Here is a 69120-nt window from a genome sequence, read left to right as displayed (position 1 = left end):
CTATTTCAAAGATTTCAAAGATGAAGTTGTCTTGACTAACACCTATTTCGAAGATGAAGATCATGTAGATACATAAGATGAAGATGAAGATGAAGATCAAATTTTCATTATGTTCAAGTTGGGGTCGTTAGCATGTACTCTCCAGCTTGAGGGAGAGAAAGCGAAGAGTGCTAATACTGATGAAGTTAAGTCTAAAACAATCTTACAAGTGCAAGTTCAAGTTGGAGTACAAAACCTTCAGGTCGAAACGCGGGATATGGGGTGGCAGGCGCAGTACAGTCTCCACAAGCACCAGGCACACGCGGCCAACAGCTGGCTGGCTGGCTGAGGGGCTGTTTTGCTCCAAATTTCGAAATCCAAGTTTCTCCCACCCAAAAGGTATTGAGATAGGGTAGTTTGAGACAAATAAGGGCACATGGGATTTGATTTCAACGATTCTTTTTTAGGTTGAAACTAGACTCAAATATCTTTCCAACGGTGTATAATTTTCTATATGAAAAATACGGCAAGAGAGAAAAATCCAATGAAATATAGAAATTTGGGAAAAATGAGAAACTCTTCTTTTTTCTTTTCTTTTTTCTTCTTCTTCTTCTTCCTCCCTTTCTTCTCCTTCTTTTTCTCCTTTTACACCTCATATCATTACCCACTTTGATACCATGTTTAAACTTAGGATTCCATGATATATAATCATAATAGAAGAGGATTAAGGGCTGAGAAGAAGAAGAAGAGTTGTGGAGAAGAGGAAGAGTGACCAATTTGGAGAAAAGAGGAGAAAGAATAGGGTAATGGACTTGTCCAAACCCTCCCCCTTAAGTTGTATTTATAAACATCAAAAGTACTAATATTACAAGAATACTCTTCACCCTATTAAGAGTGAATAAATGACATAAATCATAAACTAATTACATTAGTATTATATTTATGAGATGACTTTTTATTTACCATCATGCCACCACTTTGTGGACCTGTGGGCCTTCCTTGGTCTTGTGGACTTGGGCCCATCTTCCAACAGAATTGGAATAAGAGGGGATTTGTTTTGCTTATGTGGCGAATTCTCATTAGCTCATGTAAGATAGGGGATAAGGGTGAATTATCTTTGATTTGCCTATAATTAGGCCTTGTAAACTTGATGTATCCATCTCAAAACTCGTGCAAAGAATACCCTGTTTCTGGCAGAGCTCGTTTCTCTTCTTTTTGGCCTAATTTTCCCTTGAAACGAAGACTTACTAGCTTACTTTTCACCCAAAGTAAGCTAGGCCATACGCTGAAGCTTTAGGATCGATTCCTAGACCAAAATAGTGGCGTGACATTAATACACTTATTGTACTTCTTGGTTTGTTGGGATTTATTGGTTTGTTTGCCAATGGTACTGAATGTCCCTCCAATTTCTTTTATTTTGAAGTAGTTTCTTGGAGCAGTTTATTTAGAAAATGTTATGTTGGCATTGCTTATCTCTCTTGGTATCCCACCAATTTACTTTAAAAAGTCTTTCCAGGTCTCTCTCTAATGTAGTTGTTTACAAGCCAAGGTGTTGGTATTGCTTGTCTTTTGGTTGGCTGAAGATTGGTGAATAATGAATTATGTGGTCAATGACAAAAGTAGTTCTTTAGATACTGTTGTGGAAGAATTTCGTTAGAGAACCTACATCTTTACTGCCAGTCCTTTTTATGTACCAATTTTTGTTATGGTTTCATTAATATAACTATTTTATGGTTAGTGTTGATCCTTGATTTCTCTGTGTGGATACTTTTGTAGGGCTCTTGCACTAGCACCATTGGTGGACAGTGGATTATCATGGTTTCCTGTGAAATTCAAGTTTGCGTCTCGAAGGAAGGCATGATAAAAATAAACTCCTCGTCCACCGTTTTCAGTAGCTGGCTATTAACAACTAAAATTCTCATCCAACTGCTGTATTTTGTCGCAGGCTTTTGTTTCAATTGTGGGTTTCTGTTTTGGATTAGCCTTTCTGCTGTTCTTAGTGATTACATTACCATGGGCATAGAACATGGTCTTCAAGAGGATCCCTGCTTTGCAAAGATTGCCTTAGCTTGAGTTCTCCTATCTCCATCATTAGAAAGCAGCCATGGCCAAGCCACATCATTAGAAATTTAAACCCATATTGTTGGTTTTTTCACCGTTCCTTTCAAACGCCATAACAGAGACTGTTCATCACCCCTACTTCATTTATACACATATATCATCAATTTGATCATATTTGTCTTTTTCAGACAGACTGTGACTGAAGTTTGCAGAAGATTTCTCGGAAGATGTAGAAACGAAATACCATCCATCAATAATTTTTATTATTACTGCGACTATAGTAAAAGAACTTCAAGGTATAAATAATCTCACCATTATATCAAGGCATTAAATTGTTCATTTAGGACATCACATCTAATGACAAGTTATGCATCAAAATTATATTTCATAATTTTACTACTTTACTACAACTTTGAACATATTTGATAGTATTTTTTTCAATATTTAATCATCATGTGGTTTATATATATAGGTTCTGAATGTCACCAACTAAAAAAATCTGATTTTTTTTACTTCCACTCTCAAAGCATAAAAATTACATAAACCAGCAAATAATTATGATAGCAAGATTAGTTTAAATATTTTGTTAATATATAATTATGAAACTATTTTTTTAATATGATTTTTAGGCCAAATGCTCAGTTTTTCTTCTTGATATTTATATATTTGCACCAACGAGCGAGTGAATTGGACTCGATTGGATTCCACTAGAAGGATTACCATCGTCTCTGCACTCCGTCCAAATTTAAAAGGCCCCGATATCTATGGCGTTGGAGCCTAATCCGAATTCCTTGGATGAAGAAGCCTCTTCCATTGAAGATGTTTACAACGTAAATCTTGTCCCATCTGAACTATTTCTGAAATTCAGGAAAGAAGTAGAGGGTTTACGCGTCGGGTTGAATCTTGAGGTATCTATCGTTCACACCGAAAATGTTGCCTCTTTTATGTATATACGCTCTACTGCTTTCAAATTTTGTACTGCTTGTCATCTTCTCTACGCAATTTCGGTTGCTTGAATAGTTTTAGTCGTTTTCTTCTCGTATGGACTGACTTAACTTCGTGCGGTTTACTGGTACATGTATGAGGAATTCAGGTTTTTTTACTGCTACTAACGAAAATGCGGTAATCACTCTTCGGGATTCGTTTCTTGTAGCTTGGACTTAAGAATTGCAGAAATCTTGCTGTCCATGATGAAGAAGTTCTGTTATTTTGAGTTGGATGACTTTGTGCCGTGATGTCAAGAACAAAAGATTGGTTATAGTGAGATTTCTAGTGGCAAGAAATAGAATCCTGCCGCTGGCTGGAAAACGGAGTCTCCTCTTCGTAATGTTTTTCATGAAGATTGTGCCACTGCCATTTGAATAAATACCATATTTTTTAGATTGCGTAGAGATTTGATTGTGCTGGGTTCAACTTTTGGTGCATGGTCGTAGTTTTAGTTTGGGGATGCGCTTTCATGTACTTTTTTGCTTTGTTACGGGTAAACTGATTACATTTTTTTTCTGAAATTTTCCCCTCGGAAAGACAATAAAAATCCATGGCTACTGTATTTGTTGCTTCACATTGTGATTAACAAGCATTTGGTTTGCATAAGCACTCAAGGCTGTTGATATCCCCTTCTGGGTTCTCTGAGATTGATTTTACCATTCTAAAATCTAGTCCATTTTAGACAACACATGGTGGCTTGGGCCTTTGGCTCAATGGTTACATGAAACGGTTTCTGATGTGAGGCATCAATTTCAGACAGATACATGCCTTTGATTCAATTGTTTCATGGAGGGGTTTCTAAAGTAAGGTTTTGGGCTCAAGTCTTACCAGGGGATAAGAGGGCTGTGTGTAGCCTTTAGTTGTCTGTTGTATCAGAATTTTATTAAGGTTTGATCTTCTGGATGAAAAGAATGTTTCTGTTGCTTTCTTATCGTCTCTTTTCTATATTGTTTTGTTTCTTCGTTTATATTTCTGATGATCTCTGCTTATAATGTTTGATGCATGCATTTCTGAAATCTACAATGTGCATATTTAATTTTCTTCTTTTTTAAGCATGGACCTTGTAGACTTGTTCGTGTCTGATTGGGCTTCACTTCTTGGGTTAGCATTATTTTGAGTCAGTATGTCCACTAAACCTATTTATGCTGTTAATGTATTTACTTTTCTTCTTCTAAGATATGGTAATTTCTTGGGAAGGGAAGTCTTTTGTCCTCCTTGGAGAGTTGACTGACATTTACAAGTTCAAGACAATGCCTGCTCATCTCAGGGATCCATACACAGAGAGCAGCTACCTTGGTTGTGGATGCTTGCCTGAGAGGGGGCTGCTTGTCAGTGCCTCATTGTAGACGAGAGCTCCTCCCCTTAGTTTGGACTGTCCCTTCATGCTCTTTTCTTTTTTCCTTGCATTTGCCTCCCATCTTTTGGGGTGTCCAGTGCTCATGTATATTTTCACTCTTAATAACACCTTTTAACTACTAAATAAATTGTAACCAGCATTCCCATTGTGCTGCTTGGTTTTGTTTTTGTAATAAAATCATGCTTTTTATGAAGAAGCCTCCTCTAATATAAGTGAGATGAGGAGCATAAAGCAGTCACTTATAAGGTTTCCATTTTCAGGCTTCGGAAATTGAGCAAGTTCATGTATGGCTTCATTCTTATAACCCACCCTTGCCACACTCCCTTCCATCATTAACTGTTGAACAAACTTTCTTGTTCTATATTACAAAACCAAAATGATTTCTTAATAAATTCTCAATATTTTTGGCTGTTGAAGGACACCTTCATCTCTGTTGGATAAAAGTGAAAGAATCAAGTAGAGCCTCTGAGTATTATTGTGAGCATTTATTTTATGAATTATTTAAAAAAGAAAAACCATGGTAAATTCGGAACTGACATCTGACAGATATGTTATTATACAGTTTTATTGCCCCTGATTTGATCCGATTTAGGCATGGTACATTTAGAACTGACATCTGACAGATATGTTATATATTTTGTTTTTCTTCACCTTCTCTGGAAAGGTGTAATATATTATTAGTTAATGAAAAGTTAGCATTTCGAATGTTTACTGTCTGACCATTAGTGTGGTCAGTTTTATAATTTTCAGGGAAACAACGACTACCAGGCAAAAGTGATCCTAAAGCCATCGTCACATGATCGAAAGTGGAAGTTCATGTATGAGCCTTTACACGGGGATATACGGCTTCTGTCCAAAAAGATTCCCATTGCAAATTATCTGAATCTTCAGGTTTGTTTCATAACACTGCAGAGAATCGTGGAACTTTCTAGTAGGCTTTGTCCCTCTGCCCTGTTCAAACCTACCCTGCAGCTCTTCTCAGGCATTGTGTCTGAATCTGTGAAAGCTTGAATAATTCAATAAATTTTTAGCTGCTGTTTACTTGAAGCCTCTTACAAAGTCAAACTGAAATCTTTATTTTTGTTCTTGAGTTTTGTGTGAAGCCTTTTATGTCACATTGTAGGTGGGAATAGGCCACAATTTTCAGTGTAATACTACTGGATGGAAATGGAAGCTCTCCTCGTGTTTTGGTGGAGATGGTGTCTCACAGATACGAAAGAAGACCTCAATTGGTTTGCTCCCTGGGTTTGATCTGCGACTTGGTTGGAGAGCTGAATATGTCCTACCTGAGATTCATGGGTGAGTTTTGTTCACATTCATGAAATAAAATATTTCTGTTTCAAGAAACAAATAGTCAAAATGTTTTGCTTATACCATGCACGTCCCAATATTGTCAGGCTTGTAACTCCAATACTGTTGTTAATAGTTTGTAAGTGCAATTCTGTATAGGGCTATGGGAACTGGGGAGCCCATATTTGACATGAACTACGGACGCTTAACGGCATCTTTGGACCGAGTGGAAGCGATTTTAACCCACACAACATGATAGTTTTTCGTGTGAGAAGAATCAGGTCTGCCCTAAATGACTGTTCTTCCATTTGTTTCGTTTTTTAATAGTAATCTGAATCACTACTACTCTTATGTTAACAGCTACTCAATGTGGGAAAATACAAATTAGAGCGGAACCATATTTGGTCATTAATTGTTGGTGGCTACAACGTGAATCTGCAGTTGCTCTCAGCCACAGTTGAATACAGAAAAAGTGATTTATCTTCTCTTCTCTGTTAATGCATGTTTAGGCTGTAGAGAAAAAAAGGCCATGACAGCCCGGAGAGAACATGTACAGATTTCTGCTTGGGATCACTGGTGTCTATCTACATGGTGATTAACACGGACATTCCCTTCCTCCAGGTTTCTGCTTGGGATCTCTGGTTGTCTATTTAATGTAGGAGACATCATCAATTAAAATTATATAAAATAGGACAAGAAGGGATTGAAAAAGCAGTCTGTAGCAAAGTTCTGAATTTTGGTTCTGCCCAGCTTATCAAATCGGTTTGAATTGGACCCGGACTCCAAATTGAGTTAAGCTGAAGACCTATTTGGCTGTTTCTTTTTCCTGAAAATTCACTTCTTTTACCCCCAGCTAAAGCTGTCATCTTTATTGATTTGCACATTTATGTGGGGCTTGATCGCCCTGGTACATAAGAAAGTTTTTAACTAATTATAGTTTATACCACTTAACTCTCCTAATTATTTAGATGCACATTATCATAAGGTGAATAAAAATTGTTAATTAACTTGACCAAATCCAATCCGTAATAATGTGTGGGTCAAGTTTTCGAATTCCAATCCGCAATGGATCGCATGTGGTGGGTAGGGGTGGCATCGAGCCGAACCGAGCCCGAACCCGTTTATATTTGAGCCGAGCCGAGTTTCGAGCTTAAAATTGTTATCGAGCTCGAGCCCAACAAGTTCAAGCTGAGCTCGAGCCTCAACATACATTTAAAACTTTTCAAAAAATATATATCGAATAAAATGTATATAAAATTATGCATACATTTTACATAAAATTGGGCATCAGTTCTACATAAATTTGGGCATAACCTATATATATAATACGTGTATAAGATTGGGCATAACCTCTACTTAAAATTGAGCATAATCTATATATATAATACTTGTATAAAATTCGGCATGACCTCTACTTAAAATTGAGCATAATCAATATAAATAATACCTACATAAATACTCCATAAACACTCCATAAAATTGTCTATACATTCCATAAACACTCCATGAAATTGTTTATACACTCCATAAAATAGTCTAAACACTTCATACGCTGCATAATATTATAAATAAACTCCATACAATAATCAAACACAACAAAATTAAATAAAATATCACTATCAATTTACAATCACCCAAATAAAAACAATAAATCCTTTAAATAAAATCCTATTACTATTAGAGACTTACTAGAAAATTACAAGAAATATTTTAAATTTTTCTTAGGAAAGTTAAATGGACCTCTTATTGCCTTTTCTAAGGAAATAAATAAAAATTAATAATTAATCTAATATATTATTATACTTATACTTATCGATAAATTTTTAATCACATAAAATGTCAAACACAAAATTGTTATGAAAATTGTCTCATGCTCAAAGTATTATGTCATCAACAGTCAAATACTTATTCAAAAATTTTCTATATGGTTTTCTAACCCATCTTGGCAAGAAAATCTTACTTAGAAAATTATATATTTTTTAAAAATAATTTATAATTAAAAAAATATTTTGAAAAAAATGAGGCACTAATGGTCCCTATATTTCTACTAAAAATGTTTTTTCAACATTTATTGAGAAAATCACTAATAGTCTCTAGAAACACATTTCTACTAAAATATCTTTTCAATTTCTTTAAGAGCTATGAGGAAGGGACAAAGAGTTTTTTTTTTTTTCCTTGTTGATGATCTCGCACCAATATTATGCATACATTTTAAAAAAATATAATGATAGGGGATTAAAATTTTAAAAAAGGATTAAAAATACACCAATATTAATCTTTTTTACTCCAATTGTTGTCTAGCTTTTTTTGTATTTTTTGAATCTGGCCATAATTTATTATGGCCTCCTTAGTGCCCTAGATAAAAATTTATATTTTAGGAAAAACTAAAAATATTTTTCCTATGATACATATTCCCAAAAAAAACTTTTAAATAAAATCTTATTATTATTAGTGACTTATTAGAAAATTACAAGAAATATTTTAAAAATTTCTTAGGAAAGTCAAATGAACCTTTTATTGCCTCTTCTAAGGAAATAAATAAAAATTAATAATCAATCTAATATATTATTATATTTATCTATAAATTTTTAATTAAATAAAATATCAAACACAAAATTTCAATGAAAATTGCTTCATGCTAAAAGTATGACAACATCAACTGTTAAATACTTATTCAAAAATTTTCTATACAGTTTTCTACCCCATCTTGGTACGAAAATCTTACTTAGAAAATTATATGATTTTAATAAAAAAAATTAATTAAAAAAATATTTAAAAAAACATGAGACACTAATAGTTTATAGAAACTTATTTTTATAAAAATTATTTTTAATTTTTTCGAGAGCCATGAGGAAGAGAGTTTAAGGAATTTTTATTTTTTTTACTTTATGATCTCGCACATGCGAAATCATCTTCGCGCAGGGGAGGGGGGAGATTATTTCTCCCCTGAACTTAAGTTCTGGTTTTCCGCTACAAAGGGAAGGAGGTTACGGCACCGGGGAGGACCTGTTATTGGGGATGATAGTTGTGACAGAAGCGGCGGTGACAGAAACAAAGGCGACGGCGAAGAGAGGAAGAAATCGAACGGACGGCCACAAAGGCGACCGACGAGCAATTGTGACGACGGTTGAGGTGGCAACAACAGCCAACGGGAGGGGCTCGACAATGACAAGGGGAGGAAAAAATTTCCCCCCCCTCCTCTCGATCCCGTTCCCGCTCCCCCGCTCCTGATACCGATCCGACTCACCTCAAGCCAACTCGCAAGCTAACGAACCGAACCTGGCTTCAATCAAGTTCAACTCGTTAAGGTAAACAAACCGATTTCGGTGCTCAAGCTCAGCTTGAGCTCGATAGATAGCGAATCAAACCAAGCCGAACTCGAGCTGGTCGCGAGCCGGCTCGGTTCGAAGCCACCCCTAGTGGTGGGTCTTATGGTTTCCCAACCTGACCCGACCAATTGCAACCCTACTTCATATAGAACCCAACTTACACAATATAAGTAGAGCTGAATTTGGTTTATCTAGGAGAAGAATACTTTTTTCCAGAGATTTAGAGTCAATTCTAGTTGGGGTGAAGGCCCTTTATCAACCCTATTAATACCCTTAAAAGTTCATTTCGATAAAGATTGAACACAATCATTTCTCCAAGTGTACAAAATGTCCCTTGTGAAAAATAAAGCTTTCAAACCATAGTTTAATATTGTTGGATTTGTTCACATCGTAAGGGTCTCAAATTATTGAAAAGAAGGGTTTTCCAGAAAAGAAGAACAAGAATAAACGGGGAAAAAAGAAAGAAACAAACAAACAACTACAAGAATACAAATCCTTGGGCATCTAAGAAAATGAAACTAGAATAAGATACAAAACTACTCAGAGATGGAGAATGAAGCCCCCCTGGATCATGTCCTTAGCCCTAGGATAAAGCCATTATCCAATAACTCATAGATCCTCATTTGCTTGCAATCAACGGTGAAAAAACAAGCCGCCCTCTTGAATAAAAAAAAAGATTAGAGAAATAAGTAAGAGGAGCCCATTTTCTTTATGAACTCCATCAGAGAATTTGATCATCCATTCCTAGCACTGGCCAGTCATCACCAACAAAGGAAAAGATCAAAAACCATTATAAAGATGTAGGATACAAAATTCATTCTCACAACCACAAGTTCATCTGCCGCACACAATGATACTAACTAAACAACATATACCAGAGGGAGAGGAGTAAATATAGACCTAGAACTTGCGCTTGGCGAGTCCCATATCACGAAGCTCCCACAGAGGCTTAGGTTCCTTCGCAATATCCTCCTTGATTGCCCCCTGAATTCTTTTCACGACAAAGAAATACTGCAAAAAGGTCCCAAATTATTGAAAAGTTTAATTAACCAAACAACCTAAACCTTAAAGCATTTTCTTTTTTTCTTTCTTTTTTTCTTTCTTTTTTTTTTTTCTTCAAAATAAGATTATCCATGTTCCATCATCCATGGGAACTGAGACTCGTAAGGCCAAAAGGTTACTTTCCCATCTTGCACCATCTCCCCTTGGAACTTTCCAAAAAAGTTTCAAGGTTCCCATCTTGGTGAAGTTCAGGTATTTCATGAGCTTAAAAAGTTGTTTCTTTCCCCACCCCTTTACTGTTTTCTGTGTAAGCAGACTTTGCTCATCAGCCATATTCCTCTGTTTCTTCCTAGATAAATTTATAATTTCTCAGAGGATACTGGGAATGGGAAGCACATCAGTACTCAAAATCCAATATGTATGCACTGATAGAGCCAAGTAGCACACTGCTGAATCACCCAATAAAGAACCAAATATGGGACGTTTTAACCCAACATGCCATACTACAGACTGATATGTAGCCAACCTCTGTATCTCTTAAATCTGTGTAACTAGGTCCACCTACTACAACTGGACGTTGGGCTACCAAAAATTTTGGCCACTAATGATGTTGCAGAGTCCCAATCTATTGTAATTCACCATTTTTTCCCTGCCAAGACCAAGATATAAGTAACACTATCAGATTCATGTAATTCTACCCAGCTTACCTGAAAGGCAAGAATAAGAGGAATAAAGAATTTTCCCCTCTCATTTGGGTTTGGCCCCTCAATTAGTTTCTGATCAACCACAACTGGCTTGCTACCATTAGAGATGACATCTGTGATTGTCATCACCAGATTCGGAATCCATGCAGTCCCATTTGGAAGAACCTATGTTTCCAGAAGACACAAAGTTTCAGTACTCTAGAGCATTTTTTGAACGGAAATAATGAGTGAACACTTTTCAGGTACCTTTTCACCAGTATCATTTGTGTTGCATCTTCCACTATTTTCAACCAACACAACAGGGACAGCAGAATCCTAAAATTAAAAATTTCATCAGATAAAAGATGCAAATTTCATCAGACAAAAAATATAAACAAATATAAAAAATCATATACATATATCTACATAGAGAGAGAGAGAGAGAGAGAGTAGCTTCTGAAACAATGCATGTTCATGATAAAAACCTCCATTACAATGCCAAGATAACTGTCAAACATATATGACATGTAATGAGGCATTAAAATATTAGAACATGATAGTTTTTTGTAATCAGTGATAACTCATTATACCAGAAAAGGTAAAAAACAAGGACCAGTACCACAAAACCTGAGAACAAATCCATAAATACTGGTAACCAACCCCACAACAAAAACATCCAGCTAATCTATTACCTGCTCTCCCTTAAACCCAACAAAAAAGAAGTGCCTAGCAGTGAGTCCTGAACAGAAATACTCCTGTCCCTCTCAATATTAAACAGTCTTTGAAATTCAAAACAAATAGGAGATGTGCCCAGCGTCTATCCAGAATTGTTTCCTAAGGTTTAAGGGAGAGAAAGCACATTATGTAATTTTGACTATTGCTTAAATTAAAAATAGGAGAGGGGTTTGTAAACTCTTATTTAATTTCTAACACTCCCCTTCGAGCTAGAGTATATAGCTTTAGCTTGTTACAAAATTTGTTGCAAAATCCACTTCTTTTTATAGAATAACTCAGAATTCACATTTTAAGCATAAGAACAATGAAAATGCAAAATTGGTCTTCAAAATGATGCAATTTGTCATTTTTTTGTGGCTTCTATATGGTCTTCAACTTTTGAGCTTACACATATAGGATGATTCTTAGAATTAACTGTATCAGCGTCCGTACTCTTCTCTCTGTCCCCCTCAAAATGGGGAGTAGATACCAATGAACCCCTGCTAGAACATAAAAAATCTCAAGATACTTCAACATCCATCTTCCTCCATCTCCCCCTAAAAAAATAATTAATAATAATAACAATAAATCTTGAAATGTCCAATTGGACAAAACGTCTGGAACAAATACCAATGGACAAATTCATCAGGCCGCAGCATCGCCATTGCCAAGGGATTTGAGACAAGAAAGGTCTAATAAAGAAGTCGTGATTGAACAAAGGGAGAGAAGATGAAACGATGGAACAAAGAGAGAGTGCTATGTCAAAACACCCAAAGCCCATGGGGAAGAAACAAAGGAGATGATCACCGACAATGTTGCAAAGATCGCCCAAGGAGACAAGACAATAGTCCTCATCAATTGAAGGTTAATCGCCTACAACCTGATACTTCAAATTGAGATCAAGCTTTATGGAAGGCAATGCAACCAGAGGATGTCTAGGAAGCATTGAGGTACCCATCCTTTCAATTCCAACACAACAACTAACATGCCTTCATGGATGTGGTTCCCATGGGAGCCAAAGAAGCAATTAAAATAGCCATCACATCTACAAACTGTTGTAGCTTTAAAGATTGATTCCCACTTCATCGAAGATGTTTTTATGATAATAGACAGCTATTTTTATAGCTAGCAATCTCGTCTCTATGAAAGGACTAAGCATATAGAGATAGATTGTCACCTCATCAAAGATGTTGTTCTAACTGGACATATGGCTATCATGGATAGATTGGTCACTCAACTTAAAGTGACTTAATACATATATCTAGTCTATTTCAACATAAATTGCAATATGTACACAAGAGGGGTCTTATGTCCTAATCTCCTGGTTATTGGAATAACGACATTGGAAGTTATCTCCACTTGAATGCACTTCCTCCATACTCATTTCCACATATCTATATATATGTAGGAGACTTGAAACAAAATGAACAAGAGAATATCAGCAAGGCATCCTTGTTTGAAGTTCTTGAAGACATCACTCATAAAGTCATAACTTGGCTTTGTAGTCTCAAGGAGTGCAATAAGATTCTGGGAGGGATAATAAGTCTTTAAAAAGCTAGTTCAAATCTCTGTGCTCACAAGGAACCTAATATTTCTAGCCAGTCTCCTCCTGATCAAGTGCGCAATAATCTCATCTTTGATAGCTGTTCCCAGAGAAATCTGAGTCCAGCAGATCATGGTGGAGTTTTTAGGTTGAATGACAAGTATGTTGCTCTTTCCTACTCGGGGCCCTTAGGCCATAAGGACTTTGTTTCTGCTGAGATCAGTGCTGTGCTTCATCTGTTCATACTCTTATCTAACTCACTTTTCTGCCCCCTTAGAGGTGAAAGGGGATTCATAGACGGTCATTAGCAGGTGCAGCAGCATGTTAGAATCCCCATGGATACAATACAATATCTTTAATGAAATCTATGATCTGGCTAAAATGTTATATCTTAGTTGTCTCATGTAAATAAATCTGCAAATGGTATCTAGCAAAAGAAGGAGTTGATCAGCAATCTCTCATTGTTTTGATCAACTCTCCTTTAGACTTGTAATCAGCTTGCTGGCCTTTTGGCCTGTAAGGTAATCAAAATTATATTTTAAAAAATCCATCTAAGATAGACAGCAATAGATGAATAAAAAATTGATCACTATTCTCCATTTTCATGGCAATTGTTATTAAGCAAAAGGAAAAGACACAATGCCTCTACTTTTGCAAATCGAAGACCAAGTAAAGACAGGAAATTAAAAGACCAATACAAACATAACAGCTTATAAAAAGAAGTGAATGACCAAGAAGCCTAAAGCAAGTAATTGAAGACCTAATACAAAGTCAGTGCAGATTGAATTTGTCATTTGCAAAACAACTAATTTTTTTAAAAGTGAAATAATTACATTATTAGCTGTTTTTCCCATTATCAAGAAGCTCCCAGGATATCTCTATCATCCAGAAAAACCTTAGCCACTTCTATCTTCAAGCTCTAAAGAAACATATGGAATACTAGATGCTGCTGTTGAGGTACATTGAGTTGTATTCATACTAAACACATCAACTGATGTTGACCTATTGGAACTTAAATTCAGTAACAATTGCTGTCATGGGGTCATTTAGCTGCCATACTATCACAATATATTACATATGAAAACATGAACTGAACCAAAGTGATATAAAGTAAATTTATTTCAAATATGGGCCTTACGTTTTGTAATGATTTCAAATGAAGACGTAAGTTTAGACCATTTCTCGAAGGTTTTACTTTCTTAACCAAATAAGGGGTGCTCAGTTGTCTTAATCAAAAAACGATGAAAATATCATACGATCATTTGAAAACCTTTGAATGCTCGAGAAAATGTTTCTCTTGGGGATAACAATACGCATGTGAAGTTTCACTATATGTTACAATCTTTGATATAGACTTTCCCTAGTAGAATGATGGAACCATATGCTCCAGTAGGTAACCTTCATAGAAGTACTACTTATGTCCAGTCAAAGATCAGTTTGAAACAGCATATCATGACTTGAAGAGATGCAAGATAAAAGATCCAATACATAGGATATAAGATACATATGTGTATATATATAAATATATATGTAGACATAAAGAGAGACAGAGAGAGAGACCTGCTGAAATTCTTGTTTCTTAATCTTTGCCCCTAAACGCACAATTTTTAGAAGAGCTTCTGATCTTTTACTGCAAAATTCTTCATAGTTTAAGCCATCTGGTGGTGACAGCTGAGCATGCGTCAGAACCACCACACCTCTCCTCCAGATTCCTTTGCCAAAACTATCAGTTATAGCTTTAATTACCTGCCTATCCAAATTATCCACCCTATAGGCATCTAGACGATCAACATATAGTAGCACATCAATTGTTTTGTTCAAAAGGAACCTGTAAGAAAAAAATAAAAGTCCCAATCACAAGAACAACAAGAACAGATAACTCAAAAAAGAGAAAATGACAAACTGGTTTGCTAATTTCCCAAAAAAATAAAAAATCAAAAGAATTAACACTGAGCTATAAGCAGCCTAAACTATTTAAAAAGTTATTAGAAACTGAACGAAATGGTGATACCTCTTTATGATCTCCAATGCATGTTCATTAACATAACCCCCTTCAACTATACCAGGTGTATCAACGATGTTTAAAGTGAACCCTGCTCGAGAGCGTGAACACATTATAGGTCTCAGACCTTCAGACTGTCACAAAGAAAAATAAACAATTAATGTCCCTTATATGTAGAGATACATATATGATCGTTTCAACAAGAATATTTATTGTGAAAACTAAAGTACATGTGCACATAACTATTTTATGTTAAATGCTATGCACATGATTATTTTGAGATTTCCCAATATGAGAAATGGCCATCTTAGCTGACCAACAATCATCCAGAATTCAAAACAGGGAAAAGTGTGATAGTATAACCAAGATGGTTATATGTTAGGCCTTTTAGGAGAGCCCACGTGAACATTCACCTGAGGTGAACCATTCATTTAACTAGAGACACCAACATAGCTCAAAATTTAGCATTCTTTAGAATAATCATTAGTTACCAGTAACCACACAATTTGGGACAACTTCAACCATCAACAAATGGCAAATTCTCTCTAGAAACGATAATTTGACAAATGATGCAACTAAGATCCGGTGCCATCACTCATCTGCAGCATTTGTCCTCTGTGCATGAACTTGATCATGCAACTAAAATGTGGGGCCTCTAAAGATGGGTAGCCAACAGTTAGACTGGCGCATTTAACATATGGCCGCCCGATCCTATAAAAACTTTAGAAAAAGTAGTCAGCCTTTTATCTTCCACTGTTTTCTGTAATGAGGCCACATACCTTGAAGGACTATTCTCTAATTTGACAACGATAAAAGAGCAGTCAAAATGGGTAGTGTTTCCCGAGTTGTACTAGTCATATCATTCTTTTAATGGCAATATTTAGTCAAATTATTTTCCACCAAAACAACAAAAGAAGTTAATAAGCAGTAAATAAGTTTTTGCTCTTGGCAACGCCCTCCAAGAGCACAACTCTGTATTCATTTACCTGCCCAAACCCAGACTGTATAATAAAGCACTGGATTAACTAATAAAAAAATCCCTGGACTATCCAAGTTTCTAATCCAGAGAGAGAAGGGGAGAGAGAGAGAGAGAAAGAGAGAGCTATATCGTTTATGTTGTCACAAATAATAAAACGGAGAACACAGAGTGTTTGGCTTTAAATTTGGAAAAACCACAAACCTGAAATGCACTAACAGCAGCCACTCGCTCCCCTAAGATGGAGTTTACAGTGGATGATTTCCCAACACCACCTTTACCCATCACTAGGATTGTCATCGTGGTCACATTCTACAAGACGCAAATCCAAAAATTATTGTGATGAAAGAAAAGAAAGGAAAAGAGGGGGCGAAACACCACACCGGCTTCAGCAGGGATGGATAAACCTGACCTCTTGCTTTAGTTTTCCCAACAAATCGAGTAGTTTAGTCTGCGTAGCCGGAGGAAACTGCTGAATCCCCGTCCACTCACGGATTAGAAGCGATGCCATTGAACACTCTCTATGGACCAGTAAAGGCAGCAAAAGAGCAAGATAAATTTGTTAGACGAATAAAAAACAAACTTTATTTCCTAAAGCCCTTAATTAATTAAACAGAAATCTCGGAAGCACAAAAATCTATACTCAAATCGTGGAAAAGTTCCGTATCGAAAAGGAAACCAAAGTTTATTACTGAAACCAAAATGAGGTACAGAGAACTCAGGGCTGAAAGTCACAAAACGGGAGGAAGAACAAGCTGAAGGAAGCGAAATAAAAGCATAATCCTCAACAAACCTATAATTAGATATGAAACTAGAAGAAATGACACTACCGCGTGCAACTGTAAAACAAGAGATACCATATAACAAAACCCCCAAAATCGAAAGATAAACTACTTCGAGTACCTGTTCTTCAAAAGAAAACTCACGGAGAAAAAACAAAACGGAATTTAAAGAGGAAAAGAATAAAGAATACTCTAGCAGGAAGAAAGGTATAACCTTTTACTGTACCTGAGTAACTTTCACCGGATTATAGCGATAAAACCTGTGTGAGTATCCAAGAACCTCACCAAGTAAAACGATGGTACTCCCACAACGGAACGGCAAGCTCTGTTATGCAGTAAATGAAAGAAGATTTCTGACTTGTGAGGAGGAAATGGTGGGCAGGAAAGGCCTCAAAAATCGCCTCCCTTTGGAGAGTCTACTGGGTGCATACTACGGGATAAAAAGGATAAGGCGAGCCGTCAACAGCGATTGAAGTTGGGAGAGTCCGTCCGGACCGCAACAGAGCCACTAGGGCCTGTTAGTGACCCCAAAAGCCTTGGTGTACATCCCCTGTGGTAGATTAGAGCAAATTATGTCACATTTTATCAAAAATTGTTTTATTTTTCTTAGTTTAGTTAATTTCCAAGTGCTATTTGATTTGATTACATCGACAAGTCTAGACGATAATTTTTTCTTACTCCGACACAGTTCTTTGATTACAATTTGGGTGGTGATTGGAAGCATGTTACCGACAACTAAGTTGTTGAACTTTGAATTGGTATATAATGAAATTGTTGAGTTGTTGGTGTCATAGCCTCCTCAATAGTCTCTATTAACTAAAAAATATTTCATTAAACTAATGCTAACACTCAAATATTTAATTTAGACACAAAATATACATGCAATTAAATTATTGGAAGATAAAGGCCCAAACCCACATGACCAAGACTCACATATCCAGTTAGAAGATGGGCCCAAGCTCATAAGACCAAGGAAGACCCATGCAACCAATAGATATAAAAGATGGGCTTGAAGCCCACATATAAAGGAGAAGGCCCATAGGCCCACATACAATGATGGCAGGATGGTAAATAAAGAATTTCTCATAGAGATGACATTGATATAATTAGGAATAAAACCCTAAGTTTATGGGTATTATTGTAATACAATAGTTTAATTAATCTATAAATTGAGCTTTAGGGGAAGGGTTAAGATTATCAAGTCCATAACCTCTTCACCTCCCGTTTTCTCCCAATGGTGTCTCTCTCATTTTTCTCTATGACTTAAATTCATGGAATCCTGTAAAATCAACATAAACCAACAATTGGTTGCTAGGTGATTTTTCAATTGCTCAAATCCAATTTCTAGAATTTGATTTCAAAGTATGAGACCACCTGAAAGAGACCATTTTTACATTAGGAGTTGAGAGAGAAACCATTTGAGGTGAAATCAAACTTAAATATACATGTACTAAACATTAAGATATTAAATTGTTGAGCATGGAAAGGGATCTTTTGACCTTTTACATTTTTTTTTGTGAAATCTTGTTGAAATTTTATGAAAAGTATTAATTATTATAATTTAAGTGCACTGAGTTTCTATTTTATAATATAGAGAGTACATAAAATCTTAGCTAAATTAATTACTCGTATCCCAGTTACACTTCTATATCATAAAGTTGACGACAATATACGAAATAAGATACATTTTTCTTGTATTTTTTCTTCTATTTCTCCCCTTCAAACTAAGGATAAAAATGACATAAATACCTAATTTGGGCAAAATAAATATGGGAAAAGAAAAACCACTCCTAGCTAAACGAAAAAGCTCCTTCCACTAGTTAAAAATGCCTCAATCGAAGAAAAAAACTCCACTCAATTTTAAAGGGAAAAAAACCCCTAGTTTTAGGGCACAAAAAAGGAGACTACTCACAACTTAAGAGTAGTTTAGGAAAAAATATCACTTGGGTGAATAAAAAGACTTTACTCATGCTTGATGTTGAGCGCAGAGAACTCATGTTGGATGTTGAGCACATTCCCATTTTTGCAGGTTGTAGGTCTATAGGCATTACTCTAAAGTGAGGAGAAATAATAACAAATTAAAAAAATACTAAAGTTTTAAATAAACTCAACAATGTAAGTTAGAAAATAGCAACATTCAAACTTCAAATGGAAGGAGGAATCCAATGAAACACTCGCACTTCCAAATAAGGGAAAGTCATCAAATAAGTAGATTAATGAGACATGATTCGTCTTGAATTAAAAAAGGATAACAACTTAGAAGATCGGCAAAAAGGACTCATGTATGTAAAGATTCATACTAGAGTTTGAAAATAAGTAGGAAACTTTGGCAAAATAAAATTAACAACTCAAAAAGTAAATGAAAAAATCAGCTTAAAATTTGAATTTTCGCATGCAACAGGCTACCAACATAACCTTTAATTCTTTCAATGTTGATTTCTCTCTAAAAACCTCAGATAGAGAAACAGTTTATTAGGTTTTAAAAAGGGCTCACAAAGCTTTCTTTTGAGATATTAATTTTGTATATAAATCTTGATGCTACAAATTGTCTAAAAAATGAAGATGTCTACTGTTACGAGAATCTTTCCTGCTATCTGACTATTGCCACATCATATGTTGATTTCAGTTTGTAGAAAACTTTGATTGACGAAGTTCTTTTTGCATTGTAAATTAGACTTATAGATATTTTCTAAAATATTTTTTTTTAATACTGAAAGTGTGGTATGAAGTTACAAACTCTAAGGGAAAAAGGGTGTTAGAAAAGACGAAGACAAAAGGGAAAAGAAAACAAAACCAAATTAAGAGAGATGGCAAATAAGAAAAGTAACAGGATCGTCTTTGTAGGTGGACAAAGTCAATTCATAATATTTGTTCTGATATCATGTGAAATTGAGTCTAAGGCTCATCCCCAATATGATTAGCCACATTAGGAAACATCTTTCCCAACTAATAAAGTCAATATTTTTGTATTTACTTATCCATTTAGAACTATTTTATAGCACTCTCTCTCTCACATATTGACCAATACCATATGAAGTTGGATCCAAAACCTAATCCTAAAATGACTAGCCAAGTTATGAAACATTTTTTCAACTAATAAACTTAAGATCTTTATACTCATTAATCTATATTCGACTATTTTTTAACACTCTCTCTCACATGTAGACCCTACTTTGTGGTTTTTACACGTGGGCAGTTTGGGTGGAGACCCACGTATGAGGACTTGTTTTGATTCCATGTTGAAATTTGATAAAAACATCTTGAAAGGTCCTATATTTCTAGCAAAATAAGTAGAAGTTGAGAGATAGAGTAGATTAAGAAGGGAGAAAGAGAGAATGAGAGTGAAATCTCAAGCGAAAAGAGAGAAGGAGAAAAAGAGTTAGAGGACGAGTAGGTGAGAGAAGAGAGAAGAAATAATAAAAATAGGTTTTTGCTTACCCTTTGCCCTAGCTAAGTTTTTCAACTTATAACCTCTCTTTTTACATCCAAATAGAAATCATTAATTGATAAGCCTAGTTTACCCAAACCAAGACTTTCTCTCATTAGAAATGCCCTCTTTGACTAGACCTTGACTATTTGACTCAAAATCCCCAAGTTACCTCTTAAAAATTGCCTTAATTTCTAGTCAAAGAAAAACAAACAACTCCTAATACAAAAATTATGAATTTTATCATTCTACCCCTCTTAGAAGACCAACCTTTTACTCGAGGTTGAATATTGGAGGAAGTCTTTGAAGAGATGAGTCATCCTCTTCCTCGAAAAGATACATCTAAAGCTTTTTACAATGGTAACCTGCAACAAGTTCTCATTGCAATGGAAGCATAAACCCTTGGTTCGTCTCTTCTCTGTCTCTTCAACAGAGAGCATCTTGAAGATTTATAGGGAAAACTCCCTCGACTAGAACAACCATTGGAACCATCCTCTAGCATCCTTTTCCAAGTGAAAATGTGCTAACAAGACCTTGTGGTCTTTCTCAGTTGCATGGAAAGCAATTAATTGTTTAGCCATATAAGCTCAATCTGTGACCGTGAGAGAATTTGGTCAATGGAGAGTAGTCTGAGTAGAATGAGAGGGGGAGTGGTACATTTGTGATGCTAGAGGTTTAGGGTTTAGGTGGTAGTATGAGTGATAGTTGTCTTGTTCTACAAGGTCAAGGTTAAGGATGGTGGAATAAGTCATGTTTTGGTTATTTGGAGAGATAGGGTGGTAATGTGGAAGGAAATTGTCATGGGAGTGAGTGGTTGGAATTGGGGATTTGGTAAGGTGGTGGTGCTTCAGCTGGTGGGAAATGTCATGGTGGTAGGTCTGGTAGAAGAAGAAAAACTATTCTTTTAATTGTTTTTCAAAAATTCATGTTAACAGGCAAATTCCCTTCTCATCATTCTCATCCTTACAGTCTCATCAGTTTTTTATGTTGCAGGTTTTGAAAGGTTTTCGTTTTGAATACGAAAGACACAGCGAGGGGAATCTACGAAATGGAACGATGATATAAAGAAGGATTTTCAGGGTATTATCAAACTGTAGTTTCCCTTTTTCATCTTTTTTTCTCATTGATCGATCGATGAACTTTAATCATCTCTGTGATTCAGCTTTCATCAGCTAGGAGGGCTGGTCAATGGGCAGCTTCCACAGCGAGCAAAACGAAACGGGCTGTCCCTTCCAGCACAAGCAGACGAGTCCGCTTTCCATCTTCATCTCCCAATTTCCCTCGTATTTTCTTAACAAGGCTCGTCCTCCGTCTGTTGCTTCTTCACCGAATCCTTCGGCCACAAATCCAGCCCTCCGCATCCGATCACACCAATGCTCCCTCCATCCCTTCATCTCCCCGGCGCTCCCCAGCACGCTCGCCGCCTCCCCCTCTATCACCTTCCGCTCCTCGCACTCTCTCCCCTTGAATGCTACGCTTGTTGAGTCCAAGAATCGCTGCAGGAACTCTACTCGCCGTGAGAACCCGGTTGCGTAGTCACCGCACCGTGAACAACCGCATTCCCCCTCGTTCTCGCTCAGTACCACCAAGTCCGGCATCACGCTCGTCACTCGTCGCAAAAACTCGCTCCTCTCGTCTTCCTCGTAGTCTCTGGCCGGCAACGCTTCATTGTTGCTGTTGTGGTGGTGGCCCAGTTGATGCAGCCGAAATTGTGCGCACAAGACGAGTGTTTCGTCATTTTTACGCGACGCGCTGAGTTGAGATATCAGTGCTTGTAGGGGCAGGCCTCCGTCGACGTCATCGAGCAGGTCAATCTGGAGATTTAGATCGATGCGTTTGGCGAATCTGAGAAGCCGGGAGGGGAAGTCGTCACCGGGAGGGCCCAGAGAGAAGGGGACGGGGGTTTCGGATGATGTCGGAGGGACTACGGTAAGGCGGACAACTGACGGGGGTCCTCCAGGTCGGCGAGTGAGCGCCTCCAGCAGCGTCGGCCACTGCACGCCGTGGGAGACACCTATGTCGATTATGCGAAGAGTCGATCGGTCCTTGTAGGGCTCGGAACTTAGAGTCTGCACGATGGAAGCGTTGGCCAGGGTGTTTGGGAAGGAGAACCACGGGCTGATTTCGTTAAACCGGATCAGAGAGTCATGAAACAGCTTCGGATCCGTCGCGGCAAATATTGGTGCAACGTTGGCACTGTTCACAGGGAATAATGTCGAACTTGATAGATGGCGAGTCAGAGCCCGCAGGCCGTGTGCCGCTAGGCGGTAATTGGCGTCGCCTGAGAGGGAGGCCAACTCTTGAAGGACACACAGGTAGTGCTGTACTCTCGACACATTACCGGCGGCTATGGCTTCAGCGCAGGGATTGAGTAGCTGTTCTGCCCACCGTGCGTCCTTACTTCCGTTCGCGCTGCCGTTTCCCTGACCGTTGCGACCATTCTTAGCCGCCTGTAATTTCTTCGCGTTCAGGGTTCTCCTACTGCACCTCTCTTCCTCGTTGTCGTCTCCACGGTTTCTTCCTCTTCGGTTCTGATTAACAGTCACCGAGTTGGGGGACGGTTTCCTTTTCTTCGACGAGGAGTTGGAGGGGTCGCCTCCCTCGCCGGTGGAGAATTCGGATGTGTTGGGACAAGAATCGATGATGGCTTGCGAGCAGTGAGCTTGATCGCGATCGTCTTCCCACCATTGTTGGGTATGTGATGGGTCGTGATCTTGATTTGACGGAACGATGGAGATGGAATCGTGGAGCCAGTCGAGGAGGTGATCGGGGGTAGGGTTAGTCTGCGGTACTTCCTCGATGGTCATGGTGGTTGGGTTTGTCTCCTAAACACCCAGCTGGTGGTTTAGAATTTCTGATGAGGAAGAGAGAGACCGCCGGAAGGAAAGAGGTACTTCACCGACCCACCGACCCGCGTGTGAGCTGATGATGTAAAAGTGGACCCCAACACGAGCATATTTGGCGGTTGGCCTCGGAGATTCTGATGTCCGGAGGAATTTCTTGGCTGTTTATAGTTGTTTTATTGTATGATTGAGCTCCAAATGACGATCGATCGCCGGAGCAGGCGTGGAGTTTTGTAACACTGACGCGTGCCTTATCTTTTTTTTTTATATCCTTGTCGACGGTCAAAAGAGACAAATCCCAAAGGAACCCCACAGCCATTTTACATCAGAATCTAATACGTATAAATTATATTAGAGAGAAATACAAAAAATTAATAAATCATCAAAATTATTTTATTTCATTTGTTTTATATACGTATATTTTTTATAAATATTATTAAATATTTTTTTTTAATTAGAGATACGTCCCTTTTGAAATGAACCTCCATGGTCTTATAAGCGAGATATTCAGATTACACTTATTAGCTTGGCTCAAATGAACGAGTTTGCAGAGAAATGAACTTCCTGCACAAAGAGAGTTTAGTAACTGGCAACGAAAAAGCATCTCATTCAATGGCATAATACTCCGGTATACGAGTGTAATATAATATATTCAATGGCATAAACACTGTTTGGAGTGACAACAAAAAGACAAACTGCACCATCGAACCTCTAAGATAGGATTTGGCGACTCCAGTCCTACCCCCATCGACTGCTAATGAACAAGGCTGAGTAGGATTCCATCTTCTTGCATAGCCTCTGAGAAAAAAAACGAAAGAGAAAGGGCACTGCTGGATGCTCTTAGTTAGGGCCTATGAATGGGCTGTACTAGCACTGTGGAGATCAATCAAAGAGAACGATCTGGAGGAGAGAGACCTATGATGGGGGTGCGATGAAATATTAAGTGAACCTTTGCCTTGTGGGTGTAAAGGTGGGAGTCCAGATGATTCACTTTCCTCACTCGTATTACTCTCTGAACTGCTAGCAGCAATTGACAGATCCAAGATGCTGCGGCTGGAATTCGCAGGTCTCTTTGATATACCTCCCCAAGAATGCCTCAGATGACAGTCCTGATTCCTGATAAATAAATGATTGAAAGCTAGCAGATTCTTGCGCTTTCGGTTGTACAAGTTCTCTGGTTTTGTCAGATCCTTGGCAGATATAGAGGCTGCATCAGCTAGAGTAGTGAAAGACTTTGACTTACCACAGTAAAATTTTGAAATACTTCGCCTGCAAGTGCGAAGAAATTTGTGAGTCAATTATAAATGTCAGATGTACAGAACGAGTTTGAGATCCATCCCTCCTTTTTCTTATTTTAAAATATCAGTTAAGAGTACAAAAATAAAAGAGCTAATGCAATATTTTCCTCCCATTACGAGAAATGGGTACTTGAATACCAACCACCCAAAAAATCAAAAACTGATTCTTGCATCTATGGAACACTGTATTGGCAACTGGTATCTCAAAATTTAGTGTCACACCTCCCAAAACCCAGCACTTATTGCTATGCCATATGTTAGTACTGGATCCAAGTAGAAGCAGGTCACCACCATCTGATAAGATGCATGTCTTCCAATCTAATGTTCACTGGGGATAGAAAACTTAACAAGATATGTAACAATTCAACCACATGACAGCAAGAGGGCAATTAGATTTAGATGTAGCTTATGCTGCTTCTCCAGTTTCCCACAATAGAAATTTAAGTGATTGAAGAGGATGCATTGGGTATGGCTTCTCAGCGTTAAGAAGCAAAAGCTAACCCAAGGACCTAGATGTATGAAACAAAAGAAACGGATATATTGCAAGATGAGAAAAAGAGCCTAATAATCAAGCAACCTCTTCTTTATCTTTTTACTTTTTATTTTTTTTAAAAGTTCAAAAACGCCCATTTGAGCATGTCCGAGTGATATTCTTAGTTTTTAAGCAATCTCTTTTTTTTTTTTTTTTTTTAAAAGTTTGAGAACAGCCATTTGAGCATGTCCGAATGATATTCTTAGTTTTTAAGCTTAAGTAAGAGATTAGTGTCTAATTTCCTAAAAATAGTAAAAGCATATCTCACTGAGAAAGTAAATGCACTTTAATTATATTAGCATGTATCAATCAGTGAATAAAGATTTTGTATGTATCCACTATCCCAAAATACTGTGAACTCAAGACGATTTGAATTTTGGACCAGCCAATCAGCAGCTATGCACATCCTGATAACAAAGACATGAAGTTCAATCAAAAAGGGAAAAGGAAAATGCCCTGCTAATATTAAAAGCTTAAGTTGATGTGAATGTCTACACTACAAAAATAATTATATTGTTTGCCTGACATGATCTAATTCTTTATATAATTGAAGTAGCACAGAATCTCCAGTTATAAAGTTCCAGACTGAAGGCTATGCTCCAAGTCTATATGGGTGATGATTTTGAGTGATTAAGAACGAGTATGATATAGCTCAAAAACTTGCTCTAAATTAGTGAGCACTGTAGTTGAGTACTTTCAAGCCTACAGGATTGGCTTCACCAAACTAGGAAATGGAAAAACCCAATCAAGTTTCACACCCTATAAAAATATAAAGACATTTGGAATAAGCCTGTGGAATTAAACTAGCTTTTGGTGTGGTCACATTCTGCAAATTACAATGAATTCAAAGTTTGAAACTTAATCAAGATTCACCACAGAGAAAACAGAGATCTGGTATAAAAGAAAGGTAATGCTTAAGAATTTACCACAAAAACAGACATGTCAAGAAAATAATCTGCGGAACAAAACAGAGAAGTCTTAAAAAAATCTCATGAATTTAAGGGAACTTTACAAACCCATTTGTTTTCTATACTATGATTGATTAATGACCTTTTTTCTTTTCTTCAGTGCTATGACAAGGTAACTTCCAGTAGCTCGTGTAACAATATGAAGGGGGGGTTTCAATAGAATAACAACAATGAAGCTAAGACAACTGCAATTTGGAATCGAAATATTCAACAAAAGCAACCAAACTAAAAAAAAAAAATCTCGATACAAGAATAAAATCTCAGGGAAATCTTAATCTTTGAAGTGATTACGTGAATACTAAACTAGAAATTTAATATTAGGTATTTAAAAAGCAATATTTTTATTCCAGGTCATTAATCAGCTAGAATTCTGACAAATTTTAAGGCAAGACCTTTCATCCATTCCTCAAACGAAGTTCAAGAATATTTACCAAGGAAAAAGGTCAATTACAAACACGATTAAAGATAAACGCAAATTCATTGACAAATGAATATCGAATAAATCTAGGAAGAATCCTTACCTAACTGGAAGCGAATCCTCTAACGCATCCATCGTGCTCAGAGGACCTTTATACGAACTCTGCACCTCCGCTTCGTCATCTCCATCATCAGATTGCGACCTTCCAGACAAATCGCTATTTCTTCCAATTGAGGAACTGCAAGAACCTGAGTCTTCTTCCTCCTTGGGCCCTAGATTCACCACATGTGAAGTGAAACGGCGATCACTCGGCACTGCCGTAGGGAATTCGCGGCCAGATTCTGGTGATCCGAAGACGGAAATGCGGGAAGATATCCCGCCGATGAATCCCGATCTTTCTATACCATTGCTGCTGCTGCTGCCGCTTTCCAAAGCAATCGACATCCAGAGACTTTCTCTTTCTCTCTCTCAAAAAAAAAAAAAAAATCCGAATGAAGTGAAAACGGAAGAAATTAAAAGAGAGAAGAAGGGCGAGGAAATTCAGGCTGGGCTAGGGTTTCTGTCTGAGGAAGCGAGAAGAAAAGAGAATTTCGGCCATGGCAGAGACTTCTTTCGCTGCTAAGATGGGTAGATTAACAAAAATGGTCATAGACAGCCTTATCCTCATCCACTCAAGCAGGTAGATAAAAAAAATAACCTTAGTAGTCCGCCGGATCTCGTCAAAACCCTGGTGCGTCGAAAAATATCTGGGAAGAAGAAAGCAAAACTCAATATCACTAGGTAACAGCACGTGTAAATCTTCTTGTAACCCGCGTTCTAGGAGGAAGAGGACGGTTCTTGTCGGGGAAAAGCAGAGCCAGTGCCGATAAACTGCCCGTTCTGTTCTTTCGCACAGAAGATCCACTGACATCGCCGCACGCGCACGACCTTTCCTTCGTCAACAAATAGTAATAAAAAATTATTTATTGTTAAAAATGAATTCAATTTTTTTTGAAACTTTATGTATATGTCTTTGTGGCAAAACTGTAATTAATATGATTAGATTTGACTAACATTGAATTTATTTTCAATTCACGCTCGATAATTCATATGATCACTAACAAGTTTTTTCTTAGACAACAATTGCCAATTACAAGTTTGCACGTTTGTTTGATTAATATAAGCCTGGTATAGTGGCGATACGAAGAAGTTGTCGTTGGTCACACAATACAGCTGGAAGATGGGTGAATAGGTTTATGTTTAGTTATATTAATTTTTAAATTCGTTTCAATTTTTTTATTCAAGTCTTGTATAATCTTTCGATTATGGAATTATTTATTTATAAATTGACGTGAAATTAAAAGTACAAAGCAAATAGGCAAACCACACAATATGTACTTGAAGTTTTATAGTGGTTTACGACTCAAAACTAGGTTGATATACTCCCAAAAATTGTTAGGTCTTAGAGGTCGTAAACCTAGGGGAGGGAAGGAGGGTGAATAGGTTTGTGTACACTAATGTGGTTTTAAGTTCTATTTAAACTTCATGCACGGTTAAAAGATATGAGTAAGCTTGGGTGGTAATGATGTAAATATTTTATGATATTTTTGCTTTTATCCTCACATATTAGGGTGAAGGGCATGAAGGGATGGATTAGAAATTCAATTTATCTAATCCTCTCCCCACCTTTGTCTCGCATGGTTTTTCCTCTCGTTCTCTTTTCCCCCTTTTCACTTTCTCTTTTTCTTCTCTTGTCCTTTTCTATTTCTAGTCTACAAACATGGAATCTTGAAAAACAACATGGTATCAGAGCACTGATTTTTAGGATGCCATGACTTATTTATTCTCTTTGCTCGGTTGATCAAAGATGCAAGGTAAGATAGAAACAACTTTGTTTGAAATCAAATTAAAGTGCTTAGTTACTAGTTTGGTTGACGTTCTAGTGCATGGTCTCTAATCATGCTAAGTTACTTTATGGTTATGGTTCTTGCTTGTTGTTGAGCTTGAAAGAGTCACCGACTAAATTGCTCCAGGAGACTGACAAGTTGAAGCCTTTTTTTCTTTCAAATAAATCCTTCATGGAGGGAAGACAGTGATTGTCAAAACTCAGATTATGTTGTTTATTCTGGTAAGTGCTGTTTTTCATCATTTTTTAAACATGTTTAAATTCTGGAACTCAAAACTATTTTTGTCCATGCAAGTTCCAGAAGAAAGCTAAAGCTGAAAAGTTTCCAAGTGGAAACACAGTTTGTAAAGAATGACAATGGAAGAGCTTTTTGAACTTGGAAAGTTTTTGGTTTACGAGACTTTATATATGAACTTGGGAAGTCTCTGTCTTCTGAAGTGTTTAACTTGGAAAATTTCTGACGTTAGAAACTTGATGAAATTGAAAGGAAATAAACTGATTTCTTGTGGTATAAGTTTGACGAAGCTTCTGACATTAGAGACTTGATGAAACCAAACTCGCTAGAAATTGCATCTTCCTTAAAATTTGCCTCTCTGTTTATCAAAACCAATAGCCCTTGCATTTGCAAACAAGACCTTCATCTTAGTGTTGATTGTTTATCTCTCTTGATTCTAGTATTTTTATTTTTTATTTTTTTTGGTTTTAACAAAACCGATTGAATGATTTGCTGCATATTAAGCTAGAGGGCTAGATATGTTGAATGTTATAAAAAACACTTACTGTAAGGCCCACTTGTAGCAAATCATCTTATTCGTCCTCTTTTTCTTTTAGGACTTCGACTCTTATATCCTCTGATATCTGTTGTAAAAAAAAATATGTTACATCTACTGGTTACTTTGATATTTAACATACTTATGAAAGAAGTTGTCTTAAATCAAATATACAACTGCTTATCTTTGTTATATTTTGGTCTTGAGCTATTTGGAAAACAACTATTCGATCTTGAGCTGGTTGTTAAACTTTATAAACCACTCAAAGTTGTTGTTATTCCTTTGTTCCCCTCTCCTTTTGTTGATTGCATGCTCACGTCATTGGCTGAAGAAGCGTGTTTTAATATGGTTGGTAATAGTGATTTACTTAAAATCACTATAGTTCCTTTAAAAGGATTACCGAACTATCTAAATAGTTGTCAAGATATGAACCATCCTTGAGCTTCAAAAAATAATGAACAATCAAATTTGAAATCATATTGTGTTGTGTTTGTACTTTTTGTCTCCATGATAAGTTCAATATAATATTGCGTGTTATTTGTGCCTAAAGCAATGAAACCATTTAAATGTATTAATTAAGCTTTATCCTTAATTAGAACACATCCATGTAACACTCAAAGTTCAATAGTTAATAGTAAATTGAATTTTTCTTAGACATTAAAATTTTGACTCCATGGTAAATTTGGCAAATTTATCACTTGAGCTTGAAACTCAATATCAAATCAAAACTCAAAATGAAAACTCTCCTTTGACACTTGAATTAAGTGATTATGAGTTGGCGTGCAATGTGTGCCTTTTTTTTATTTTCCTCAATTCTAGTTATAAAACTTATAGAAGAACCTATGTGAATCGAGATTGATAGGAAATTCCTCCCCCAAAATTAAAAGACTCGTGACATAAGTATTTGAATGCTCATAGACTATTCAAATGATCTAGCTCTAGTACTTAGAAAATTTTGAAACACAAAATGGACGTTGACAAAAAGTCTTAAATAAGGAAATCGTTTGAAAGGATCCTTCGACTGAACGATGTATGTCAAAGATATATTTGTGCCCAAAAATATTCAAAAACTTCTATCTGAATGCTAGGGCTACCAAAATCTCTCTGTTCGTCCAAAATACCTTTCAAAACCTCCAACATGCCTATCCTAATGAACCCAAATGTGTAAATCAAAGAGAGGAGTTGAATCTTCATCAAAGGTTGCATGGATGAACAAAGGGAAGCACAAAATGAATGAGGGAGACAAGGAGATCATAGCCATGATCCTAAAATTTGACAAGAAGAAAAGGCACTTCTTTTGGTAAGCCCTCCTTAGAAAGATTGTTGCCTTGATGCATATTCTAAAAAATTATATCATATCTTTATTAAGCCAAAAGGTGTAGTAGAGATAGTAAAGCCTATTAAAAAATGGAACTCGAGTCTCCCCAACTCAAGATGATACTAAAGGATCACATGTTAAAAAATTGTACACATGTAGTGAGTATTAGATAAGTGTTATGTTCGATGAGAAACAAACATAAAGGGTGAATGAGTTTATTAACTTTTATTGATTTATAGGGCTTTCTCATATAGTTACAAAGGGTCTAAAGAGAAAGAGAAAAGACGAGAAAATGAGAGAACTCTAACTCATAGGAGAGAGAAGAGAAGAAGAACTCAGAGGGTAGTTGAATATGGGGTTAGTCAAAGGAAAAAGAACAGATAAAGAAGAGAAAAAGGTAGAGTAGTTGAATCACCTCTGCCACTTTATAAATAAACGATCTCTACAGGGTTAAAAGAATGATTCTTTTAGGGGAAAGAAAGTTTATAGAGAGAAGAAATCCTGTCTCGGTAGATTTTTATAATGAGCAGAGCATAGAATAATTATTTATGCCACTACTTTGTTACCATTTTTGGACAGAATGCTACAAGGTAAAATTTCTTTGTCAAATCCCCAGTGGAAACCAAGAGAGGTTGCAGTTTCACCCATCAATGCTCTCATGAAGTTCATATATGAAGATCAAATCAAATGACTAAATTGGATATAAGATCTCATATTATTTGAAATTTTGAAACTTTGTAAACGGATTATGCTTCTACGCAAATCCGAGCCATTTACCCCCTTTACGGTATAAATATCGAATTTTCGCGCGTTGCAACGTTTCTGATACGGCCTGCGTCACACCTTTGACTGGTCCCGAACTGATTTCTGGATTTTTGCCCTAGGCGTTTCCTCTTTCCCTGGTTTGCTGCTAGCATTTTTCCTCACTCTCCTTTCTTTCATCACCCCGTGCTTTCTTCCTTCTCTTCTCTCTCGATCGACCGCTTCACGTGATTTCTTCCTTTCCCGTCCTCTACTATCCTTCCATCTTCCTTTTTGCTTCTTCCAATCATTTTCCAGAGTAAGAACGGAGGCAGCCGTTGGTGAAGAACTATCAAGGTAAGTTTTTTTTTTCTACTCTTTCACTCTTTCGCTCAATCTTTTGTTTTTAATTATTTTTCTTGGAATGCAATTCCGATTTTCCAATCAAATACTTCCCCTCTTATCCAACCGTCGTTTTTTCAGCCATCTTTTATCTGGAAAAATCTTCTTCCTTCCAATATTCTCTCATTCTTCATTTCAGTTGTAAATCCCGGCGCACAGAACAAAGAGAGATTTCTGAGAAACCTTTATCCCACAGTGGATGGAGCTACTACCAGGTGTTTTTTCTTTTTAAATTATATTTTAAATTTAAGTTTAGTTGTGTAAGATTGTTATGGCTGTTAATCGTGGTATCTAGTCCATGTTAAAAACAGTGCGATGTCTAATATTTTAGGTTTTATTTTTTAACTTAAGATTTATTGCTGTTCGATTATTCTCAGTATGACTTACTGTTATTTATTGCTTATGATTATTGTTTTATTCTATTATTTATTTATTTTACTTTTTAGATGAATTACTGTTTGCTTGTGGTAAGTAAGATTGTCTCGTCTTTTAGATTGTTGTCAAGTTTTTTACCTTTTTAATTTATGATCTATTGATGTTTGATTATTCTTAGGTGTTTGTCTATTTTATTTTGCAGTAATGTAAAGCTGAAAGAGCAATAATTTGTTTGACTAGTTGACATTCCTTTTTTTCTTCAAGGTACGTGGTTGCTTTTTTCAGGTGGAAGCTTCTCTAGTTTCTTCAATTTAGTGCTTTAAATGATGGTTTTTTTTTCTAAGTTGGCTATGGAAATTGCTTTCAGTTTCTTGGTGTGAGTTTATTTTGCACTGTTGGAGACATGAGAGGAAATTTTTGATGATAGTATGGGACTTGTAATAGAACCCTCTGTAGAAGTGGAGTTGAACTTTTTAATTTAAATGTTATTTGTAAGATATAGTGTTTATCATTCTTTGTAACATATAGTGCTTATTGAGTTATTTTAACTTTGACTAGTTTGTTAAATGTTATTGACATGCTAATTAATTATTATTTGGATTACCGAAATAATATTTTATTATATATTACATCTAATTTTGACTGCCTGTCCTTTGACAGGCTCCATTGCTGGTTGTAAGGAGAAGCATAAGGGTATCTTGATATATTTGTAATCACAGTTGTAATCCGATTTTGTTGATAAAGATAAATCCTCGCCTTGTTTTCCTGCTCTTCACTTGAAAACAGTTGACATATTTAAATTTTTCTGCTTTCTCGATCTACTAGTACAGGAATAATTTGCAGGTTGTGTTTTATTTTTTTTATGAGAAGATGATTATAGGACTGTGGAAGAGGATTTTTAGCTTGTAGATTTCTTTTTTCGTTTTCGATCTTACGGTTTTCTTTTAATTTAGTATCTTTATGTCCTTCTTTATCTGATTTTTTCTTGAAAATGGTGATAGGTTTCACACGTTGTTGATTTCGGGCAAACAATGGCCCTAAAAAGAATACAAATCTAATGTCTTTTTGGATTTCTTATTTACTGTTTTTGGAACTGTCAACCCTAACTGATGCATGTATCATCATCGGGGTTTTTTGTGTTAATTGGGAATTAAAGATTTGGCATGATATGGTTAAATTTATTTCTTCCATATATATGTAATAACCTCCAGTGTGTCTCAATTTCATTTGGTTCATTTGGATCATTAGGAGTGAAGTTATGCTAGCATATTTTCACTTGATACCTTTTTTTCTTAGTTTGAGCAGACCAAGTTTCTCTATGATTGTTTAAAATTTAAATTAGCTATGGGCCCTTGACAAATTTTTTGTACTAACTTGAATCTGAATGTATTCTCTTCTGTTCTTGTCTTCCAGTGATAACACACTAATGGGTTTCATGACCACGGAAGATGTCCCAAAACTGCAGGTAGTGTGTGTGTTGCATTAAGGGATTCAAACTAGTACTTGGATATTGTCGCATAACATCATACTGATTGGTCAACTTTTTAAATTTTATCATTTAATGGCTTCTTTGCCTTACCATCCACTTCGAAATGGGTTCATATGCAATTTCTCTATCCATGGTTTTCAGCCAGCCATATGTAGGTGATCGATTGTGAAGAGCAATGACTTTCAAAATTGCTTCGAGTTTTTATTTTTATTATTAAGTCAACGAACAATTTGTCTAGAAAAATGTTTCAGGCAAATTCACGTATCAAAGTCACATTAATGGTTTTTTATTTGTTGAGTTGCAAGAAATGATGTTGTCAGTCGTTTTTAATTTGGTTCTGTGGTTATTACTGTTTTTATGAAGAGCAATGAGAAGTAGAACTCATCAAAAGGGTTCTAAAGAGAGCAAGGGATACATGAAAGAGAACGTAAAAAGAGAGAACGCAAGCAAAATATAACATCACAAAGGGAATGAGCTGCCAATACTGAGGTGCTGAAGAGCTGCTCTATCTCCATCTCTAGGAGTGTGCTGCAGGAAATAATCATTTGTCTATATATATTGTCAAGCTCATCAAAGTACATAAAACATCTCCGTGAAGGGTCTTTCTTTTGTGAGGCTCAGGTGATGGCAACTGCTGAATCACTTTCCACAGTCAGGGGTGAGTAGTAGTGATTCCTATACAACCTAAGGCTCTGTAGGAGGGCTCTCAAATTCACGACTAATGGACTCACACTGTCCAAAAGAAATTTAAAATACAAGGAGGCAACTCGTGAAATGCCGATGACTCATTCTCCACCTGTTGGCCCAAGATTTCCCCTAGAACTGCCATTCTTTTGGGGAGGGGGTGCAGGAGCCAAGCAACCAGATTTACATTGTGGTCAGGTGCAGAGTTAATAATGCTTTTTCAGTTTCTTGTACCGACAGAGCTTGGAAGATGAGATGTTGTAGTGTGTTTACTGGCTTAGAATAAGATGGAGTTCATAACCCTTTTGATGATTAATCCCAGGGGTCTTTGTTTATTCTCAAAGTTCTATTATTACGCTCTTTCCAAATATTCCATAAATAGCTGCCAAGGATAACTGCCAGAGAACTTTTCCAGTCTACCCCCAAGGGACCAAGTATGAAAGAATCATAGGGCGAGAGGTGGAAATCCATGGTTATTACTGTTGCCATCAAATGTAACAGAAATTTGGTTGGCAGAGGATATATGTCAAGAAAAAAAGTAAAATGACTAGCTTGTTTTTTTTATAGGTCTCCAGGTTTATTGGAGCTTACGATATTTATACATCCTGAAGCATGGAGACATGCTAAGTGATTTTTTAAGCATGGAGACATGCAAAGTGTTTTTTTTTTTTTAAAATTTAACTGCATTTATTTGTTTTTCTCTGCTGGTTACAAGGTCTTGTTCAGTTTGCTGCAGCATTCCTTTTAGTACATAAAAGATACCATTGATTAAAACTATTGAATCTTTAAGACAGTCTGAGCTTTTCGGGTGGACATGGATCTCATCTTTCAAATCTGTCTACTACATCCTGGCAACATGATTTTTTTATTGTAAAGGCTGCATAATTTTTTGGATTTTTTTTAAGAAGTAAAGAAGAATGAGATGAGAAAAATGAGGTGATATGAAATTTATCTCTGCCTTATTATTTTCACCACCTATGTTTGCAGGAAGTTTTATATGAATTTCGTACAGGTAAGATGTTTACAGAAGGGTCACGGGTGATTCCAGACATTCGTAAAGGACTTGTTCGTATAGGAAAGGTATGGAAGCTGAATTGAGTCTTGGAAGAACTAAATTGCGCATCAGGCCCTGGTCACTTAAATATGTCAAGTACGCTTCACTGTTTGAAGCTCTATTGGAAATGTGGCCCTTTATTTTTAACTAATATATTCTAAACTATTATTTCACAGGGTGAAGAAGGATTGATCCATTTCCAATGGCTTGATCGTGGTCAAAATGTAGTTGAAGATGTATCCTTCTCTGTCATTGTAAGATTGAATTTATTACAAAGGAAAACTAGCTGATGGTATTGGTACATAAAAATCGCTGAAGTGCCCTATCCTTTAGTAGCTATTATCTTCTTCGATTTACTGTTTACGTTACTTTTTGTGGTTGATCTGCATTACTTATTGTAATCTCTTTCATCCATGGTGAATTTTAGAAAATTTTTGAGCATTATGTGTTCGTGCTGGACTTTATTCCTTTTTCTTGTCTTATTAAATTTGGCTAATGATTCTACATGGTTTCTGAGGAATTTAATTCTTTTGTTTGTTCTTTTAGATTCACAGATTAGTTATTTATTTATTTATTATTATTATTATTATTATTATTATTTTCTGAGGATGATGTGGGGAAAGGAGAAAAAGAAGTCAGAGCTTATCAACTTTACTTTGCGAGCTACGGGATCTATTTTAGTGCACTTGACATTTTTTTTTTCTTATACAATAATCACATACATTGTTTATAAGCATTCTGAGAATTGTATCAGAAACCGAAGTATCTTGTGCCACTGCTTAGCTTTCAATTCGACTCTGAGCATCAAATTAAATGTGAATAACCCGTCCCCCTTTCTTTGAAACAAGGGGCGCTTCCGGTTCTGTCCGTGCTTCAAACAATTTTGTCTTCTCCATATTACCATATCTTGAGAGTCAATAATTTGATATGAGGAACTACTGAACTCAATCACTTGCTGCTGTTACTTTTCAGTTTTCTGTTTTTGTTTGTTTCCCATGATATCTATCCCTTGCATTGATTGTTTCCTACATTATTATATCATTGTTCTCCTTTACAAATGGTACTGTAGGATCAAATTGTCTTCCCTGATGAAGCAGTTTTTGAGAAGGTATTTTAATATGGTATTTGTGGTAGGTTTTATGTTGAGGTTTGACACTTTCTTTTTGTTTTTCTTTGCTTATCTGCTATATGCTTTTGGTTTTCAGGTCAGTCAATCATCTGATAGAGTATATGTTCTGAAGTTCAACACGGATAGCAGGAAGTGTTTCTTTTGGATGCAGGTCAGATGAGTGAAGTCATTTGTTATCTGTTATTTGTGAAAGAATTTCATTGTGACTTTTGGCATATTATTTTTATTACCTTTCTTTGTTGGTTAGGAGCCAACTGATGCTGATATTCAAATTTGCAAGTCAGTCAATTACTACATCAATCAACCTTTAGGTATAGCATTTTCTAACAGTTCAAGCTTTTGGTTGTTTGATATCCATCATATAACAAAACACAAGTTCTTCCTGCTTGCAGATATTGTTGATGTTGTAGAGCCTGAAGCTTCAGTCCCATTACAAATGTCTGAGATGTCTGAAGACACAGCTGAGGATGAGATCTCATCAAGGTATCAGTAGTACATCTTTAGATAGATCACTTTTAGACATTCAATATGACTTCTATTGACATATATCCAATACTGGAAATCAAATTTTTTAGGATATGTAATGCTGTATGCTATCTCTAAATTTCATGAAGCTACTATGTATTCCTTGAAAAACTTACATATAGTAGTGTCCTATTTCAGCTACATGTGTTGAATTTGTTTCCTTTTTGCAATCTGCTGTTTCTGGGCCTCTTATAATCCTGTCTCTCAATAAAACTCTTGCTTTTCAAAAACAAAATTTGTTTCCTTTTATCCTCTTGGTTTCATTTAAATGTGAACTAAGGAAACTACATTTGGGAAATATTTATGTCATTACCATAACAGCTATTGAAATTGCTATCAGTGTAATTATTTGGAATGACTGGCACTTAAGATGTTGTTGCATCTGTTAAGTTTGAACATTTTGTGAATGCAGCCACCGATGGCAGAGGACTTTTTATTATGCAAACTTATACTTATTTTTTGAGAGCTACTAATTGGGGGCTTTGCCTTCCAATTCTTCAGAGCTGGAAACTTGGTCAGTTCAAACTTATCTGCAGATTTAAAAGGTGATGCAAGCTCTTCATCTGGGCCTGTTCGGTTAGCAGATTTGCAGAGGATTCTGAGCAGCATTGGTTCCTCAGGTATTTGCTATTTGCTGCAGCAACTAACCTATATTTGTTTGAATTGAAGCCTCTTTGCATATTATTGCTTGTGTGACATCTATCTTGTTTTTATCATTGTATTGTAGATGCGGCCATGGATACGGATGGAGGCAAGTGTCTGAGACATCTTCCAATCCCTTTTTAGTTAATCATCTAATATTTTCACTGTATGATTGAATTCTTTTCATTAGGGATTGGATTAGAAGATATTTTGAAACCTGATATGCTTTTGTCAATTATTGGAAATTTGCCGTTGGAACAACGTCTGGCGGCATACCTTCCTGAGGTACCCGGTTAATTGCTACAATTTTAAATTGATCAAGTATTTTATTATACCTAACTCAGATATATCCCAAGTTTTAGAAAGATTAGGTATTTATTTTGTATGAGTGCGTGTCTGTGTATGATATTTCTTGTTTGGTAGCAGGGCCATTGGAGTGCTCATGACATCATGGAGCTACTGCAGAGCCCACAACTGCGCCAGCAATTGGAAGCATTTACTTATGTAAGAACTTGGTGTTGTACTTTTGACAAGTATAAAAATGAGACCTTGGCCAAGTTTATTTAAATGACGGTTCTGTTATATTCTATGAATAGGTGCTTCGATCAGGACAGGTAGATTTATCTCAGTTTGGCATGGACCCAAGTAAATGTAAGTGATATCAACCCAAGGGCACAAATTTTTAGATTCCTTTTTCAGTAACTGGTTTATTCAGGCCTTTAAAGTCATGTAGTTTAAATTCTTTATGCTCATATGAAATGATTGAGCGTTGCCATGTTTGTTAACCTTTGATATTTCTGTAAGAAACAAAAAATTTGAAGCTGTAATCTGAAGCTTTTCTCATTTGTCTCTTCTCCAGACAAGTTAACTGTTCTGTCATTTCTTGAGGCATTAGAAGATTCTGTTGCAAAATCATCTGAACAAAGTAGCGAGGGGGAGCCAACAGAAGAGGAGAGCAAGGACATTCAGTCCCAAAGTTGTATTGGGCGTGATCCAATGGATGAAGGTGAATAGCAGAAGGTTCTTGGAGCAGATTGTGAAATCCCACCTCTTCAAAATTGGAGATAGAAACAGAGGTAAACCTCGTGATCATTTTGTGAATTAAGTTATGATCAGTGAATGAGAAAGAAAAAAACAAACACCGAATGAAAGATTGTAATGGAAAAAATCTGACGTAGTTGATGGATTACAGAATTTTGATTAGTGTGCCTGAAAGGATTGATCATGTACTTCGTGAGTGTTCCAAGTCCTGAGGCAACTTAGAAGACAACTGGTAAATGGGGCCTGTCCTCATGAGAACCACTTTATTTGTAGGTGTCATTAAATTTGTCTTTTGGATTTCAAATTTGTCACGATTCATCGATCGTTTGAAACATTAACCGGGACGTGTTCAGTGTATTGAATTTTCAATTCTAAAGAATCATCTTGAAGAAAAAGAGAGGTACTTGTATCTCGCGGACCGAATGCTAAACAGGATTAATGTCCACAGCCTTTTTTTGATTCTCGTTGGTGAGTGGCTTCGATAGACCCTGGGGGGAACCCATAAACCATAATGCATACTCCAAGAGGAACCATTTCCTTTTGTTGCTGTTGTTGTTGACATGTGTCCTGGTTAGTTTTTCTGGACTGGCTTAGAAGGTCCAGCTTGCATATGAACGAATTGGCCCTCAATACTCTCGCACACTAACACAAATGGATATTAACACATTCTGTTGTCTGCTTATGCAACAAGTGAATCAATGCTCTGTAACATATGTAAGATGCAATTACATTATGCACAAAAAGAGAGCTGAGAAGTTAGCATCTTCTCAAGAGGCCCGCAATATTTCTTGCAATGTCCTCCTTGGCTTGAGCTGAGACAGGCACATCCCCAATGTACATGTCAAAGAAAGCCTCTGCACAAGTTTATTATTACAGTCAAAAATCTTATACTGTATTTCAGGAAGGCAAAATAGATTATGACTGGATCATGACATCACCTCAATTACTTTAAATTGGGATGAAAAAAAAAATACATATCCTATTACAACTGATATATCAATAACATACTGCTATTCGGGGATACAGTTTCAAGACACAAATTTGACTAGTTATTTCCACAAATTTCCTTGTCATTGCTCAATCGCCATTGTTGTTTGACCCAACTCTAGATTACACTAGTATGGAATGCAATACATCATAATGTGGAAGATCCATCTCAAGAATATCACCCCAAAGTCACTCATGTTTATGGAAGAAGGAAGAAGAAGAAGACAACTCTGATTTAAAAATACCTGATGTCACACTTTTAGCTGTATGCTCAAGTTCAAAGTTTTGAGCTAAAAGACAATTTCAATTTAATGCAAAGCATCATTTAAATGGTGACTTGCTATTTTACTTTAATGGTTTTAATCAGAGTCTTTAAAGTAATAGTTTCCCATTTTAAGATTCAATCTTTGTTTCTAATTTAGTGAAGCATAAAATTAGCAAGTTTACAAGTAGAAACCGTTTCCTGTTTTAAATTTCTTTTCCAATAACTAGATTTAGTTAGTCTTAATTAAAATATACATCATAAAAGCTTTTTAATTTGTTGAATGTCTCTGTGTTACAAACCCATGTTATTATCTAAACAAATTCCATGTGGGACCACATGGGATGGATTAGTGATTACGGAGTCTGCCACTATTTGGACCCAATAAGAGGGTCGACTAGCAGGAGAAGTAAAAGAGTCTAGTCCCAATAGTAGTCCTAATGGGAGTCGAGGAATAACATTCTTGTTCAAGAGTGTTAGTAGAGGTAAGGTTAAAGTAGGGCAATTATGGTTAAGACTAACAGAATTCTCAGTAGTCATAGGAGTCTTTAAGTCTAGTAGAAGATTTGGGTCTATAAATTAGAAATTCCATGAGCCATTTCAACAAGCAATACAAATCAAACTTTGGTTCAGGCCACTTCAGGCAACGAACAATTGATAACTCAAACATTAGACTGCTAATCCCCGATCAATCGGGTTACTATCCCCCTCACAACTTCTGAGCTCCACAGTCATCTCCTATCTTCCATCAGATATCCCACGTTCCACCCCCACCCCTTTCAGCCATCTCACCAGCTCCCACCTTCCATCCTAGAGAATTCACTCTCCTTCTCTGCCAACACCATCTCAACCTCCCTACCTTCCTACACGAGTGCCTCTCCCAGCCACTTCCCCACAGTCCACACCCACACCAGTCTTACCCTTAGCGAGGATTCTCACTTTTCCTAACTCAGATTGTCACACTCTCCCATTCTTCCTAGCATCTCCCCTTATCTCAAGCACCTTCCCTAGTTACACCACAACTCTTCCTACTCTAAGAGTCTTCCGTTCCCTTAAAGACAACTCTCTTACTCTCTCCAATGCCCTACCTCCAGTCAACCACCTATCTTCGCCTCCAATGGCAACTCCTACACGTCTTCCAACTCCTAGCTGCCCGAGACTCTCTACCCTCTCTTCCCTACTTTCGTGACACTTCCTAGACTATTATTTCTTGAATCTAACCATATGCTGTGTCAAACCAGCTGAAATCGAAAAAACCTTACTGAAGAAATTTTAGGTCTACATGGAAACTCAAATCACTCTTTCTTCTCTTCTTAATCTACTGGTGCTACTCATCGTCAGATATTTATACATTTTTATACATTTTTTTCTCACACACCAATCTACACAATCTCATTTCATCGAATCTCTTAAAGATGCCATTTCGCTTCACAATACTTCTCCATAAACAATTGATCATCATACTGCTGTCTTTATATACTCAAAGAACTTAATTGGATTAGCTAGGCCCATCGTAAATACTTACTTCCTGATAAAGACCTGATAATTCACTTTTTTGTTTTTTATGAATCTGATAAATCACATTTGGTAATGTCATATAGCATTGAGTATCTCTACCATTTTGACTGAAAAGGGGCAAAACTCACACAGATTGTCTAGACATTACTTGAACTTACATAGATTTGATAGCTTTCTTTTCATCTCGTTATCAAGAATTAGATTTGTTTTCCTTTCATCCTTTTTTTCTTTGACTGGCAGCTTTCTTTCTGTTTCTTAAACTTACAAAAATGATGATCAATTGGTCGCTTTGATTTTCTTTTTAAAAAAAAAAAAGAAACAAACAAACCATGTTTCTTTTTCATCAAAGGTAAGTAAGATTCTAATCAGTCTTCAATTTCTTGGGAAAAGAAACTAGAGAACTAAATAAATTTCTTTTTAGTTATGGGCAATATATCCCTCAATCCATGAGAAAAAAAAGATAGATATCACTAATTGAGGTATTATATTAGTTTTTTAGTTTTAAACAGTAAACATGAAGTCTTTCTTCTAAAATAGTTATATTTCATATTTGTTGAAGAACAAGTATGGAAGAGTTTTACATGACTATCAGAGAAAGAAGTCTTACAGAGCAATAATTAATATGGTAAGATTTTTCAAAAGTATTTCAGTTAGAGGAGTTTTAGTTAAGTTAGCCTTCTTTTTTTTTTTTTTTTTTTTTTTTTTTTGCAATAGTGCTCTTTTTTTTTTTTTTTGATAAACATTAGCCTTCTCTTCTTGTTCAATTGTTTAATTACTCTAAGACTTATCTTTAAGTGTTTGACTTTGGGTGTAACTAATATGGGTAATTTAATAATAATCTGATTGTACTTGTTTCCTCTAATATAAATAAAAGTTCATTATACTCAATTATAACAAAGTCAATGAATTATTTATCTTTTCCAAAAATTCAACATGATAGTAGAGCAGGTTTTGTGAGTTGACCTAGTCAGTCTACAGAGATAATGTGATCTTTTTCTAATTATGTAATCTCTATTAGTTTAGGTTCATGTACTTCTTTTTCTTCCTCATTGATGTTTTTTAGTCCCAATACTCGTTTTTCCCTTGATGTTCATACCTCCATAATATTGTTTTCATACTATGAATTACATATAAGCGGAAAGGATTTTGAGTCTATTTTCCAAAACAATTTTTTTTTTGTTAATCAGAGTTTTCTACAAAGAGAAATTGATATCTGAACCAGCAAACATTAGGCAACAAGAGAAGTTCGAGCGACAATACAATGCTTTGTTTTTTTAATCGTTTTATGCCATCAAGAAACAAGACTTTATTTGGATAAATATATCTCTAAAGAAAGATCTTTGAATCTAATTTATTTAGAAACAAGTTGTTTGTGATTCTAGGCTATATTTTAGAAGATATCTCTATTTGAAGTAGCAAAGATCAGTTATGCTAAAAATTTTTTTTTTTTTTTCTACCATTACTTCTCCATGCATTGACGTAAATTACGTTTCCTTTTCTCATAGAGTCCTAGTTTTTTAGACATATGCCCCTTCTAATTGAAGAGTTTTGGTAAAAGTTAAGCACTCCATGTTGGCATCTATTAATTTGGTTTTGAGGAAAAATCACATGAGGTGACTTGGTTAGTGGTTTCCTCTCTAGTGTGGGCTGGCTTGTCCTACATCTCACAGAAAGAAGTCTCATAGAGCAATAATTAATATGGCAAAATCTTACAGGAGTTTCATGAGAGGAAGTTTCACAGAAGTGTTTCAATTAAAGGAGTTTCAGTTATGTTAGTCTTCTATTCTTGTTCTATTGTTTAATAACTCTAGGACTTATCTTTAAGTGTTTGACTTTGGGTGTGACTGGGATGTGTAATTTAATTGTAATTTGATTTTACTTGTTTCCTCTATTATAAATAGAGGCCCATTATGAGTTATAATCAAGTCAAAATTATTTCTCTTTTCCAGAACTTTACCAATATTCCTAAAGATAGGCTCATTAAAATTTGGCAATAGTGGCTACTATCACTGTTGGAAAGTTCACTTGACATATTTTCTTCAGGGACCAAACAAATGATGGGTCCATGAACTGCTCTTCCTTCGCATAGGACTTACTGCATCCAACTATTTTTCAATATTTGGGTACAGTAAGCCACCAAACATGTAGACAAGTAACAAAAAATAATAACTTACTACATAAATCCTTGCTCTGGACAGCTCCAATATGTTTACCACCAACTGCAGTTAATAATATAAGTGAATGTTAATTCAAATTTTATTTTACATTTTTAGATGCAAATAAACACAAATAGAAAATATTACTTCAGAATTTTATAACGCATAACAAGAAAATAAATGCAAACACTCACTTTCTGTCATTAGTTGACCATCAGATGTCTGTCGAAAATCAATTGTTGTGCCCTACAGTTGAACTTCAAGTCAGATCCCCTCTCGTGACTCCCAGTGTCATATGGGCAAAGAAACAATTGTAATATACAACTAATAGACCAGAAAAATCCTAAACCAGTAACGCCATTATTACCATTTTTATCATCATCATGAATGTCAAACCAGCAAGAGTGACAATTTAGTAACAGTGCATGAAAAGGTCACCTTTTCTTTAATTGTTGAAGAGGATGAAAAGACCACTTACTGCTTGTAATGTGATGTCTTGCGGAAAATAAGAATCAAATGTCCTCAAGCATTTATAATCTGTGTCAGGATTCACCTTATACAAGATTTGAAGTAAAAGTCAACATAAGTTGATTTCATAAGGTCAACAAATTCATAACCCAACAGTTGCAGAGACAATACCTTCCGCAGCCGGGCTCGGAGGGATTTCTCGAAAGCACTGCAATAAATTATGAAATTTACAAAAAGATTAGATACTTTTCTAACTCAATACTGCATAAAATAAAGCGGCAGATATCATGGCAAAAATCAAATACATCATTTTTTTGTTGAAAATGTCATATACAACAAATTGATTATCCACACGTCATATTGCCTTCTATTTGACATACAAATTTTGGTAGCTGTGCGCTAAAACAACACCATTCAACATTCAAGTTCACCAGAAGATGATTTGAATATGGCATATTTCTTTTCATTAAAAAATTGTCAGACTTTTAATGCCAACAAAGCCAAATTATTTACTTACTCTCGCACAGCATTGATCTTGAGCCCGTTGAAATTTACTACAAGTCGTACAGTCATGTGAATATCCTCCCTGCAGCACCCACATAAAGAATGTGTCAGTTAAACATTTAGCATGTAAATAAAGGTCAAGTTAACCTTTGGTGTCAAAGTTGGCAAAGTTAGATATGATCCATACAAATTTCCACCGCGGGCAGGAATAAGTATAAGCCTCAAAAAAATTCAATGATAACAGTGTCAAGCACAAACTATACCTGAGAAGATCCTCAAAAAAATCTGGACGGTTATTCAGTTCATTCACTGGTACAGATGCATACTTTGGACCCAATTTGTTACACACAGAATCAGGTTCAATATCTGTTATCATGGGAGGGGGAGGCGTTAGAGAGGTCTGATGGCAGACACCAAGTGTTGTCTGATGGACATGTTTTTTAGCATGAATAGTCCACATGCTTGAGATTATCATTATTCAAAAGAGGTTGTCAAACTACCCCACTTGGCTTTTTTATTGATCAAAGATGCAAACGAGTATCTTACATCAAGTTGGTACATGTGGGCGGCTCAGCAGTTAGCTATAGTATGTAAAGATAATAACATATTAACTGTCCATAAATGTACAACACTTTTATTTGTTTCTTTCTGGTAGTGTAAAGCACTGCTGATTGACTATATGGAAGATACTGAAAATTGAGACTAATGTGACACCAACTTGATGCAGGCTCTTAGAAAAGCACCATTAGTACGAAGTTACTTGTATTATATATATGGGATTTGATGATAAACTTTTAGATAACTCACATAGACCAAAAGCATAAACCTTCAGAGTTTTAACTTTGATTACTCTCATACTTCTGAAACCAGTTGCGACAAGTACCTATACAATAATAGACAGTCTTCAATGACAGAATTAGAAAAACAAAAAGACTTTAGAGACAAAATGCAGAGATAAATAAAAGTAACACATTGATGTAAGAACGATTATATCTGTTAGAACATTCAATTTTTGCAACAAATATGAAATGGAAAAAAAAATTTGCCACAAAATTTTTTATGACCAAATTATCCACAGAATTAAGACTTACCTCCAAAGTCGAAGTGGAATTGTTACGTTGCAATAAAAAATTATCCAGCACTCTAGGAAACAATATACCAGTTCTTGGTTCAACTACATCTCTAGGCCAATGCATCTCTGGGAAGGAAACTCTACCACATCCCTGACGCTGGCAAGGCAACTCATCCAAATTTTCATTGATCTGTTCAGCATAATTCTTTAACGGTATAGCCATTACTTTTGGAGAACTTACATGAATCAGAGATGACAAGAAGTTAAGATCATGAAGCAAATGCTGGAAAAAGTAGTCAAAAGATTGGAAAGGAAAGAATTAAGCAAAGAACCATTAAACACTTACACATTATCAAATGGTGGCACAATTGCTGCGGCTAAAGCAAGGAAAGGGTATGACTGAAATTGCTCAACTTCCTTTCTGAAATGTCTTAATGTGCAACTCAAAATTCTGCCTAGATACAATGGAGCAGCAGACTCGGCACTACTTCCAGCATTAAACTGCAAACCCAATCTCTCACACTTTAGAGGACTAATTTGCTTGACTTGTGTGCACACAGGACTACTTTTAGAACCATTTGCTTTATGAGATGGATTGTGCCTCACTCTGGTATTTGAACCTCCAGAGACACAGAAAAGCAGAGCCCCAGCTAACTTGGAAATGCAGCCGAGCACTTCTTGGATTGCTAAACTTCTAGGAACATGGAAAAAGCTGCTAGGATATAGGTCAAACTCGGTAGGAATCATGCATTGGTTCCCACCATCCAGATCCATTGGAAAAAATAACCAATTAAACCGCATATTTGTTCTAAAATTAGTAATAAATTCTGAAATCTTGAGTCACAGATCCTCTATTATCGCATACCAGGGGTTGCTCAGACACAAATATTGGGACCTGAAATTCCAGCAGGGGGTAGACTTAGTTTTCTAACCAGAAAGATGCAGAAGGAGAACAGAATATTAAGAGAGTATTATTGGTTACAAAGACAATGACTACTTACAACTAAAGTCAATCAAAATTGAAGCCAAATACAGAATGCAAAGTCATAAAAGTATTGATACACTGGTATTAAACATTTCAAAAAAATTTAAACTATTTCTTTACAAGAATTTCAGTTTTCTTGAGATATGAAAAACCATCTAAGAGCCTCCTGTAGCATAATGATCAGGGATACTCCGGCCACATAGCACAAAGGTTTTTTACAGCGGTAGCAGTGGATGTTCCAGACAAATGAGATCCATTTCAGGAAGAAATAACTAAATTCTTGTTCAGGTACAATCATTGAGTTCTTCTCATCACCGTTCAACATACAAGTACAGAAACAAGAATGTTAATTTAAATCCGTGAAACATAAACAGTCATAGAAGGTCACAGAGCACAATCAATTTTTTTTTCCAAAGAAAAAATAATATATCAACGAGTAGAACAAAGGATTCGAAGGAAATAATTGAAACTACTCATTTACAGAAATGTACTGTGGAATACATAATAAATGATCAAGGAATAAAAGAAGAGAAAACATATGCCATTCATAAAGGAAGCATCGGTTCATATCTTCATAAAGAGACGAGCTTCGTCTAATTCTCTAAGATATCATTTAAGAAATGAAAAGAGCTAAAAAAGAAGAAGAAAAGAAATAAAAAGAAAAACGGTAATGGGTATACAAGCAAGAAAGAAATGGAATTCGAGGTGACCTGAGAGAGAATTTAGCAAGGAAAGAATTCTGGTTCGACAAAAACGAACCCCAGCATGCGTATAACAGAGAATGCCGCACGAGAAGGGAGGAAATTAGGGTCGAAACTGGCCGGAGGACGGAAAGTGAAGAAAGGAAAAGCAAAGAATATACCCCGGCTGTATCCTCAAGACGTTTAGAATGCGTTTTGGGTGGGCAGGTATTTGGTCTCTCTTTTGGACGCTTTCCGCTTTCCAAGCCTTGCGCATCAGTGATTCCCCCTCCGCCCCGAGAATGCGCGCAAACTGACAGATTTCATTTAGACAAATCTTCGCCCTCCGAATTCGACCGACACGTTTACGAAAATGGACGACCGAACGAATGATCTTCAAGAAACCAAGGGTGTAAAAGCCTAAACGATACGGCCCAAATCTGGAATGTCGACGCAGGAGTTCAAGTCAGATCAGTCTACTTCGGTCAACTGTTGGAGAGTCGGGAAGAGGTCCGCGACACGGCAAAAGGCGGTGAAATAAAGATAACATACAAATCAACGAACTGCTGGAGAGTAGGGTTTTTTGTATCTTAAAAAGGTTGATTAAGCTTTCAATTAGTTTTCAAAAAAATATTTCATTTAAAACCCATGAAAGTATCATATGAGAATTAGACTTGGGCTTTAATTCCACTCTCTTTAAATTATAAATGGGTCTTTAATATCTTTGCTCGCCTCAAAGCCCACTTAGTTGCAAAAGGATATACTTAATGTTATGGAGTAGGTTATTAAGAAACTTTTTCCCCGGTGGCTAAACTAAACTAAGTACGAATCTTATTATTAGTAGTTGCTAATTCTTATTATTAGTAGTGATGCAGATAGTATAAAAGAAGTCAAATAAAAGATATGCAAGGAATTTAAAACTAAGTACGAATCCCCGGTGACTACTGAAATATTTCTTGGGTACTAAGGTCTTCCAAATCAAATCAAGGGGTCGTATTATCTCAAAGAAAGTATGTTCTTAATCTACTTGAAGAAACGAGAATGATGAAATGTCGACCAATAGACAATCCTATGGATGTTAACACAACTATATGCAAACTTTGGTGAAGATGTTGATATATGAAAATATCAGAGATTTATGAAAAAACTTATTTACCTCACAATAACCAGACCAGATATATCATGTGCAGTAAATATGCTTAGTCAATATATGTATAAACCACAACTTACTCATTAGTAAGTTCTAGAAAGAATACTGAAGTATTTAAAGGGAGCTCCAGAGAAAAAACTTCTTTATAAAAATCATATAATGGATACTCCAACATTGAAAGTTTTGCGGATACAAATTGGGTTGGATCACCTACTGACAAAAAGTTCACTCCTGGGTATTGTACCTTAGTAAGAGTTAACCTGGTACACGGAGAATTAAAAAACAAAATGTTATTGCTAGATATCCTCCCTTTCCTCTCCTATCTTTTATCTTTCGTCTCTCCCCTCACATTCTTCTACGCTAGATTTTAATTATTTCCGGTTGTTTTTGGCTCTTGAGATCATGCTTTGATTACTGTATTTAAATTCTTCCATGGAAGAGGGGCATTTGATCTCATGTTTTACAGAAGCTATTTCCTCCCAACGTTTTCATCGAGGTTTCAATTACCCACTGGTTTACTATTTCCTCCCAATGAGTATGGCATGTCGGAGTTATTTTGTTTTTATGGGGCTCCTTTTCATCAACCACTTTGAGGTGTTTTGATTCATAAAGGCTCTATGTTCTGCTATTTTATAGTTTTGAAAATAGGAAAGAGAAAAGAGACAATTCGTGCTTGTAAACTGTACAAGATAAAAGTAGGCTTGCCTGGGCCGGAAACTTTCCCATCTGCATTGTCTGGGCTCATTACTGCTAGCACCACCTCGACATGGATATTTCTAGTTAGATAAATTTACACGTTTCTGATGACATGCAAATGCATTTCCTGTGACAAGTTTAAGCAAGTTAATGGAAGCTTGAACATTCAGAATGTTACAAAAATTAAATGAATATGGCAGAAAAACCTCAGAATGTACGCACAGCCGGCCGGAAAAAAAACTCGCAAAATCTGACACGACTGCTACTCACCGCTGTTAACCATCTTCTAGATACTACTTATACACTTCCCCAATATTTTTTCTTCTTTCTTCTGGTTTTTGTTGGTTTGCAGAGGTCGGGCATTTTCTATCTCTTCTCCCATATACACATTACAAGAATGATCTGTGTGGAATTTTTCTTTTCTTCTCCAGTATACCTTACAGTAGTGTTAATATATCACAACTCGAAGCAGACCTGCCTGCGGCTCAGTGTAGTCGAGGCCTTCTTCAAGTAGATACCTTTCAACGGCAATTGGAAGCCGCGCAGGCGTTCGTGCCCCCTTTGTGTGGTGACCAGTCCCTACACAGATCAGGACTTGAAGACGCTGTCCTGCTGACCTGGCAGTGCTCCTCAAGACGCTCAGCTCATGCTTCAGCATATGAATGGCTTCACTGATATGGAGACCATGCAGATCGATGATGGGATCTTGGCCCCTGGCAAGGCTTTGAAGTTCAGGCGAGACTGGATTCCTGGAAAAACCAAAACAGCAGTTTAACTTGTGTGTGTGTTGGATGACTGAATCTCAGTTGAACGATAAGGTCACAGAAGCAGAAGTGGATCCAATCTCAACCTTTGTCGATAAATGGATTCCCGGGCTTTCCCATGAGCAGCTTTCATCTGCATGTTATGCAACTGTCCCTTTACACTAAGCTCTTTAGCCAGAGCCTTGTTGCCAATTAGATACGCTTGTCTTGCCTGTTTTGTAGGTGAAACACATTAACAAAAAAAAATCATTTCCACATCTGAAGAAACAAAGCCTTCTCTTATCAACCCTACAAAAATATCCTAATTTTGATAATCACCCAAGCTTCATAAAGTCAAAAAACTTTTAACTGCAAGAGATACTTTAAAAATCAAATCTATATTACCGAAGCTTTAAATCTACTATTAAAATAAAAAGCACATAATTTAGAACTTGGAGTTCTCATTTAAAAGTCATTTATATTGTTACATTTTCAAAACAATTAACAAGAAATGCATTTTAATTTTAAATTTTACAAAATTAAAAATAAACTAACATATTTTCTTACTAGATATATCCAAAGCTCAGTAATCAACACATATTTCGTATAATTATATATAGTATGCAATAGGATGCTTATATTGTTATTATCTGTTTCTATGTTATAAATTTTTTTTTAAATGAACTTTATTTTTAAGTTATTTCTATTGCAAATGTAATTATGGGTAAAAAGTTATAACTAAATAAACAAATCAGTATACACTACATACACTAAACTATAATTATCTAGAATCATAATGTGTTAAATAATGTTTAATAAATGTCTCCACACGCTCAAGTAATAACATTATTCAATAATTAAATATATTCTATATAAAAGCAAAATTAATCAAGCATTTCTCTAAGTTTTCTTATATTCTTAATAGTTTTCATAATTTTACCCCGTTTTCATACATATCTATACTTTATATTTCTCTGATATTTCAAACTTGATTTTACAAACATAAGTATTTTCTAACCAACATTTTGAGTAATATAGCTTTTCTAGTATACTTTATGGATTCACCCCCTTATAAGCTAAGAATAATTTTCTTTTAGAAAGCATGATGCTAGATATATGCTTCACTAACATGTAGACAGCACAAAAAAAATGATTCATATCAATAATGATACCTGCTCAAAGCATGCATTTCGAAGTCGTGCATGATCTCGAGCTTCGTCTCTCAACTCAGTATACATATTTGCTGCCATCTCAACATTGGTGAAACAAATATAAATGCAAAAGGAGAAAAACCCAGTTCAAACATGTAGTACTATTAAATATGTTTTTGCGAAATTACCCACTGCTTCTCCAGTCTCAAGCCATACTGGAGCTGCTCGAGATGCACCATAATTTTGCAATCTATCACCGCCTCCATAAGCAGACCTGGGATGCCCAGCATACAAGCTGGATAGAACCTGTGGATCCCTACTTGTGCCAACAGTTGCATCAGTAACACCATTTCTCTCATACTTCCATTGCCCAGAATCCTGAGCTGCAAATTTTTGAACGGCTGAAGCAAAATCTATGGCCCTAGAATTAGTGCCAGAAGAATAGGAGGATTTAAAGAAAAGAAGATTGTCCTTGTCAACAGAACGGAAAGGATTGGCAGCTTGTTGGAGGTCATCTCCTGCATACTTTGGCACACCAGCCTGAGCATCTGTGGCTGGAAGGGCTGGGAAATCAAGTGTGCTCAGGTTTGGGGCTGATAGAGTCTTCAAGTTAAGATTCTGACTGAAGCCACTATCACTTTGAAGCTGCAGATGCAATAGAAAAGGAGTCTATATGAAACACCAAACATTCTCTTAAAAAAGGCTCCATCCCTGAAAACTAAGGTCCAACGGCACCCTTGCCAAAATTAGCAACATAAACAAATGTTGTAAAAACCTGCCCAGCCATTATTGATCTAAAGAGGTGGCCAGATCCAGTTTATCCAGTTCAACTGGAAAAATAAGTTATAAAAAAAAAGATCGAACTGGTGTCTGGGTCCAACTGAACAAGAAAAGTTGAATCAGTGTTGTGAAATTGCAGATCGAGGGAAGGCTCCCTGATATGCATAACCACATGTGGGAAGGGAGGTTGTCCCTTCCACCTTCTGGCAGCATGCAGGGGGAGAATGAGGTTCTTCCCCTGTATTCAGCCATGAAAAAAGGAGAGTGGTTGCCTCCATCCTGCACGACAGAGATCGAGGAAAAGAAGAGAGGGTCGGGATTGCTCCTCTACCATGCTGAAAAACGGAGGAAAATAAGGCAGCCTCCTTCCCCTCCTCTCTGTGCCGGAACCCCCAACCCTCAATTTATTTTACACCAACATGGGATGGTGGGTTGGGCAGAGACCCTCTCCAGTAAATCAATTTGGTCAGTCAAGTTTAAATTGGTTCTCAAGTTTCTCTGTTTTCAAACTCAGCAGCCGCAATTGGATCTAGTGGAACCCGATTCAACCAACAGGACAGGTCTAGGTTTAATAACACAGGTACAGAACCTGCAGTTTACAACTTTCATGCTCCAACAGTGGACTACTTAATAACAGACAGACACACACACTGCACGTGCCCCCACTTGTTCATATATAAGTTAATGTTTGAAACGTTAAACAAAAAAAATAAAAAAATCTTGGCTTCAATTTGAGAACAAAACTTTTCCAAATGAAAACTTCAAAACAACATGCTGTTTTACATTTTTTTCTTTAATTATATCCAAGACTGGAGGCTATGTTACCAGCAGCAAAGAAACAAGTATAAATGAAGAAAGCTTAATAACAACAGCAAAAGGTTTTCCAACTTCTAAAAATGATTTTACTTTTTTCATGCTTTAAGCAACATCTAAATAACAAAAAGCATAAAATAAGATAAGCCATTAAAATCTTTTTGCCTTCCATGAGAAAGTTTAACAACGTAAGCAAAATGTAGGGCCAGCAAGGACATTTCTACATTTCACAGAGAGAGGGCTTGAATAGCAGAGCCCAACATAGTCTTGACAGGTCTGATGATGATGTCAATGATAATGAACATTTGGTACATTCTTCTTCTCAAATACCAAATTATTGATTTAATCAAAACATTATGAACATAAAAAAAATTTAAAAAAATAATCACAGGTCTAATGATGATGTCAATGATAATGAACTACACTCTTATTCTCAAATACCAAATTATAGATTTAATCAAAACATTATGAGTATAAAAAAAATCGAAATTGCTAGAAAATACTGGGTAAAGTACAACTTCACTCCACAAAAAAGCATACCTCAAGTTGTGTGAGCATCTCTATAGTTAAGTTCAAATCACACTCATTTGCATAGAATACATCTGCCAGGCTTTCAGCAGCAAATCCAGGGAATTGTGATGCCAAAAACTCCACAGGATTTATATCATTGTCATCCAAAATCACATTTTCACTTAACAATTCATTCATGAAATTTGCACTTAAATCCCCATTGTATGAATGTCCTTCTCCTCTCCCATTCATGATATCTTGGCCACCACTGATAAATCGTTTTTCCCAGAGATTTGTTGGCATATTCATCATAGTACCCAAAGATGAATCTTCCACAAAGTTGGGAGCAGAGTAACTTATTTTCTCTCCCAAGCTAATATCATCTGATGTCATTTTCTGGGACTTGCTTAATAGGTGAGATCCGCTTCCAGATGGGGAGAATCTAGAAATTTCAACTCCATCATTTAGAGAAAGACCCGCAAACGACAGACTTCTAGGCCCTTGCAGCTCTTCCTCTCCCATGACCTTGAAATCTGGAGTGATATCATCCGGAAGTTGGTGGCGCCAATACTGGTGTGCCTCGTCATCTGAATTATTGGAAATAGAGGATTCTGAACGATCCAAGACAGCTTTACCAGATGTCCCAGTACCATCAAGTCTGGTGGGATTTGTCTTGTATAGAGGAACACCAGTAGATCTTAGAGCAGATGGAACAAATTCGGCTGCATTGGGATTTAGCTTAGTAACCTTTTTAGGTGTATTCAACTTTGACTCTTTGTTGATGGGGAGCCCTTTACTGGACAAGTTCATCTTTATTAGAAAGATAAATATATGGAAATTACATGCACCAATCTTCTAAACATAAATAAAGCTTCCCACAAAAGTTACTAGCCCAGACCTGCAAACCACATCCAAAAAGAAGAGATGCATGAAGAATAAAATAAACTCTAAAGAATTGCACCAAAAATAACGACATACATTAAACAAGTATGATGTGAGAACTATCTCCATTTCAGATTTCAGATAACAAAAAAAGATGTAAAAAAGGGAGAGAAAATTATTTACTTACAACGGTTAAACAACAATGTCATCACTATGAGCTTACAAAAGAAAATGCAGACAAGTTAATTAGTGGTGTCCACCAAGACGAAATACTACTGACAACAAGAGCCGCAGAGAGAAAAGAAGGGCAAAAAGAGGGACCACTAAGCATTACCAGGGCCAAATAAAGCAAAGAAAAAGCAACCAATTAGGAAAATGATCTTTGTAAAGATTCTAATGAAACAAGTGCCTGAACTGTTAGGCAGAGTTGGACCATCTCCTCGGTCTGAATAATCCAGAAAGAAAAGGGATTCGTCAAAGATATGGAAGAAGTATCAAAGATTCCTTCTTTCCTTAGTTATAATTGCACGATTTAGCAACAGTACTGACAAATAATTTGATACGAGGAAGCCAAATAATATCTCTTTCCGTGTAATTACAGCTTTAGTCAGCTTCCTTTAATATTCGAAGGATCTCAATGATCAAGCCGATAACATCATGAAACAATTAAGGATCAGAGGAAGTAATAAAAAAAGTGAAATGTTAAAAAAAAGGGAAAACAAAACCTGCAGAACAACAAGAAGGAATAATATCAAGCATCAAGACGCGCACAGATAAAAAAACAATCAAACAACCGTACTGAAGGACAATTACCACAATTCTGACCATAAATACAAAAGAAGACTCGCATCCATGGATGTTACCCCCGTGCAACCATATCGACATCGTACATGACCGAGCAGACACTTATCAAACGAATCACATGCAGAAAGAATCTGTCTAAAAACAAAGCAAACAGATGCGCAGATCCAGGGCGGGTTGACAAACTAGGAACCAAGAAACCGTAGACAATCATCAGACGAATAGATCTCGAAAAAAATACAAGAGAACAGAAGCGAAGGATAACAAGAAGGGAAATTTAGAAAGGTTCCGGATCTGAAGATGCAGATTCCATCCCACCTTTTCGAAGCTCGATGAACGACGAAATCGAAGAACATAGATCAATCATGAGGGCGAACCGTTGTGAGAGGTAAAGAGTAAAAAAAATCTAGTTTATTTCTTCTTCTCTTCTTCGTCTTCTTGTCTTACTTTTGACGTCGCCCTTGTTTTCCTTCTTCCTTACTGTTAGTGGAGAAGGAGCTGCAGCGCCGAGGTGTTAGAAACCCTCGTCGCGACGACCACCACAGAAAGAAGCTTCACACGAAACCCCACCCCACCCTTTCGCAACACGATTAGACGAGTCTCTCTCTCTCTCTCTCCTTTTCCCTATTGACTCTCACGTAAACCAGTGGAATTAGGACAATAAGACGAGTAAAATGACCGTGTTTGGGGCTCCAGTCAAGCTAGCAAAACAGATTTGTACACGAACTATCGTGCGCCCAGTGCTAGATGCGCTCCTTCCGAGCTTGGAAACACTTGGAAAGCTCTCGTTAATTATTTGGAGGATGAGAGAGAGAGAGAGAGAGAGAGTGAACCCTAGGCTCTAAACCAAAAGCATTTAACCTTCTCAGTCGAATCATAAAGAGATTACATCAATAAGCAAGACTAAATCCACTTAAGTCGATTTGTTTTTACCATATATGCTCAAAATGCATGAGTACACAGATGTCAAATTACATATTTTTGGAAAGATTTTTTGATTTAGTTTCCAACATAGAAATAATTGTCATTGGAGTTTTCTGTAAAGAGAAATCAATAAATCTAAAATAGCAAAGGCTAAGCAACATAAAGGATTCGAACCACAACATAAAACTTTATTTTTTGAAACGTTTTGTACCATCAAGAATGAGATTTTATATATAGAATTATATCTCAAAAAATGTTTGTGAATCTATTTTCGTACCCAACAAATTGTTTCTCAATCTGATCTCTCTAGAAAGAGTTATCGACATCAAAGGTCAGGTTGGACGCATGTTGTTTGTGGAAATAATAATTTTAAGTTTTTTCTTCAAGATAAGTCTATGCATTTGAATTATGATTGGTTTTCCTTTAAGTACATAAATTCTAAGCTCTAATTTTTTTTTTTTTCAATTGTATGCTTCATCAATTTACAAGTATGAATATCATAGTCCTCTCTTCTCTATCTATATTTTGTTACATGTTCATATAGCAACTATGCATACCAAAGTTTCTCTTTTTTCTCCGTTTGTATGCCATAAATTTATGTTTGTATGAATGAAAATTCCTTTAAAATTCTAGATTTAAAAAAAAGGAAATTTCTAGAAAAATTAATTCGTCTCCCACACGAAACACTAAATTAGGGTTTGAGGTTGTTTCAAAAGAGAAACAAGGGGGAGGAAGGCCCTATTTCTCACAATTTTTGCTATTGGAGTTTTTTATTTTATTTTACTAACTTGTTATCATTGACTCTTAGGCTAAGTAGATTCTCCTATTTAACTCCTTTTATTGCCCTTATGTATCCTTTACTCCATAACTTTCTATTTTTTGGCCAATTTTGGTAAACTTTTTGGTTTTTCGTAATGTTCTTCATTTGTTTTAAAAAAATTCAAAAGACATGATAGAAATCTACTCTTCTAATTTATTTTATCCTTTTTTAATGTCAAAACTGGTCAATCTCATTAATCTATTAATTTGTTGAGTACCTTCTTATTTGGAAGTATAAGTATTGCACCAAAATTATAAGTTTCATTTGATTTCGTTGTCTAATTTTCTTATAGGGTGAAGAGGTTACTTGTGCATAGGTGTCACGTGGTTAGATTTAGGCTAAGTCCATCTAGCCAAGTGGAATATCTACCCCGTGTGACCGAGTCCTTCCTAAGAACTAGTCAGCCTCCTTGAGCCTCGGATCCTCCAACCAATACTCCACACTAGAGGTTGCAAGCCAAAAAGGACAACAGAAAGACCTAAGATAAAGAAGAACTTTGTATTGAGAAGACAATGTTACAAAGGGTGGCCAAACACTCTTGAAGGCCAAAGGCTAAAAACTCTCTCTATACACTTTAAGAGCAAAGAATGCTAAGGATTTTTTGACCTCTTTACAATGGGAGAGGCCCCTCTTTTTATAGCCTCCCCCCTGACCTTTAGAAATCTCTAAAAACTCCCAGAAATCCGCCAGATCCTAAAAATTCGAATTCTGGCATCAGAGGCGCCCTGGTCGCGCAGGTGCCTGGAGTCTTAGTCGTACGGGCGCCTTTGAAACCCCATTTCGTGAGCCTCAGGATGCGCCAGGGCGCTTCGCACACTTGCGGATGCACTTGAAGTCCTAGTCGTGCACAACCCCATTTTGATCCACCAGCGTGCCTACTGGCTGCAACCCCATTTTGACCGGCCTCCTCGTGTCTGTCGGTGTGCTGCCTTGTATCTGGGCCAGTTGTTGGGGTTGTTGCGCGCCTTGTTGCTTGGCCATCCGTTTGGCAAGCTCAAGTGTGTCTTTTTCCGCTGCAACTGATGTCGGGCCAGCCATATGGGTGCGCCCCTCTGGGTCGTGCCATTGCACTTGGCTTTGGTCGTTGCTGCTATTGTTGTGCACTGAACTTGCACAGTCTTCAGCCTTGGTGTCTGGCCACACCATGGCTTCATCCTCTGTCTCATACTCCCACCGCCATAAGGCAGACGCCCTCGTCTGCAACCCCTGGTGATAGTCGGCTACCTCCTTTTCGAACTGCCATTACTCGGCAGCGTCTTGCCATGTTACCTCACTTTTCGGTTGACCCTGCCACTTGACCAAGTATTGTGTCCTCTGGGGCTTGCCCCTTTGGCGTTCCTCTTGGTCTGCAATAATATGCTCTACCCTATTATCAAAGGTAGTAAATATATCTATGGGAGCTCTTGGGTCAACTATTCTATCCAGGTTTGGGTCTTCAAAATAAGGTTTAAGGTTTGATACATAAGAAACACTGTGGAACTTAAACCTTTTCGGCAATTGCAATTTGTAGCGAGGTTGCCCACACGTTCAATGATAGGAAAGAGTCCTTCATATTTCTTCAAAAGACATTTGTTCTTGCTTCTTAAGTGACAAAATTGTTCAGGTCTGAGTTTGAGAAGGACCTGGTCACCAATATTGAAAGAAGACGCCCTCCTCTTCAAATCAGCATGTTTCTTCATCTTTTTAGTTGCCTTATGCAATAAGACCCGTGCCTGCTCCGTTTTCTCTTTCCACCTCTTCACCAATTGATGAGCTGTTGGACTTTTTCGTGAAGTGTCTGGAAAGAGACCCATGGGAGCCAAAGGCTGTCGTCATGTCGCCAACTTGAAAGGACTGTGCCTGGTTAATTCTAATTTCTGCAAATTGTATGAAAACTGAGCCACGTCTAACAAGTTTGGCCAGTTTTTCTAATTTGCTGCAACAAAATGGCGTAAGTACTGTTCTAACAAAGCATTTACCCGCTTAGTTTGGCAGTCACTTTGAGGATGAAAACTAGTGGAAAAACTTAGAGATGTTCCCAATAGTTTGAATAACTCGGTCTAAAATTTTCCTGTGAATTTGGGGTCGTGATCACTGATGATCGTTGTGGGCAAACCCCAATGCACATGTGCCATGAATGCTCTAGCTGCTCCATCTGCTGTACAATCACTTGGCACCACTACGAATGTACCATACTTCGTAAATTTATCTACCACCACCATGATAGATGCCAACCCATCTTTCATACGAAATCCAGAGATGAAGTCCATTGAAACAAACTCCCACGACCGCTTTAGAATAGGTAAAGGCTGTAGCAAACCCCTAGGCTTGCGTTGTTCAATCTTATCTTGTTGACAGATAAGACACGTGCGCACAAATTCCTCCACATCATTCTCCATGTCTAGCCAATAATACTGGCCAGACAGCAATGCCAACGTCCTTCTTTGACTTAGATGTCTTGCCCACAAGGTATCATAGCATTCCCTCACGAGGTTATGCCGTAGATTATCGTACTTAGGCACATAAAATCGATTACCTTTGGTCTTGAGCAATCCTTCGTCAAGCCAGAATTTTCTCGTCTCGCCCAAGGCACCAACTTGTATAATGTTGTAAGCTTGGGGTTTTGGCGAAGTCCAATGCGAATTTTGTCTAGCAACGCCGTACCAACTTGTGTAATTGTTGCTAAAGCTTGTAATCGCAAGCTCCTATTTTCTGTGTCTGTGCCAAGATGGTCTTCGATGCGCGCGCTTGCCTTGTGCAAATCGCATATCTCATGCGCCTACGCTCACGTCGTGCGCCTCTTCATGTTCAGCTGCTACCGCACCGCACGTGGTGCGCGTGAAGCAAGTGCTGATTGCGGCGGTATGCGGGGATTCAGTCGCATGTGTCTTCTCCTCTGCCGCATGCGTGCATGATGTTGGTGCTTGCTATGCCATGTGCGCCAAACTCTGGCTGGTCTCTTCCTTGTAAGAGGTAGGTGCGTCCAGCTTCCTGCTCAGTGCGTCGACAACACATTGGCTTTCCCCGCCTTGTACATCATCTCAAAGTCAAACTCGGCCAAGAAATCTTGCCATCAGGCCTGCTTTGGACTAAGCTTTTTCTGCGTAAGAAAGTAGCTAGAAGCGACGTTATCAGTTCTTACAATAAATTTGGAGTCTAAAAGATAGTGCCTCCAAAGACGTAAACAATGCACTATCGCCGTTATTTCTCTTTCTTGTACAATATACCGTTGCTCAATTTCATTGAACTTCCTACTCTCATAAGCGACTGGGTGTCCGTCCTGTTATAGCACACCCCCAATGGCATAGTTTGAGGCATCTGTATGTACCTCAAATGGTTTGCTGAAATAAGCAAGGTGCAGCACTGGTTCAACCATCATGGTATCCTTTAGCCGTTGGAATGCTCTTTGGCATGAGTCTGTCCACTGCCACTTTTAGTCCTTCTTGAGGAGGTCGGTCAAGGGGGCTGCTATAGCTGAGAAGCCCTTGATAAACCTCCTATAATAATTAGCAAGACCAAGAAAAATCCTAAGCTCACGTACCTTGGTAGGGATTGACCAGTCACGCACAACCTCCACAATCTTGTTGTCCATCTATATCTGTCCTCCCCTATCCAATGTCCAAGAAATGACACCTCTTGCAACCCAAATGAGCACTTCTCTTCCTTGACATACAACTGATTGTGTCTCAATTTCTTGAACACCTTTCAAAGATGTTCTTTGTGCCCGTCCATACTCTTGTTGTACACCACAATATCATCCAAATAAACAATGATAAACTTGTCCAAGTATTCGGAAAATACCTCGTTCATGAGAGTGCAAAATGTTGCATGTGAGTTGGTTAGGCCAAAAGGCATAACCATGAACTCGTAAGCCCCATATCTCGTTACACAAGTAGCCTTCCCCTCGTCTCCTTCAGCAATCCGAACTTGGTAATAACCACTTTGCAAATCCAGTTTGGAAAAAACTCGAGCCTCTTTCAATTGATCAAAGAGATCAGTAATAAGGGGAATAAGGTACTTGTTCTTTATGATTACCTTGTTGAGCGCCCTATAATCGATGCACAGTTTCATACTTCCATCCTTCTTAGTCTAAAACAGTATAGGGGACCCATAAGGTGTTTTGCTTAGCTTTATGAACCCAGTGTCCAGCAGCTCGTTGAGTTGTCATCGCAATTCGTCCAGCTCATTGGGCATTATTCGGCATGATGCTTGTGCTTACTCTCTTGCTCCGGGCTCAAGCTCTATGTGATGGTTCACCTATCTCCTAGGTGGTAATCTCGCTGGGAGTTGTTCAGGCATGACATCTCTATACTCATGCAAAACGGTTTGTATCTCCTTAGGGGTAGGCATGGCCTCATCCTGCTCCATAGCACAAATAGAAGTAATGTAAGTTGAACAACCCTGCTTAAGACCTTTTTTAAGTTGGAGGGCTAATAGCATTAAGTCTTTTTTTGTTACATATTTGTTCTCAACTTCAGAAACCGTACAAGGATTTTGCTCGTCCATAACCCCCACTACCCCAACATGTGGCATTACAAAAACTTTACAAACTGTGAAAAACTCCATTCCCAAAATCACCTTGAAATCATCCATGCCAACAATAGTAAAATTTTGAAATCCTACCCACTTGCCTATCACCACCGGGACATTCCTGGCAATGCCTTGAACTTCACGAGCAACAGAATTTACAACTTTCATTTTGCTCCCATCTTTCTCTCCTCGTATCCTTACACGCTTAGCCTCCTTGTCCGAAAGAAAGTTGTGGGTGGCGCCAGTGTCCACCATTGCTTTAACAGTATGTCCAGCAAGTGTTAGAGAGATAAAAAGAAGTTCTCTTAAGGGTCTTACCGGAAGTGGAGCAGCCTTCTCCTCCTTGGAACAGACAACAATATTGAGAAGAGTTAGAGAGCCCATCGTAAGCTCAATTCCTCCATTGTCCATCTCAGTTTGAGCAGCATTGAGGAGTCTCTTTTTAGGACAATCCCTCGCATAGTGCTCTCCCTCGTATATGAAACAATAGACCTTCTTCCTCTGTTTGTCCCCTCTCTTCTTTTCTTCCAGCCTAGCCTAGGTGTCCTTTACCCATGGCTTCTTCTCCCCTTTCTCCTTCTTCTTAAAATTTGTTTTACCATTGTTATTTTCCTTAGACACTTTGTTAGCCGAATCATTTCTTCTCTTATATTCGGTTAACTTTTCAGTCGTAGATAAAACTGAAACTAGTGTCTTTACCTCCCGTCTTCTCAATTCTTGCTCAGCCCATGGACGTAAGCCAACAAGAAAGGAAAAAAGACAATCCTCATCTGTCATGTTGGAGATATAAAGCATAAGGGAAGTGAAGGATTGTACATACTCTCTAATAGTGCCTTTTTTGCGTCAATGCACAAAGTTCCTTCCTTGCTTAGTACTCGACATCTTCATGAAAGAACTGCCTCCGCAGCTCCCTCTTGAAATATTCCCAAGTGTGGACGGGGTCCTCTCCCTCTTACTCATCTCTCATGCGTCTTCTCCACCAGAGAATAACATCATCAGATAAGAACATGGCAGTAGTACTAACCTTAACTTGCTCGGTGGTGAGCTTGCTAGCATAGAAGTATTGCTCCACTTGCCATAGAAAATTATCTATGACCTTCACGTCTCTCTTTTCGTTGAAAGACTTTGGCTCAGGCACCTTTATCTTTGCTTGTGTGTGAACAACCCCTCCATTTGCCAAGGCTTGTTCACACAAGTAGAGTCTTGCACGCAGTTCTCCAAAGAGGTCTTTGATGTCCTTCTCCAATTGTTCCATCTGCACCCTCATGACGGCCATGGCTGAATAGACGTCCTCCTCAAATCCTCTTAGCTAATTCAGAGTTGGTTGATGCTCCTCAATCGTCCTTTGAACGAACTCCTCCCAGTTCATACAAAAGTTTTCGACACTATCCAAACGATGCTCAAAAGTTGAAAAACAAAAGTTAACATCACTTACTTGTTCTTTGCCTCTTGAAGCATCTTCTCCACTTGTGGAAGCCCTTGCTTGCAACGTACGCTCTGATACCAGTTGTCACGTGGTTAGATTTAGGCTATGTCCGTCTAGCCAAGTGGAATATCTACCCCGTGTGGCCTAGTCCTTCCCAAGAACTAGTCAACCTCCTTGAGCCTCGGATCCTCCAACCAATACTCCACACTAGAGGTTGTAAGCCAAAAAGGACAATGGAAAGACCAAAGATATAGAAGAGAAAAACCAACTTTGTATTGAGAAGATAATGTTACAAAGGGTGGCCAAACACTCTTGAAGGCCAAAGGCTAAAAACTCTCTCTATATACTTGAAGAGCAAAAAATGCTAAGAATTTTGACCTCTTTACAATGGGAGAGACCCCTCTATTTATAGCCTTCCCCTGGCCTTTGAAAATCTCTAAAAATGCCCAGAAATCCGCCAGATCCTAAAAATTTGAATTCTGGTGTCAGAGGCGCCTTGGTCAAGTGAACGCTTGGAGTCCTGGTCCCGTGGGAGCCTTTGAAACTCCATTTTACGAGCCTCAGGATGCGCCTAGAGTCCTGGTCGCGCTTGCACCTACGGATGCGCTTGGAGTCTTGGTCGTGCGCAATCCCATTTTGATCCACCTGGAGTCCTAGTCGCGTGCAACCCCATTTCGATTTGCCTGGAGTCTTGGTCGTGCGCAACCCCATTTCAATCCGCCAACGTGCCTGCTGGTTGCAACCCTATTTTGACCAGCCTCCTCGTGTCTGTTGGCATGCTGCCTTGTGTCAGAGCTGGCTGCTGGGGTTGTTGCGGACCTTGTTGCTTGGCCATCCGTTTGGCAAGGTCAAGTGTGTCTTCTTCTGTTGTAGTTGATGTCGGGCCAGCCATATGTGTGCACCCCTCTGGGCTGTGCCATTGCACTTGGCTTTGGCCGTCGCTGCTATTGTTGTGCACTGGACTTGCACAATCTTCGGCCTTGGTGTCTGGCCACACCATGGCTTCATCCTCTGTCTCACTAGGTCTCAATTCAAGAGTGAGCACCAAAATTATAAGTTTCATGTTAAGTGTGATAATATTCTCAAGACCTTAAATATGTATCATATCACAGGTGCAACAAGTACAAAGTATGGCTATCAAAGATATACGTGTATTTCATGCATATGAGCATCTTTTGGATCATTGAGATAGTAGAGCTATCAGCTTTAACCAACAGTGTCAGGCTAAGGAGTGTCTAAACCTATTTTGTCTTTACCAAGCATTTCAATAAACCTATTTTCTTATACTAAGCTCTGTTTGTGTGAGGAAACACACCTTTCTCACACTATGGGCTCGTAGATACACTAGGTGGCCATTAACCAACTTAGTTACTTGAGACTCTAAACCTTACAAATTTTATGTACTGACCTCTGAGCTTGATCCTAAGTCCATCCTATAGCATCGAACACTTCACATCTATAAGGAGGGGTCTAATGAGATTACTTTCTCCAATATATCAATTCTTCCTTTAATATGTAATAGCTACAAGAGGAAAACTCTTTTCGAGCTCTCATTTCAAGTTGGAGAACCAACCTTAAGTTTTTGCATTAAAAATAGCCAAACAACCATTTCAAAATAAAGATCAAGTCTTTTCAAATTCAAGGAATGTACCTAAAATATATTAAATCATGCCAACAATTCCCCAAAAAATTTGTCCATGTATCAAAGGTTTGGTTTATGTGATTTGGACATAAGATAAATTACTATTCCAATGCATGTCTGCCAAACTCAAGAGTCTACTAGTCACATGATCATAGGCAAATGAACAAGGTGATTGCCATAACTAATTACATAATTTAAACTTTTGGAAGTGTTAGATTTGTAGAGATAAATATAACTTGATCATAACTGAGTATAATGAGCCTCTATTTATAATAAAGGAAACAACTAGAATCAAATACTTAAAGAAAAACTCTAGAACATCTGGACAACTAAACATAAATAGAAGACTAACATGACTAAAACACCTTTAAACTGATGCTCTTATGTGGGACCTCTTTCCCATAAGACTCCTCTTAGACTCCACCATATTATTTCTAACTCTATGAGATTTCTTGTTGTGAGAGTAATGCAGAAATTTATAACTTCAACTTGTAATGGAAAAAAATCATAGTCTTTAAGAATTATTTTTATATTATATTCCCTCTAAAGTAGTTATTCAAGTCGGGGCCACAAGGTCCCACCACTCACGATGCTATACGGTTTCAAATGGATGATGAGTAACGGACGATTAGCTCCGGCGGATATTACGGAGTTGCGTGATTGATACGCAGTCCTTTTTGGTTTATCAAGTTACCAGATCGGTTAAATTGCCCTTTAAATACTGCCGGAGCCGACATAAACGGTCCCGTAATTTCGGAAGTTAAGGCTGATCAACCGCGTCGAGTCGTGACTCGCGAGTCGCGAGTCGTGACGGGATTCTTCGTCCTTGGAGACGTATGGTCACCGTCGGTTGGACACAGATGCCGCCGTCGTCGTAGTCGTCGCCAAGTAAACAACTATCGTGGGACAGCTGGCAGGGTCAACACACCCAGGCCGTTTGCTGACGTGTCAAACGACTCGGCGCCGGAAACCGCCAATCACAGGTGGCCTTTGCTACGTTACAAAATGAAGCAAAATCGCTCAGTCGCCTTTCGCCTCCTGCCTTCTCTCTCCGTATATCCTTCGCACACCCCGACTCGAAGGCTGACGAATCCTAACAGAAGCACAGATAGTGCGGGTTTAGGATTCTCAAGGCCTTTAACTTCTTGAAGCTTCCATTATTTATTGGGTTCTTCCGTCTCATTCCTCCCAGCCATTTCGCTACTGGAATGTCTACAATCTCTCGAAGTTTTTTCTTTGCGAAGAAAACTGTGCAGGGAGAAGATACGACGATCCATTGGGAGAAAGAGAGATAAGCTCTCCGTCCATTATCCTCAGATTGATTAGATCTTTTGTCTTGTTATCTGCTTTTCATCATGTCCGGAACGGTGGTTAACGAGTCGGTCAAGTCTGGTTCGGAATCGAACGCGGTAAAGATGGTGAATCCGATTGAGGTGGAGTTCGCGAAGTGTGAGTGCTGCGGATTGACTGAAGAATGTACGCCGGATTATATTACCAGGATTAGAGAACGGTTCCACGGTCGCTGGATCTGCGGCCTTTGTTCGGAAGCTGTGAAAGATGAGATTTATCGATCGGAACGGTTGATCGGGATGGAAGAGGCTCTCAATCGCCACATTAACTTTTGCAAAAAGTTTCGATTTTCCACTCCCAAAAACTCTAAAGAGCATCTGATTATGGCTATGAGACATATACTCAGGCGTTCTTTGGATTCTCCGAGAGCGTTGAGAACGATCCCCAATAGCCCTCAGAGAGACAATGGAGGGGTTTCGCGGCCGTCTCTCTCGCGGTCTGAGAGCTGCATGCCGACTTTGGCTGGTTAGGAGGTACAAGGTACGACGACGCAGTAAAGAATGCAAAGAAAAGAGACTGAGATTATGAAGTCTTAACTTCAATTGTGGAAAGTTAGTAGTAGGAGTTTAGATTTTCTTCAAGAATTTTGGTCCAGATCTCATACTCTTCTTCTTTGATAGGATTAGGAGTTTTGAGGATCGATTAGTGTAAAAAGGACTTGATCGAATGAATTTAAGATTTATGCAATTGTTTTTTGCTATCTCGTCTTCTTTGTCCTCTATCAATTGCAGCAAGCCTGGCTAGAATGAGCTTCTTATAGTTCTGGTGCATTTCCAAGTGCTCTTTTCTTTAGAGACTCTTCATATTTGCTTCTCTTGAATCCTTTTTATGGCAGAAAAAGCTCACAGGATTTTAAATCTGCCTGCCATTTTTGCGTATTCAACAAAATATAAAAAAACCATTTTGACCTAATTGTCTTGGGTGCAAAGTTGCAGTCACTTTTCCAAAGCAGAAGCATGGGAGAGAACCTCTTCTCTGTTCATCCGTTTTTAGTTATTTAGTCTTTCAATCTTTTCTCTGCATCTCCAGAAGGAGATTGCTTCTGCAGGGGAGAACAACGACGTGGTTGCGAATTCGCTCTCTATCATTGTTTCTTGGCCTTGTTACTGTTGATGCCTTCTGTTCCCCACCCACGTGATTACCCCTGTCCTGCTGTCAGTTGAAGATGCGTCCATCTACTGGCTCCCACTAGAGAGACGCCGGACAACGGACGCCGGGAGGCCGGAAACAATCTACATTCTTTAATCGGAGACAATGCAACTCACATTCCCTAAGGGCCTGTTTGCAAACCATTGGAAAAAAAGGGTAGAGAAAGGTATTTTCTGTTGTTTGGTAACAGTGAATCATTAAGAGAAAAGAAAATAAGCGAAATAGTTAATATATTTTCTCTCACAAAATGATAAAATTTCGAGAGAAAAAAAAAAGAAATAGAAACTTGATATAAAATTGTTATCATAAAAAAATTAAAATTTACTAATTTTCTTTTCTTTTTCTTTTTCTACATCCAAACAAAAAAAAACTATATTTTTTTTATGTTTTCTCTCTCATTTTCCATGGGCATACAAACAAGAGAAAGTAAACTTCTTTTCTCTTTCTATTTCTCTTCACTTCCTTTTCTTTTCTGTCGACTTTCTATGTTCCAAACACAACCTAGGGACCAATTTGGAACACACCAAAAAAGAAAAATGGGAGAAAAAAAGTATTTTCTATTGTTTGGCAACAAAGAATCATTGAGAGAAAAGAAAATAAGCGAGAAAATCACTTTCTTTCTTAATTAATAAATTTTCTCTTACAAAATGATGAAATTTGGAGAGAAAAGAAAAAAAATAGAAACTTAGAGCCTGTTTGGAACCCCCAAAATAAATTTTCTCTCACAAAATGATGGAATTTGGCGATAAAAGAAAAGAAATAGAAAATTTTAATCATCAAAAATTTAAAATTTACTAATTTTCTTTTCTTTTTCTATATCCAAACAAGAAAAACTATGTATCTCTTCTAATTTCTCTCTCATTTTCTATGGGCATGCAAACAAGAGAAAATAAACTTCTTTTCTTTTCTCTCCACTTTATGTGTTCCAAACACACCCGTAAAAGAAATTTTTAATCAGCATAATTTTAAAATATTACTAATTTTCTTTTCTTTTTCATTTCCCAAGTGTATCCAAACAATATAAACTACATTTCTCTCCAATTTATGTGCTCCAAACACAACCCAGGTGATTGGAAAGGACTAGAACATTAATACTAACATATTTGAACCTATCCTAATCAAGTCCATTTATAGGATAAAGTAAATAAACTATGAGTTTTACATAGTTCATAGTTCAAATCTATAGAGATACAAACAATGACGTTCTGAGATCACATGTCTAAATACATGAATGAAACAAGCTCCTCATCCATTGCAAGAGGGGTAATGAACTGAGGAAGCTCCTCCTTGGTCTCTTCTGCTAACAAGCCTTTGAGATGTAGGATTCTTGTTTGCTTCTGGCCTATGGAATGAAAAGCAAGTGGCTCATATGGAATGATGGCCCTGATAGGATTAACCTTCACCAATGCTCTATCATCTCTGTCATCCAGATTATCTCTTCTACTTTGTTGTTCTCTTTTCCTCTTTCCTCTTCAAGGTCCTTTGTTGTCTTTCTCATCTCCGACTTTTCAACTCATCTACTGCCAATTTCCTTTTCTTTTTCTTTTGCACATTCCTCTCTTTTGTTGTTTTCTTCCTGAACCTCTTTTCCTTCAGATTCCATATCCTCTACTACCTCAACTTCCATACCATCCAACTCTTAGTGCATTGTCTCTTCTTCTCATTTTTCTTGTTCACTTTATTTTTATGCCTTTGCTGCCCCATGCTCACCTTCCCTTCTTCTTCTTCCTTCTCTCTATCTCTATCTCTATCTCTCTTGCCTCTCTCTCTCTCTCTACTTTGGGCTTATTTCCCTTCTCTACTTATTTTTTTGTCTCATAGTTTTATTTTTTCTTTGTGGGCAGGTTTTCTTCTTCTACTACTACTTGTGATCCACCCATGGGCTGATTATCTCTCCCAAAATCATCATTCCAATGTCTTCTATGTTGTTTCTCACCCCCTAAACCTTCTTCTTCTCTCTTCTTTAGATTTTTCATTTCCATGTGCCACTATCTAAAATTAAACTATCAAACTCCTAATTACACTCAAAACAGTACTCCCAATTTATGGGTTACGACGGCCCTTGCTGTTGTTTTCGGTACCCATGTTTATTTGATGCCATTTGCATTATTCGCTTTGGAAATGTGGAAATGTAGTCCTAATTCATTGCAATAGTGGCATCGGATGTGAGGAATGGGAGAAAACCTCTATTTTTTTTTGTTTATCTGTACTTTCCTCCTAGGTATGTTCTTGTGTGAGGAAGAGACTTTGAGTATTTGTTCAAATTCTTTATATTTTTCTCAAATTTTAGCCTATTAGAAAACATTTTATCTATCACACCTTGTTGCCTTGAAGTATTTTTTGTAAGATTTTCATTTGCTTTCTTCAAGACTGCCAACTCACTTTTGAGTTTGGCAGGTTCATGTTTTTGGGTATTATATTTTTCTTTGTACCTATATAAGGTAATTATACATTTTTCAAGTAGAATTTCCAATTCATTTTTGTAGTCAGAATTGCTTATTTAATTATCATGAGACCCAAATAACTCTCTTCTTCTTCAGAGTGGTTGGATTCTTCCTTGATTACATGCCAAGCTGAGATCAAGACTTTCTTATTCTTGTTTTTGGGATCCTTTCTTGAGAATGTGCTTCTTCCTTCTAGACTAAAGGCATTTGTTTCTTCTATACCTTGCCATTCCACACTCAAAACAAACATTAGTCTTTTTAATGAATTTTTCATTATTGGCTTTGAATTGGCCTTTTCTAAAGTTATTCTGCTTCCTATAGTTCTTTTGAAGATGTTTTTAGACGAAGCCACTTCATTAGAGCTATCTTCACTAGCATCATCACTCACACTAGATTTGGCCTTAAGAACAAGACTTGTCCTTCTCTTTTTATTCAGGTTCCATCTCATATGT

General features: G+C 37.2%; 8 protein-coding genes across 13 annotated transcripts; 3 read left to right on the top strand and 5 right to left on the bottom strand.

The window, feature by feature from the left end:
* Nucleotides 1–2750: 2750 nt before the first annotated feature.
* LOC137960423 (uncharacterized) lies at nt 2751–6470 on the top strand. Of its 2 annotated transcripts, none has more exons than XM_068808054.1 (5): nt 2751–2948; nt 5120–5275; nt 5508–5683; nt 5834–5955; nt 6035–6470. In XM_068808054.1, the coding sequence occupies exons 1-4, from the start codon at nt 2805–2807 to the stop codon at nt 5928–5930; spliced, it is 573 nt and encodes a 190-aa protein (XP_068664155.1). In that variant the 5' UTR covers nt 2751–2804; the 3' UTR covers nt 5931–5955; nt 6035–6470. The 2 variants fall into 2 exon arrangements, with proteins under 2 accessions (XP_068664155.1, XP_068664154.1); XM_068808053.1 differs by having other exon boundaries at nt 5111–5275.
* A 2855-nt stretch (nt 6471–9325) lies between these two features.
* Nucleotides 9326–17127, bottom strand: LOC137960249 (translocase of chloroplast 34-like). Of its 3 annotated transcripts, XM_068807812.1 has the most exons (9): nt 16932–17127; nt 16336–16444; nt 16128–16235; nt 14957–15081; nt 14506–14773; nt 10956–11024; nt 10713–10874; nt 9904–10014; nt 9326–9753 (listed from the first exon to the last, which is right to left on the bottom strand). In XM_068807812.1, exons 2-8 carry the CDS (start codon nt 16432–16434, stop codon nt 9904–9906), a joined length of 942 nt encoding a protein of 313 aa, XP_068663913.1. In that variant the 5' UTR covers nt 16435–16444; nt 16932–17127; the 3' UTR covers nt 9326–9753. The 3 variants fall into 3 exon arrangements, with proteins under 3 accessions (XP_068663913.1, XP_068663911.1, XP_068663912.1); XM_068807810.1 differs by lacking the exon at nt 16932–17127 and adding an exon at nt 16827–16861 and having other exon boundaries at nt 9326–10014; XM_068807811.1 differs by lacking the exon at nt 16932–17127 and adding an exon at nt 16717–16770 and having other exon boundaries at nt 9326–10014.
* Nucleotides 17128–21267: 4140 nt separating this feature from the next.
* Nucleotides 21268–22939, bottom strand: LOC137959319 (protein NODULATION SIGNALING PATHWAY 1-like). Its single transcript, XM_068806727.1, has one exon. The coding sequence runs from the start codon at nt 22937–22939 to the stop codon at nt 21305–21307; it is 1635 nt and encodes a 544-aa protein (XP_068662828.1). The 3' UTR covers nt 21268–21304.
* A 614-nt stretch (nt 22940–23553) lies between these two features.
* Nucleotides 23554–26932, bottom strand: LOC137959257 (protein OXIDATIVE STRESS 3 LIKE 2-like). Its single transcript, XM_068806641.1, has 2 exons — nt 26295–26932; nt 23554–24244 (listed from the first exon to the last, which is right to left on the bottom strand). Exons 1-2 carry the CDS (start codon nt 26633–26635, stop codon nt 23827–23829), a joined length of 759 nt encoding a protein of 252 aa, XP_068662742.1. The 5' UTR covers nt 26636–26932; the 3' UTR covers nt 23554–23826.
* Nucleotides 26933–30905: 3973 nt separating this feature from the next.
* On the top strand, nt 30906–38621 carry LOC137959177 (26S proteasome regulatory subunit RPN13-like). Of its 2 annotated transcripts, XR_011114045.1 has the most exons (17): nt 30906–31262; nt 31447–31522; nt 31885–31946; nt 33096–33147; nt 34843–34935; nt 35086–35145; nt 35979–36017; nt 36115–36189; nt 36286–36349; nt 36431–36521; nt 37065–37183; nt 37291–37314; nt 37396–37490; nt 37632–37709; nt 37802–37856; nt 38065–38281; nt 38398–38621. XR_011114045.1 is itself a non-coding variant. In XM_068806528.1 (16 exons), the coding sequence occupies exons 4-16, from the start codon at nt 33109–33111 to the stop codon at nt 38217–38219; spliced, it is 987 nt and encodes a 328-aa protein (XP_068662629.1). In that variant the 5' UTR covers nt 30906–31262; nt 31447–31522; nt 31885–31946; nt 33096–33108; the 3' UTR covers nt 38220–38621. The 2 variants fall into 2 exon arrangements, 1 of the variants encoding a protein (XP_068662629.1); XM_068806528.1 differs by having other exon boundaries at nt 38065–38621.
* A 48-nt stretch (nt 38622–38669) lies between these two features.
* On the bottom strand, nt 38670–47377 carry LOC137959973 (fatty-acid-binding protein 2). Of its 2 annotated transcripts, none has more exons than XM_068807410.1 (11): nt 46909–47377; nt 45560–46108; nt 45233–45449; nt 44949–45024; nt 44405–44507; nt 44155–44223; nt 43809–43845; nt 43648–43722; nt 43364–43415; nt 43188–43232; nt 38670–39100 (listed from the first exon to the last, which is right to left on the bottom strand). In XM_068807410.1, the coding sequence occupies exons 2-11, from the start codon at nt 46012–46014 to the stop codon at nt 39003–39005; spliced, it is 1227 nt and encodes a 408-aa protein (XP_068663511.1). In that variant the 5' UTR covers nt 46015–46108; nt 46909–47377; the 3' UTR covers nt 38670–39002. The 2 variants fall into 2 exon arrangements, with proteins under 2 accessions (XP_068663511.1, XP_068663512.1); XM_068807411.1 differs by having other exon boundaries at nt 47061–47377.
* A 1490-nt stretch (nt 47378–48867) lies between these two features.
* Nucleotides 48868–55070, bottom strand: LOC137958832 (polyadenylate-binding protein-interacting protein 7-like). The gene is made up of 6 exons (XM_068805998.1): nt 54723–55070; nt 52752–53619; nt 50807–51263; nt 50640–50710; nt 49575–49699; nt 48868–49473 (listed from the first exon to the last, which is right to left on the bottom strand). The coding sequence occupies exons 2-6, from the start codon at nt 53529–53531 to the stop codon at nt 49173–49175; spliced, it is 1734 nt and encodes a 577-aa protein (XP_068662099.1). The 5' UTR covers nt 53532–53619; nt 54723–55070; the 3' UTR covers nt 48868–49172.
* A 9643-nt stretch (nt 55071–64713) lies between these two features.
* LOC137960557 (uncharacterized) lies at nt 64714–65737 on the top strand. The gene has a single exon (XM_068808211.1). It carries the CDS (start codon nt 65081–65083, stop codon nt 65543–65545), a length of 465 nt encoding a protein of 154 aa, XP_068664312.1. The 5' UTR covers nt 64714–65080; the 3' UTR covers nt 65546–65737.
* Nucleotides 65738–69120: the final 3383 nt, after the last annotated feature.

The sequence above is a fragment of the Aristolochia californica genome, unplaced genomic scaffold (genome assembly GCF_029961685.1).
Source record: "Aristolochia californica isolate CCGP_79_NKW_82.1479 unplaced genomic scaffold, dmAriCali1.0.hap1 SCAF_3, whole genome shotgun sequence".
Lineage (NCBI taxonomy): Eukaryota > Viridiplantae > Streptophyta > Magnoliopsida > Piperales > Aristolochiaceae > Aristolochia > Aristolochia californica.
Note: the sequence above shows the minus strand (reverse complement) of the source record. Positions and strands in the feature narration are given on the sequence as shown.

Coding starts and splice junctions, on each gene's coding strand:
- LOC137960423 (XM_068808053.1), top strand. CDS start 2,805: ATGGCGTTGGAGCCTAATCCGAATTCCTTGGATGAAGAAGCCTCTTCC. Junction 2,949..5,110: donor GCGTCGGGTTGAATCTTGAG/GTATCTATCGTT, acceptor TCTGACCATTAG/TGTGGTCAGTTTTATAATTT. Junction 5,276..5,507: donor CAAATTATCTGAATCTTCAG/GTTTGTTTCATA, acceptor GTCACATTGTAG/GTGGGAATAGGCCACAATTT.
- LOC137960249 (XM_068807812.1), bottom strand. CDS start 16,434: ATGGCATCGCTTCTAATCCGTGAGTGGACGGGGATTCAGCAGTTTCCT. Junction 16,236..16,335: donor TGGGAAAACTAAAGCAAGAG/GTCAGGTTTATC, acceptor TGCGTCTTGTAG/AATGTGACCACGATGACAAT. Junction 14,774..14,956: donor GCATTGGAGATCATAAAGAG/GTATCACCATTT, acceptor TTTTTCTTACAG/GTTCCTTTTGAACAAAACAA.
- LOC137959319 (XM_068806727.1), bottom strand. CDS start 22,939: ATGACCATCGAGGAAGTACCGCAGACTAACCCTACCCCCGATCACCTC.
- LOC137959257 (XM_068806641.1), bottom strand. CDS start 26,635: ATGTCGATTGCTTTGGAAAGCGGCAGCAGCAGCAGCAATGGTATAGAA. Junction 24,245..26,294: donor GAGGATTCGCTTCCAGTTAG/GTAAGGATTCTT, acceptor TCGCACTTGCAG/GCGAAGTATTTCAAAATTTT.
- LOC137959177 (XM_068806528.1), top strand. CDS start 33,109: ATGGGTTTCATGACCACGGAAGATGTCCCAAAACTGCAG. Junction 37,184..37,290: donor GAGCAGCATTGGTTCCTCAG/GTATTTGCTATT, acceptor ATTGTATTGTAG/ATGCGGCCATGGATACGGAT. Junction 37,491..37,631: donor TGGCGGCATACCTTCCTGAG/GTACCCGGTTAA, acceptor GTTTGGTAGCAG/GGCCATTGGAGTGCTCATGA.
- LOC137959973 (XM_068807410.1), bottom strand. CDS start 46,014: ATGCGGTTTAATTGGTTATTTTTTCCAATGGATCTGGATGGTGGGAAC. Junction 43,416..43,647: donor AAGACATCACATTACAAGCA/GTAAGTGGTCTT, acceptor GTTCAACTGTAG/GGCACAACAATTGATTTTCG. Junction 39,101..43,187: donor CCAGAGCAAGGATTTATGTA/GTAAGTTATTAT, acceptor AAACTTGTGCAG/AGGCTTTCTTTGACATGTAC.
- LOC137958832 (XM_068805998.1), bottom strand. CDS start 53,531: ATGAACTTGTCCAGTAAAGGGCTCCCCATCAACAAAGAGTCAAAGTTG. Junction 49,700..50,639: donor GAAATGCATGCTTTGAGCAG/GTATCATTATTG, acceptor CCTACAAAACAG/GCAAGACAAGCGTATCTAAT. Junction 49,474..49,574: donor GAATCCATTTATCGACAAAG/GTTGAGATTGGA, acceptor TGGTTTTTCCAG/GAATCCAGTCTCGCCTGAAC.
- LOC137960557 (XM_068808211.1), top strand. CDS start 65,081: ATGTCCGGAACGGTGGTTAACGAGTCGGTCAAGTCTGGTTCGGAATCG.